Source organism: Electrophorus electricus, chromosome 12 (genome assembly GCF_013358815.1).
Source record: "Electrophorus electricus isolate fEleEle1 chromosome 12, fEleEle1.pri, whole genome shotgun sequence".
Lineage (NCBI taxonomy): Eukaryota > Metazoa > Chordata > Actinopteri > Gymnotiformes > Gymnotidae > Electrophorus > Electrophorus electricus.
This window is the reverse complement of record NC_049546.1, coordinates 16592136-16664224: the sequence shown is the minus strand read 5'-3', so window position 1 is coordinate 16664224 and position 72089 is coordinate 16592136. Positions and strand designations below refer to the sequence as shown.

The window sequence follows — 72089 nt, the reverse complement described above, 5'->3', positions numbered from 1 at the left end:
CTTCTGTATAACAGTATTCCTGCATTTTTATTACCTGTCAAAAGACTGGCTGCCATCTGAACGCCTTTGGAAGACTGTCCATCCACCTCCTTCTGTCATATCACAGTACACTCTGGTCTGGGTTGGACTCCTCAAAGGCTTAATCATGTAAATGCCACTGTCTGTGTTTCCGTGACTGAAAATCTGAGCACAGTCTTCACAGGAAAGAATCATTTTGGCATGTGCAAACAAACAAACACACAATTAACAAATGGCAGCAGTATCCTTTAACCTGCAAATTGTTTGTCTCCCAGGTCAGTAAAGATGCTCTTATTTGCTGGAAGCTGAGGCAGCTGTCTAAGCTTCATTAGGCGTTGGATCATCTCCTGCTGTCTCACAGCACGTGTCTCCATTCGTCTTAATTGTGCACGAAGCCTGTCTCTCTCCTGCTTGCACTCATCAAGGAACTGTGCACACACACACACTGTGTAAGACGGTTTTATTAAATTGGTATAAACCTAACAAGAGGCAACACAGGGGAAAGAATTTGATATGACCACACGGACAGTGCAAGCAAGTTAAAGGAAAGTCAGTAGGTAAATCCAGAGTGCAGAAATACTTACAGAGTGAGTGGTGTCCAAAGACAAAATGATCCAAATGACAAGAGACCATGACATTTTAGATGTTTCCATGACAATACACCAACAAATTCTAGAATGAATCAGAGCTTGAGAGAAATTTGTAACAACGTGCAAAAGTCGGTCCCACGGATTCAGATCCTACGGTTCAGTTTATGCATCAAAAATCCTCTGCCAAGCAAGTCTGTTCTGTGAGCCTTTAAAAGCTGGAATGACTGTGAGTGTGCTCTTCAGACTGAGTCACTCACTCAGTGCTGATGAACAGATACAAACCATCAAGGGCCTCATGAAAAAACCTAAAGCTGGAAACTTGTCAGTTCAGGCATCACGGCTCCAGTCTGCCATTGCTGAGAGAGTTTTAGTTGCGTCATCATCATATGTCAACACTTTTATACCACAGAAAGCCCTTATTGTTCAACTAAATTAATCATTTTATTATAAATTAACTAACAAAATTCCAGAGTAAAAGAACTTCAAAGTGAAATCATTTCTTATAAAACTATAAAGAAATTGTGAAGCTAAATGCTAAACATTTATCAGATGGCTGACATGCAAGGAATGCCTGATTTGATACACACATAAAATCAAAATGTGAAAAATGCGTGAAGCCGAATAACACATGGTGAACCACAGGATTCACCAAACTAACTACAGAACCTTGGAAAATCAGGTTAAATATATGTAGATGTAGACATATTCTATGAACCAAACAAATGGACATTACCTATATGAAAGCTATACAATGAGTGATCAATGAGTGATTAAGTACCCTTATTCTATAGCATTGCCTATAGACAGCCAATCCTTTTTCAGTCAGTTTTTTATACACAAAAGTTAGCTGATGAATGGTACCTCTTGTTCTATGCACTGTTCTGCCATATTTCCAGTGGAGCATATAATGTCTATAATGTGTGTGTCTATTTGGTGTAACTACAAAGAGAGCTTTTGTTTTGCTGATACTTTAAAGCTACAAACAGGATGATGTATCCACAGCTGGATGCAAACACACGTCCCCATATATAGAAGTCCAGCATAAACATAATGAGCCACCAGTAGATACGAGAACGCACAGGCAGAGAAGATAGAGAATATCAAGTCCAACAAACAGCTAACACTAACTGGTTATTGATTTGTGGAGCCTCTCCATTGAGGAAGCCAGTATACCCAAAGCAGGGACTGAACCACCACTCTCTAGGTTGCGAAGCCAGCACGTTACTTGGCTGTCCGAGGAAAACAGGTCGATCAACTCAAACAGAGTGAGCAACAGGAAAACCAAGACTGCTCCAACAATTAGGTGGGAGGCTATAGAAGGACAGAAAAAGACAAGGGAAAGCCAGAGGGCTCCCCAAGAGATGGAACTCACGGGAGGGGTAGAGGGAACTTTGAGAGGGAAAGGTACAACTTGAGGATGGAGAGAAGCTAAAAAAAAAAGGAGACCCAAGAGACAGCCATTGAGAGTACAACGTGAAATACCAGTTTGCTAGAACACTGATCAAAGACTGCGCACATGTCACCGTGTGTGCTACTCTTAAATAGTCAAGCGAACAGGCGTTGCGAATTTCTCTTTATTACTGTGAAGCGGCCCTGTGTCTCCCTCTGGTGGCCGAATAAAGACTAGCAGATAATCCACCGCAGGCTGGGCTGTTACAAAGGCATTAGAGCTAACAATTATATAATTAGTACAGTAGGCACTGCAGGACACAACACATGAAACCGTGTGAGGGGATTTTCGATGAAAAGAATAAGAGTTATTGAAAACAGTAGACAAAACAGCCTTAATGTAATATATGAATGTATGATACATTTAAAGTTTTACCACACAGAAGCTAGTAAAAACACAAAAGATCTCTCCACATTTAAAGGGCCTCATTAAAAAAGAAGCATGGAAGTATCTGCATCATCAACACCGCACACAGCTAAGAGCGTTGTTCAGTTGTAAGAATGAGCACGCTCAAACCCCAGCCTTGATCATGGGCTTCCGGAATGATTCAGCAGTATCTTCAATTTCCGCTGCAGCTTTCTCAACCACAAAATGAACCATACTTCTCTTTTTAATGATGACCCTTTGAATGTCTTCTGCATTTTTATTAGCTTTTTTTAGGCCTTCATAAAAATGGCTAAATATAAAAGGTAGAGGCTTGTGGTTTTAAGAAACCTATGAAAATATTTTGCAATGCCTAAATGTGTTCTCTTTTAATGAACCTGGAACTACTGTGACATGTAAATGAGATGGTCATATGTCTCTTTTTAGCCTTCCTACTTATACTGTACTAGAGGCAGGATTAGGGTACTGACCTCTTTAATACATTCATAATTAAACCAAGGTAATGGTCTGGAATGAACATATAAAGAACCCATTTGTAATCAACACAAATACTTTTAGAAACTGTTTTTCTTTTATAAAGATTGCATAATGAAAATTATTGAACATTACAGATGAGAGTGAGCTTTAAAAGAAACATGTCTTTTAACTATGGAATGGTATATGTACTCATTAAATGACAATTTCATACAGATATGTGTCATTGAAGCTGCTAAATATGTGGTTGTGTGGAACAGAACAAGGGTCTATGATAAAGCTGACTGGAAGATTTGGGCTTTAGGGGTTGAATGAAGCCCATTATGACTTTTACATTTTTGGCTGACTTCTGCCAGCCAAAGATCGCTCTAGATGCCTTCATATATGGAATAATAGACATCCAGCCAAACTGTACTCCCCTTTTACCATTTTGTGTTAAAAAATGTCCAGCAATGATTTGCTGTCAGCTCTAGCATAAGGTGAACATGATTTTATCTTTAAGAACTTGGGCTGGATTGAAATGGGAGAACATAACTTTCCACAGTTGTGGTATCAATTAAAAATATTCGACTAGTGGGCTAATTGGCCTGTGCTGGACCAAGTGCTGTGTTGGAGAGTAAATTCTCTGCATGTTTATAGTCCTATATAACTTGTGTAAACATGCTACAGATAAAATCATTAGCAGCATTCTTACTGCAAAGTTTAGATTTATTTATATGAGGAAATGGTTTTCAAGTGGAGCTAATTATGTTTTTGTTGCACTTATTCTCAGTAGCTAAGTCAGTAAAGACCAGATAATGATCCATCCTTGTTTTTAACAGCTCCGTACACATGATTAACCTGATACATGTGAGTAGTTCATAAAGAATTTTTCAAGGTATTTCGTGCCATTTACCATTGCAGCTTGTTGAATGTACATGCAATATAATATGCTTCACCAATTTCATATGATTAACTTCTTGTTTGTGGTCTGTGGTCAAATAGCTTCCTTATTTCAGAAAAGGAGGAACAAATATATTAAAATATACATGTTTATACAAGTGTTATAAAAAAAACAATTTATTAAATTACAGTATTTGTCTTACTTTTATTTGCAAAAGTAAATGCTTCTTTGTTCAAAAATGATTAAAATAAAATCTTTACATTTTCTATTTAAAATCATTCATGGTAGCACAGTCCTTTGCATCCAGAATGGGATTCATGTCAGTTAACATGAATTAACCTCCTAACAACAGTGGTCTTTTTCGCAGTGGGGTGACGGCAATAGATACGTTGCCTTTCGCCATAGCACTGACAGAGAGGCCCCTTGTCCATCATCACAATCAACCTGCCCACCTTCACCATTGTGCTCAGTAGTGCTGGATGAATCACCAGGGTGTGCACGGACTTGGACAGGCCCTAACATAAGACTCCAGTTTACCAGTTGAGACTTCCATTAGTGAAGTGTAGGTGGTCAGCTAGATAATGACACAAGACAGAAATATTAGTGCACTATTACAAGAGTATAAAGCATGACCATAAGATAAAATAACACACCAAAGAAAAGCAAATATGGGCATGTTTGAAGGAAAGAAAAAATCAACACCACCACATTCTAGGCTGAATCTTTGTAAGGTCTTGGCCAGAATGTGAGGGAAGGACTTTACCTTGTTTAGAACTGGTTTTGTTGAAAGAACATCATATATAGTCTGCAAGCTAATGTTCTAACAAAACATAGATTTCAGTGGTTAGTCCAATAAAGTACATGACTGTCATGAGCAATATTAAATTCATACTACATTTGTATTCATCTACATACACCTCTGTATAACGACTTACTGCTTGTGTGGTTTTATTTATGCATTTCATAGCTGGTGTACGGCGATCATCCAAGAAGAATGGCTCGTCCCAGTGATCATAGTTCGTTTCAAGCACATACCATCTGCCAAGCTTTAAATCAATCCTTTAATATCATAAACATTATTATTAAGGTAATGTTTTTTCTGGAAAGTGGATCATTTGAATGCTGATTTTTTTTTGTTGTGTGTGTATGAGATAATGTGAACTCACTCCCAGATATCCAGTGTGTTGACTCTAGTTCTGGTTATGACACAACCTTGGCCAGTCTGGTTTCCACCCAAGATGAAGTAGGCTGGGGCAAGTAATTCGGTCATAGCGAGCTGTTTCTTGGCATCTTCATAACTGTTAAGAAAAAAATAACCACATTGTCATTCTTGGTTATAATGAGGATGCATTTTTGGTTTTATAGCATGAATTTCTTTGCACACTGATAGCAGGAAGTGAGTCTGCTCTTATTCTGAGAGATAGGAACTTCTCCACCTGGTCGCGTTCTCCAGGACCTTGCGGGTAAGAAAGCTCATCCACATTCCCTCTCTCTTGCCAAAAATCCATTCGAGGATTCCTAAAGAGATTAGGTTATTTAATTACAAACACCGTAGAAAATTTACATGGAAGTAAATCAACATGTAAGATGCTGTTTACATATATGCATATTTTAGTGTACAGCACCTGTTTTAAATGTTATAGCTTACCTATGTACCCTCCATCAATGCTGAAACGCTCATTCATTGTTAGAGTGAATTCTCTCTGCAGGCAAGTGAATCTGATTAGGATTTTTTGTGTACTTTTGAAAAAAAGGATGAAGCAGATCACTTTAAAAAGCCTAGCAGTTCTTACAGGTCTGATGCCAGTGAGGATTCCCACATATCCTGCAAAGCTGGTGGATCTGAACAGCGTTCTATTGTTTTGACTAAAGTCAATATTCACCACAAGCAGTTTGAGCTTCTCAGTTAGGGTCCAGGTTTGATTTTTTTGATCCCACCTTTTAAAAAGAAAATGCCAATAGCTGGAAAAAAATGCTGGTACAGTGGTGTGAAAAAGTTTTTACCCCCTTCCTGATATCTTATTTTTTTTGCATGTTTGTCACACTTAAATGTTTCAGACCATCAAACAAATGTAAATATTAGACAAAGATAAACACAAAACACAGTTTTTTAATGAAGGTTTTTATTATTAAGGGAAAAAAAATCCAAACCTACACGGCCCTGTGTGAAAAAGTGATTGCTGCCCCCCGTTAAAACATGAATTAACTGTGGAAAGCTGAATTCAATTTCTCTAGCTACACCCAGGCCTGATTACTGCCACACCTGATCTCAATCAAGAAATCACTTAAACAGGACCTGCGTGACAAAGTGAAGTAGACCAAAAGATCCTCAAAAGCGAGACAGCATGCTGCGATCCAAAGAAACTCAGGAACAAATGAGATACAAAGTAATTGAGATCCATCAGTCTGGAAAAGGTTATAAAGCCATTTCTAAAGCTTTGGGACTCCAGCAAACCACAGTGAGAGCCATTATCCACAAATGTGGAAAACATGGAACAGTGGTGAGCCTTCCCAGGAGTGGCTGGCCGACCAAAATTACCCCAAGAGCGCAGCGACGACTCATCCAAGAGGTCACAAAAGACCCCACAACAACATCCAAAGAACTGCAGGCCTCACTTGCCTCAGTTAAGGTCAGAGTTCATGACTCCACCATAAGAAAGAGACAGGGCAAAAATGGCCTGGATTGCAGAGTTCCATGATGAAAACCACTGCTGAGCAAAAAGAACATAAAGGCTCATCTCAGTTTTGCCAGAAAACATCTTGATGATCCCCAAGTCTTTTGGGAAAATACTTTGTGGACTGACGAGACAAAAGTTAAAATTTTTGGAAGGTGTATGTCCCATTACATCTGGCGTAAAAGTAACAGTATTTCAGAAAAGGAACATCATACCAACAGTAAAATATGGTGATGGTAGTGTGATGGTCTGGGGCCGTTTTGCTGCTTCAGGACCTGGAAGACTTGCTGTGGTAAATGGAAGCATGAATTCTGCTGTCTACCAAAAAATCCTGAAGGAGAATGGTCTCAAAAAGGTGGTTCATGCTCGAAAACCCTTCAATGTGGCCAGATTGCAACAACACTGCAAAGATGAGTGGGCCAAAATTCCTCCCCAGCGCTGTAAAAGACTCAGTGCCAGTTATCGCAAACGCTTGATTGCAGTTGTTGCTGCTAAGGGTGGCCCAACCAGTTATTAGGTTTGGGGGGCAATCACTTTTTTACATAGGGCCATGTAGGTTTGAATTTTTTCCACCTTAATGATAAAAACCTTCATTTAAAAACTGCATTTTGTGTTTACTTGTGTTATCTTTGTCTAATATTTAAATTTGTTTGATGATCGCAAACATTTAAGTGTGACAAACATGCAAAAAAATAAGATATCAGGAAGTGGGGAAAACAATTTTTCACACCACTGTATACATCTGTTATAAAGCTGCCAAAAGCTATTATAATACAATGAGACAAAAATCTCTGCAGTACACATGAGAAAGTTGTACCCCAAGAACAATCCAAAGTCCAAATTCCGAGCATGATAAATGTTGCCTGAAAAATATGCAGAATGAGAATCATTACCAAATGCATTAAATAATATTTTTAAAAAATATAAACATAGACAGAAATTACATTTCTCACCATTTAAGTCTTCTGTAACTACTGATGTGCACACGGTGAAAACTTCATAGAAGATATTAAACAGCACAACTTCTCCTAAAGGATTAAGCAGAAAGGCTTGCATTTGTAAGGAGTTTTAGAAATCTGAGTGAACTCAAATCATGAGGTTAACGCAGTATATGTGTAATCCTAATGTTCACGTACTTTGCTTTAATAAACCTCCAAAGCTTTGACACATTACATTCTAATATACCCTCTTTGTGATTTTTCATACTTTCACCAAATAAGCGTAATGAAATCTAAGGGAAAGTTGAATGAGCAGACTTTACCCAAAGGGACACCAGTGACAACAGCCACTCCTTTGATCTCCTCATTAAAAGGGTAAGGAAGTGTGTCCACAATTAAAGGCTGCAATCATCATAAAGAATCACAGTACAACAATGAATACGATTACATAAGATTAAGATTACTATTGCTTACATAACTGAATGAGAATTTTCTTAGGTGCCAAAAGTATGTTACAGGGTCATGCAAACAGAGAATTTGCCTACTCACCAACTCTTTGTCTACTAAATGAAGTATTTGTCCATGGAAAAACCCACCAGCTAAATCCTTTATTGCCTGTATCATTGTTAACAGCTGGAAAAGAGACACAACAACAACAAAAACACAATGTTCACATGCATTGCTGTGAAATGCTGTGAACAACATTTAAACAAGTTCAATTTCACTGACCTTTGTATGGCTACATCATGTACATTGTTCCCTATTTCATAAAAAAGTCTGTTGTGTTTCCGTTCTCTACCTGATGTCGTCATGTATTACAACAAAGAACACTTCCGTAATACTTATATAGTTTCTGTGTTGAAAAGGCATCTCATGAACAGAGAAAACAGAATAAGAAGCAAGAATTGCAGTTAGCCTATAACTTAAAAAAAAGTTAGCCTATAACTGTTTTGGTGAAGAGCCACTTCTTCACCACCACCGTAACTGGTTATGTGATTAATGTTAATTGATCAGTTTCAAACAACCACAAAACACCTTTAAATCACTTATATTTGATTATTTTATACATTTTCAGATCTAAAATCCTTAACTGCAGACAAAAAATGACCATGAGTGCTGATTATGCAGGCTTGCATAGTGGGGCCAGTTCCATCAGGTAAGGAAAGGCGTATTAAAACCTTTAGTATCACAGTGTATTAAGCGCTTACTTCAGGTTTTTTATCCATCATCACATGCCTCCACCGCTCGCTGGGGGGTGAATCAAGGTTCACAGTGTACCAGGTAACATTGCCTTTAAATCTGTATGGAAAAAACAAGCCATATTTACCCACTAATCACACACATTAAAAAAAAACAAAAAAACGTCACGAAACATATATTGACTTATGCACCAGCATCTCCGACCGAAATGTGCGATTTGACAGAGACAGTAGCGTGTAGGTTACCGCCGCCATAATATAGACTGCAACACGTCTCTTAACTTACGTTGGACCTTTTGGAGGGTACATTCTGCTCCGGCACTCTTCAACATACTGTAAACGAGACACATGAAGAAATGAATATGTATAGATATAACTTTATAATATATATAACGTTAACATACCTCAAACTGTAGTGCGAGAAAGCCATGTACATTACAGAATGTGGTTCTAAATAATATCAAGCAAGAGAAGACATTGACTGACCCCATGAGCAAAGTACGAGGTGAGAATTATAAATGTCATCAAAACGTAACGCAGATTTAATAATTTCATCTCTGGACATCAAACTTTCATCTCTGGACATCAAACTCTCAGCTTTCATTATTTTCAACTAGCGAGTTCCGAGGCAAGAATCTCGCACTGGGATATACCATGGGTAATAGGGATGCACAGAGCTCATATTATTTAGTCTGAATATAAAACGTAGATACTTATTATTATTAGGTACCTTAATATACTCTGATTTTTAATATTCATATACTGTAAAAAAATAATTATTTCAATAGATATTTGCTTACAAAGATTCGTGTACAATGATTCTTCCAGAAAGTCCCCCTAGGATCAATGCAATGTTTTCTTCCGATACTAAACAAGGAAGTTAATGCGTGCCTGTTACTAAAGATGCTTATATTCAGACATTCAAACAAATATTCACGCAAATCATTAAATGTCATAACCAAAGGTTCTTTAAAAACAGTGTTTTTAACTAACCAATTTCCTCCCTCCCCCTTTTGGAACATTTCTCTGGTGTTGCGTATTGAAGTCTTTTGCGCATGCGTTAGGTCGTCGGGGGGGCTACAGTCCCTTTAAAAGGACAGAAGAAAAACTGGCAGCAAGTAAAATAAAATTATAAATATATCATCATTCTGACAGCAGCTGAGGAAAAAATCTGCAGGCAGAATTAACGATAGTAAAATAAAGAAACGACAGATGTTATCCTACAGAAATAAGCTAGAAACTCCAATTTAAGTAAAAAAACAAGAATGAAATTCATTTTGTCCAGTAGGGGTCAGTGCAGATTTTTAAAAAGCGTTTATGGAGCTGATCTTTCTCACTCAGATTTGAATATTCCTTGCTCCATTTACTGAGCATCAATATAATTAACGTGATGGCCATCATAACTCTAGTCATAAATTCCTTTTATTTAAAAAACAAAACAAAACAAAAAAACCCAAAACTTTTCAAACACCTGTCTTTACATACACATTTAGCATCTAAAGTGGCAAAAATCCTTAGGTGGATGTCAACAAACCTTGAATACTACATTTCAGTAGGATTTTAAAAAATAATCCAATCTTGTAATTAACAGTATTTTATGATTTTTAAAGGCCCTCTTCTGTGGAATTGCAAGGAACATATTGAGACATACTAAGACTAGAATAAAGCTCGTGAAATGCAATCACACTACTAACCAATTTTGTGTGGAAGCAGCAGATTTATCTTTGTGCATCTGCTCTTTAACAAGGTTATAGATATAACAGGGTTATAGCTTGAGCAGTATTTTTAGACACTGGCCTAAAGTACTCGCAGAAGGATTTCTTCCATGGAGATAATGCATTTTTGAAAATCACTCTGGGAATTGCTGTAAATGTAATGTGAATGAAAGTAGACTCTATGTTGAAGGCATGTTCCACCTCAAGCCTGATGCTGCCATCCTTCTAAAGGTCATTTAAAATTGTTCAAAAAAATCCCACTTCTGAGAAACAAATTAATCTTTATTATTATTTTTCCCTTAAAATGTAAGACTAAGGGATTAGGTAGTCAATTACATTCTGACATTCACATTTTAACTGAGCATATTAATTTCATACCAGGCATGAATGTAACGAGCGTGGATATTCCTTTTTGGAGTAACTGCAGCCAGTCTTTTTTGTGCAGTCAGTGTACAAGTGTAATAATACCAGCCTTTGCAGAGGACCTAGGAGTGCAAAAGAGAGTCTGAGTTATGAATCTTTCACAGCAAGGAGATAAAAGTTGCCAAGCCACTTGGCCAACTGAGGGTCCTCCATTAATTACACACTTTCCACTGATTATACCCTTTGACAGGGCTTATCTCATAAGGCAGAAGACCACTGCTCTTATGCATTCACCTAGTGTGGAGATACATCAGACACAGTTACCTGGAGGACAGAACCACCGCAGGTGTAAACCCATGACAAGACAGATGTTGAACCCTCAGCTTTCTAATGTGTGAATATATATGAATATATATGAAAGTCCAAAAATGGTACTTTGCAAAGACACTGAACAGTCAGTATTATATCATTTACATAATCGAATTTATACTTTCGAGCACTACTGTACATTTCTCAGAAATAATAAATGGCAAAGTGAATTTCTTGTCTTTCAATACAGATAATTAATTTTAAGTAATTAAAAGATACTGCGCTGTTTATGAGTTCTAAAACTTTTAAAGTCTCAAAGACAGCTAAGTTTTCATTCTGGTTAGTTTTCTTTCTCTCTTCAAACATCAGTCTTTTTAATTTCCAGTATAATTGCACTTGGAAATCATAACAGCTTTGTTTTATTTGGCATATTTCTGATTTAACTATTTCAAATATATCATTTAGAACCTCATGTGCCATAGGGAACATCTTATGTGATATTGCTGTACACTTAACTTGATTTGGTATTTTTATCTGACAGGTTTACTGGCGAAGCTTGTTGCCTTTCTGCTTTCTCAACTCGATTTTTTTCGTCTTTTACAGTGTTACCAGATATAAGGCTTGCAATCATCAAAGCCTGGTGTATTACAAATCATCCAAAATGATGGATAATGTATGCATCAAACACAATTTCCCGTCAGTATGAAGTCAGATAGCATCTTATTTATCCTGCTTAATTGGGATTGAGGATAGAATAAGAAAAAGCCTCTACATGTCTAGAAAAACGGCTAATTAGAGAAAAGGGAAAGAAATCCACACTGTCATTCACATCCTTTTCATTCTAAATCACATAGTGAAAAATTTATTTTAAACTGGGGTGTAAAGCAATTGGCTCAAAGGAATATATGAATGTCTTTATTTTTTTCATTAAAAGACCATAATCTGAATATACCAGAAAAGTCTCAAATGTTTGCCTCAAACACATGCTCTCCATACATTTTATGAGATACACTTTGAAGATGTACATGTAGAATATATAGCCCATCCATTCTCAAAAACAATTTGTATTGTATAGGGCTAGTGCTTCATCAGTGGTCATTTCCAGACCATTCCTGCCAGTGATAATGCTGAGAATAGTATCAAGAATAGTGTACTACACAAATAATATCAGCAGAGGTCCTGGAGTCCAAAACATAAAAATTCACCTTCAAGGTAAGTGCACCTAATACAGTAAGTGTACTGTAGGTACAGGGTAGGTGTGCCAAATAAAGTGGCTACCTTAAATCCATGCTCCAAACTGCTAATATCTGTGCATTAAAAAAGCCTTCTGAATTATGTTCTTGCAGACAGAATGAAGACGAACTTCTACAAAAGTGTTGGAATGTGGGGCATGTTGAAGGAAAAAAAAGGAACTGCTCGTAATTTAAAGCTTTGAACTTAATTTGTGTAGCACGGTGCCACGAGCTGCAACTGACTTGCTTGTTTTTGTTGGTGCTGTGTTGGAAATAGTGAAGTGAAGTGCACGGGAGCTTATTAACTACTCAGATAAAATGCGAGGACTATATAAAGACGGGCTGTGATTCCTGTCAGATTTACCCAGCGTGCCTCTAAATACCTTTGAATTAAAAATGGAATCCAATACTTCAACCACATAGTCAGTCTTTCAATTCAAATGTTTGGGGGATATAGGCAAAACAATAAAACAACAGTTTTTAAAGAACTGCATGGACATGATGTCTAAAGTGCTTGTCATAGCACATTCTTATTAATTCAGTTCATAATACATAACACAATGCATGTCTGGAGCTTCCCCAGTGGGACCAGATCTCAGTGTGAAATGCCAGGACACCGCCTTTCTTCTAGCATAAACTGATGATGTAATTCTTGCATCATGGCTTGACTAAGGCGACGTGACTTTGGTTTCTACAGCCTGAAATCTTGCTGTATTTGGCTGTGTCGATGTAACAGTTGTGAGCACAATTAGACCCAGACTGTGGCCTCTGAGGGGTAAGCGATATATTGCTGAAAGAAGCGACACTCACCATGGCCTGTTCTCATTTGAAAACTCGCACACCATGCAGCGCGCTCAAGAACGCACAGATCCGACTCTCAGCGCCGGTGAAACTCACCGTCCAAAAATCCATCACGGTCTCAACTTCATCTGTCTTCAATGGCTCTACAGCTAGGCCCAGAGACTTGGATAACTCTCTTTTAACATGTTTCAGCTACTCTCCAATTGGGTTCCAAGACAATGGTGAGGATCCCACCAATAACCAGCAATGAAGATAGCTCTACCCTCGGGCCCCCATGGCACCTGAATCAATCTCTACTATCTCACAATGAAAGGCGCACTCACTTTGTAATTTGGTGCAGTGTGAACTTTGATTGATTTATTGCACTGGCATTCAGCATGCATTTTATGCGGAAGGCTCTTTTTTCAGTACTTGTTGTTTATATTGGCTAAATGTTTTTATACCCATGAGTTTAAGGTCAGTTGATTTATAAGAGTTCCATTATGTAAAATACCTCTATCTATCTCCTGTAAAAAGACTATTACTCCATTTGAATCCCTTATCAAACCAGTAACCATTATGATGCTCTGCTGTGTATTGCATTTATATATGCAGGACAAAACATATGTTCTTCCTCATCCTCATTCACTGAAAGGAAACCACTTAAAGGTCTTTATGTCCAAAACATCTACTTCAGTAACAGCAATCATGATTGGTGATTCATCTCTGACCAGAGTTCCTATATTGCCAGTGTTGCTTAGGCTGAAAATGATTCAAGCATCTGTCTTGTAGAGCAATAAATCATATACAGGAGAGCACTGCAGGCTAATGGCTTAGATGTATTGAAGTATTTTCATTGCCTTCAGTCTCCTGAGCACCATTGTTTCCATGACATTGCTGACTGCTCCTGCATGGCAAATTGCTTATTGTTTGGTGGGTAGACTGGGGCATATCTGTATATTGATTGCATTCCAGTTGAATTCTTAGTGCTGACATCCATTACTAAAATGCCAAATTACAGATCATTCACTATTTTTTTCTTATATTCAAAGAGCATAAACCATTAGGTCATAGTGGAAAGTTATCTGAAACAAAGACAAGGACATTCACATGGGTGAATGTTTCTACTGTGGGTGGCATAGTTCATATCTCCCATAAACCTTCAGCAAGAATCTAGTGCCTTTGTAACTAAAAAGGCACTTAGAAGCCTGTTATATTAAAGCTATTCAGCTGTTCAGAAGATGTTTTTAAGCTTTAGGCTAGCTATAATACAACAGAACATCATAGAAAATGAACTGGTTGGTGCCTTCAAGACCCATAATCTTACCTGGTTGCTGAGATCTGAGCATCTGTAAGGATCTGCCAAATGTTGTTCAGGCACTCTCCCAGATGGACATTTCATTCTTCTTTTTCTCTAGCAACACAGACACAGAGGAAACTGCAGAGGGGGTAAAAAGTATTCATATTCTTTGATCCATTAACACACACACACACACACACAAATGCATGCACACACAAACACACACAAATGCATGCATGTACACATACACATTATAATGTACAGAAAGACACACACACACACAAAGCATGGTGTTTAGAATGGATGAGAAGCCTGAACATTGTAATTTGCCAAATGAGCTGACAATTAACTTTAGCTACTTATCTTTGTGGCATGAGCAACACTGCCACTGGTTGCCACAAGTCCTTCTCTTGGAGTAAGAGTGGAAAAATTAAATCTCAGAGACACAGGGCAAATTCATATTAGACTGGACATAAGTGTTGTTGAATCGCAGGCTGCTTCTCATTTGTTTGGCCCCTGGATATTGTGGAGAAAGAGCCGTAGAGGGGAGCACCAGTGGGAAGTGGACACTGGTCGTTTGCCACCAGGCGGACGCTTAATGCCTTGACATCTCAGGTTCTGAAATGTGTGAATTATCATTGGCTGCGGTATGAAAAGGAAGTTTTTGCTGCTGCACAAAGGCTTGGTTACAGATGCAAGCAGCAGCTCGGATGTTTGGTTCCTCCGGTCTGAGATGGAAGGTAATGAACTTGCACCGCAGGGTCTTTTTGGGATGCAGGAGCCATGGAGATGGAGATGGAGCCTATGAGCTTCTTCAATATGGCAACAAAGCAGGAAGACAAAGAACTTCATAATGCCACCGCATTGTTTTTAATTAATTTATTTTTTACTGGTTTTTCCTGTACTCATAACAACCTGGATTTGTTGGCACTCGAAAATCTTTGAATGAGAATAATTTCTTTAAAGTTACAAGCTATGTTTTAGAAGACTTCTTGTAATTAGAACTGTGAGCTCTTTTGTGTCAAGGGAAAAAATTCAATGAAGAAAAAGAGAAAAATAAACTCTCCAAAGCGATTCACATCTTATATTAAAATTACTTAATTGTATCAACATGTTCTAACTGGACTGTTAAAAATGCCGACAGGTGTCTATACTTAGTCAAAAGATGCACCAATTAAATCCATGCTCCAATGCAGTTCTATTGACTAGACATTCAAACCATTTGAATTTGCATGTGCAAGCATGCAATACATATCCAACACATGTCCACTTAAATACAACAGGCATGAGAAAAGGAAATAGTAATATATAGTAACACACTATATTGTTGTGCAGTATCTTATGTGTCATGCCAACACTCTCAACTTTTAATTAAGCAAACTTAATCATATCCGGCAATTTTCTAAAACTCTAAATGCTACAAATGCTACACTGGCACACCTAAACAGAGTGTTATACATATCTCTAGTAACACCGTTTTTGGTTCAGTTCTGCTTGGAAATGTAATGAAATCATGAAATCCTCATCTGCAGGAGTGCTGCTTAGAGCCCAACAGCAGGAGAATATTGTACATCACATTCATGGTCATGCTGCACCTAATTGCAAAACATGTTTCTCAGTTAATCAATCTAATCACATTTAATTGGTATGTGTCAGAAAATAACAATGACAGGTAATCAAGGGAGTCATTAACCTTATATGTGTCCTTAGACCCCAAGCACAGAGTGTGTGCAGGAGCAATTATTAAAAATACAACCTCCTAATGCGAGATATGCTATTGCATCTCACGAATCTCATTGCAGTTTATTGCATGGCTATAGGGAAGTCAGTTGCCTTTTTACCATCTGACCTAGTTCATTTCTGCAACATGTTTTGATGAAGTATACTTGCTTTTTACATACTTTTTTTGGGGTGGGGGTGTGGAGGTTATGCTTTTCTGGGACATACTACACAGTATTCAAATCTACTAAAATGTGCTTAGTGTAAAAACATAAATATTATCTAAATAAGTACTATTATCTGACTCCAAAGCTTTCTAGATAATTCTATACATAGAAATTTCAGACTTTAATACAGAACATTAGAAAATTGATGAGTGGATGAATCATTGATTTATGCTGTTTCTCTTGCACAGTCAGAAATAGAAAAGAGAATATTGTATCAGTTTGGCTCTCCATCATTGTCCTCCACTGACACAAGATGTATGGATGTGGACTTAATGAAAGTTTCTGTCAGACCTGGGTAGAAACTTCACCCCTGGTAAGCTCTTTCAGTTGTTGCGATAGGGAAGCTTTAATCTGTCATTGTCTGAAGGTGCCACTGACAGATACTAATCTGAGACTACAGCTGCTGAGAGTATTGTGCCTAACATGCTTCACAGAGCAGTGAATCCAGTAAAGTGCTTCCAAAATTGGAGGAAAGATTTCAACCACAGGTTAGGATGTTAACACTATTGACCAAAAAAACTCTTGTGCAATACTGATATGTTAACTGAATGAGAAATTGTTTAGCTAATATTAGAGTTGCCATCTCTTGGCTTGTCCACAAGTTTCAGTTCCATTTTAACAAGCTGAAATGATCTCATGATTAAACAATAGTTAATATCATAATGTGATCATTATTAGTGTCACAGTAATGCGTTACCATGTAATAGTGGTAAGACATTGGTTTTGAAAGTCGGTACTGTTATCTTTTATTGCTGCAAAATGAAGTGTGAAATAATTTAAAAAGGGCTAATGTAATTATCATGAATAATTAATTAATGCATTATGGATTATCCATGCATGTAATTGTTTTTGGATTTCACTCTGTTTCGTGACTAGACATCACCGTAAAGTAGTAAAGACATAACCCTTAAAGACAGTTAATGCAATTTAGATCAAAATTATGCAAACAGATATGGGTTTACCAAGCCATACTTTTACCAGACTCCAGTGAATATGACATGGCATGGTAAGACTTTCTTGCTACTGAGAAAGAGTGAGTCATTTATGTTATGTAAATATTCTCCTTTTAGATACAATTTATATATAGATTTTTTTTGTCATATCCAATGGACAATATTATTTCACCTTCATAAATTAATTGTTCACTTGGTTTTCATTAACACCTGTAAGTAAATACTAGTTGATATTTCTTTTTGAAGTGAACTAACTAAACAATATTTGAAGGTATTCAAAGTATATTTTCAAAAGTTCCTTGTAGGAGTTCAGGTTTAGGAGGACTACATTAACACCTTAATGCAAACTTGCCAAAGATCCACCAACAATCACAAGCAATAGTCTGAGCACATGAATCAAGCAGCCATATGCAATGAGAACTACCCTACAAAAAGCCCCTAAACAGATATGCAGGAGGAACTTCCAGATTGTTCATAGTTACAGCCCATTAATCCCCCCAAAACAATATTTTTACCACTGCCACTAAAAATGTTTATTTTGGCTATGAATGGTAAATCATACATTTAGCATTCCCAAAATGGGCTTGAATGAAAAAGCTTTTATTAAAAAAAAAAAAAATACAAATTTAAACTTGAGTGCCAGTATGCTCCATTTTCCAAAAGAGCTCATTTTTAACAATGCACAGTATCATGTTGTCTGCTATCTCAGAACATACAGCACTCCATGTTGATACACATGCGCTCACAAAACAGATATGTGTTCTTTTCATTTTTATTCTTTATTTTTATTAATTTTTTTCTCTCACTACTTATTCTGCTACATATTGTTTATATTGTTGGTATTGTAAGGTCTGTTGTAGGAGGATGGGCCCCCCCTTTGGGTCTTGGTTCCTCTCAGGGTTTCTTCCCCGTGCTCTATGGAGTTTTTCCTTGCCACTGTCGCACTTGGCTTGCTCACTGGGGGCTTGGACTCGGACATGTGCTGCTTTGTGACATCAGCTGTTGTATAAAACACTATATAAATAAATTTGACTTTGCCATTGACATATATGTGTATATGAAATGAAACCAAATGATCTGTGGAAAGCCTGAAGCATAGATGGGCATGGCAGACAATTTGAATTGTCATTCAAATTTCAAATATCAAATAATCCATTTTATGCTGACTAAATAATACCCCAAACTGAAGCTCTAGCTCAACCATGTCTGAATCACCAGAGATCTGCAAACAGACATGTAGTTTCTTCTTTTATATAGAGGCAGAAGAATGAGTGCAGGTGTTCTCTTCTTGTATGACAGTACTGTGCACAGCATAGGACTACTAGGGGTGGGTAGTATGGCACCTTCGTTCAGAGACAGATGGCAGGCCTCAAGTGCTGGGATTCTCAGCGCTTGCTCCCTCTGAGATGAGAGAGCATGCAAATGAGCAGTGCAAGAACACAGCACAGGAATGGCAAAGCCGATATTCCGGACTGACAGCCTTATTGGAAAGCCTCGCTTTAAGTAGTTGACAGCTGTTCTCCACCCCCACCCACCACTTTTTTTTAATTTCATGACATTTTAAATAACACAAATAAATGAGTAGTTCTGACATAGTTCTTATTACAACTGTTTTGGAGTGTTCAGGCCTGCTGAAATCATGAAATCATTAAAGGCAACAATATTTTGCCAGAGTATTACTTCCAGCTGAGTTTCCTCCAATATATTCCTCCTATGTGTAAGAATTACATCATTCTCTTGTGATCAAAAATGCATAAAACTGACTGCACAGACTGACTGAGGTCTAACACTAAAAAGACAAGTGATCAAATATGTCAGTGCAGGCCTGCTCATACCACAGACTACGGAATAAGGTTACAAGGTTATAATAGTTGTGAAAGCCAGGACATTAGGGTTGAGCTTAAACCGCTGCATTATGTTCAATGTAAATTTTTTGGACAAACTCTGAGCACATGATCATATCTCCATAAATAACATAATATTTATGGTTACACAAAACGGTATTACCTTTCTAGCTATGTAACTTAAAAATATGCTAGCAGTTATAATTAATAATACAGTGGTTAGCATGTTACATTAAAGGTTAACATGCCAATTTTGTCTACACTTGACAGCAGTAATCATGATGTCTGCTTGTGGATGCTTTCCTCACCTTGCATAATTGTGGTCTAACAAGGGTTATTAGCATCTCATTAAAGTGATGACAGGGCTATAGAGTTATATGTTACTACACTAACTAGTGGTAATGAATGCTGTGGTAATGGAGTGACATAGCAATGCTGCAGGTGTGCATTGGGTTTGGTGGTTCAATATCACTGTTTACCACAAAACCCTCAGCAGCATGTATTTAATTGAAACCTATACAATAACTTAAAAAAAACACCTTCACCACATTAAACACAAGACGAAGAACATGCTGTGATTTTTGTTTTGATATACACCACTCTGTGTTATTGGACTTTATACACATGAAGGTTGCATCCTATTTTCAGTAATAGCATCTTAATTGTAGATATTATGGTAAAACATGTAATGTTTTGATATTTTAATTTTCATGCAGGTTTATTCAACCTTACATGCACATCAAATTGCAATTATATCAATACCAAAACCAAAAGCAAAACCACATACCATAGAATCACTGCAATTGTATGCAGAGATACACAAACATGAAATGCAGAGCGGCACAAGGCAAAGGGCTTGGGGAGTGTTATCGGCTTAGCATTTAATTTTGCATTAAATTTCACCAAGTTATCAAAAAATACCAATTGCATTATATTCATTTACTAATCTGAATTTGAAAAGATTGAACTTTTCGCTGAAATGTATACACTATGCACAGACTCCCTGCCAGTCTGCTCAGAAGACTCTGGAGCGGTTTGCATGTGAAAATCTGCCTTTTTGGTCTTTGGAAGTGACGATGCTCCACAGGCAAGCGTCACATCGATCACATCCATGCTTAGAATTCTTTGGGCTCAGCGGAAGTGCTGTAATCGAATTCACTGCCATCCACATTTCGCTCATACTCAGCCACCTACTGCCTGCAGAGAGCTGAAGGGGTGTATCCAGGAGACAGCACCCATCGTGCAGGGCCTTTGCCCGAGCCTATGTGGTGTAATGCATGCATCCAGCAGTGGATTGGGGTGTAGCGGAGGGAGTAGGGTTCTCCGTTGGGAGGGATGCCGATGTGATTGGGTTGGGTTGTATGACAGCCCTGTTTAGAACATTCAATGACCTGCCAGTGAGATGGTACCACAGGTACAGGATCAATAACCCTGCAGGGTCCTAATGCCTGTTTTGTCACCATTTAGCGCAGCAGATGCTCTGAAGCCCAGATTAAAGCAACACAGCTGAGTGATTCAGATACTAAGACATACATACTGCTAGCTTTTGCTTGCGAGGAGAGACAAAACATATATATTATTTCCATAAATACATTTTTCAATAAATCTTACATTTTTCAATGATGTTTCCAAAGCTGGATTTCATTTTCCTTAAGGGTATAAAGCTCCCTTTTGTGCACTTTCCAAAAGGCCTCATGTTTTTGTTTGTAGCTTTGAAAGATAGACTATGTAGAAGCGATCAGCATGGGTTTTAGTGCTCACCCCGGCTGGCATGACAGCGATGAGTGAGATAGTGCTGCAGAGGGTGCAGAAGGCACATTTTCTGTGATTTGATTACTTATCATATCCCCATCACTTCTCATTAAATTGGCCATGCCTATCAGGCCAGCTCAAGGACAACTTTATGATGACATGTTTGATATCATACACTATCAAATAGGTTTCAGGCATGGAGAACCCTTTGGCATGGTGACACCATCTGAGCTTATTACAAACTGTTGTATGCCCCCAACCCTCAATCTGTTTCTTTTTAACAGCTGTTTAAACAAGCTGCCTTAATGTTTAATCATCCGTTCATCAATTACCAGTTAACTGTTTAGTCCAAAACGAGACCATGTCATTGAAAGAATTTGGTTTCCTACCTTTGCAACTTGTAACTACTATTATGGCCCCTAAAGGACCCTTGGGGTCAGCATGATGTTCTTTTTAAAGACTTTCCCTGATGATATATCGCTGTTTTCTTTTTCTACAATTTGAAAGTCATTCACTTATTAGTCAATTTCTCTAACCACTGGTCCACAACAGCTTATTGTGTTTGTAGTGCTTTGTGTTGGCTAAGTTGCATTATATCAGCACAAGGCAGTCATGAAGGGGGGGGGGTTGGGCGTCATTGCTGATTCCCAGCAACTCTGCCAGCTTAGAATTGCCTTGGAGACGTTTTGCTACATGAAAAATAAAAACCCAGTGAAATCTTTTGGCATGTGTTATCCTAAGATGCTGCATGAAAAATCAAATGTGACGGCATGCTATTAACATTTTAAGTTTACTTCTTAACAAACAAGGCCGTTTCTGACAGCCATCATTAAAAAGAAAAAAAATCAATAGTGCCCTCAGTGTCCTTTAGTCAGTAATCCCTCTTTAAATGCATGTAAAGCCACTGGCCTTTGTAAGTGACGCACATTTCTGGTTATATCTGGCAGAAAGAAGCCCAGGGGCTGCATAAGTTACCATAATGGTGCTAGAACTTAGTCGGGCAAGCAGTTCAGATCCAGGATAGAGTTGGTGCCTCAGGCCATGTTTAACTTTACTACCTCCTTACTACCATTGAGACAACAACAGTGGATGCTCTAGTCAGCAAGATTAAATGATAAATTGAATGCAAATCAATGGTGATCTGTTACGTTTTATGTGCCTTCTCGATAAATCTTCTCTAATCTGCTCTCTGCAGGTGCTCCCAGCTTCCTGGGTACTGAGTCAAAATGCCACCATTGTAAAGTACACAGCAAATTGCACTGTAATAACAGCAAACATGGGGTCCGCTGTTTAGGCATGTATTTATACTTCTACGTCCACTTACTTTCCACTGCATTCCACAATGCAAATTGTTGCAATTTCAGGAATACCTGGAAACAGAGAGACTTCAGAATTGTGTGGAAAATGGCCTTGCAAAAGCACCGGATGGGTAGGCTAGTGCATGCTTATATAACAGCCCACCCCAGAAAATAGAGAACTGTGTGGTACAGAGTTCCATCAATTAATCTCTAAGTGTGGCTAATCTGAGGATAATGTGCCCTATATGGAGTCCATGAAAAAAAGTCACCATAAATAGTTTGGCCAATGCTGCCATTTTTCCAAAGCATGCACTGAGGCATAGTCATGTTTTCCTTTTTCCTAAGCAGTGTAATTTGTTGAATGTGAGTGTATGTTTAATCAAACGCTTCTTAGCTGCTGAGCCACGAGTCAGCCAATGGAATTCTGCGAATATTCTCCCTGCAAAAAATATATTATCTATTTTCTGACAAAGCATGTATTTCCTTTAGCCTACGGATGCATTAAAAAGAGAGCATTGAGGATTATTTCAAAACAAACTAATTTCAGGGCATAAAAATATAATATGTAACCATAAATTAATAATGTGTTAATATGAAGATTTAGGGCAGCGAAAATGGGTCAGCATTGGACCGATGAGTGCTTACCAACTGAAATATGTGTCTGAAAAGAATAGTGCAAGTCAGGTGCTACAGTATCCCAGGTGCCTTAACTTAGATATCATACCTTTAAAACCCAATTTCAAAAGATTTAATAAATAATTTAAGACTATTCACTGTCATCTGCTATGCTTCAGAGTTCCACGCTACCCTGTCTTCTCACATGAGCTTCAATCCTTTCTTTCAACATATGCCATGTCGCTCAGCCTTCATAGATAAAATAGCAAATCAGTCTGTAAGAACAGGTAATTACAACACAAATTAGGTTCCCCTCCTCAATATGTCGCATGATTCCTTTCAACCTTTATTATAGACGTGGCAAAACCAACATGTGATATTTTATTCATAGGTAGGTCATTCATTGTTAACATGTAACACAGAGTAAGTCTCCCTTATCCAGTAACACCTGAAAAATAGGCAATGTGACCCACATTTGGTTGCCCTTTACATTATAGTACCAGTTGTAGTGTAACTATATTAATACAGTATAATATGAAGAGTAGCTAAAAAGACATTGCTACTCTTATAAGGGCATTCTTATAAGGGCATTCAGAATATATACAGAATAATTACAGTGTAAATGTGTTATTACACATTGATCTGTTAAACACAGTTACACAGTAATCATTAGGTTAGTTATACTGTTCCCTCAGATTCCATAAGAAAGAATGAAAAACAGGATGCAATAAATACATATGTATTGGTTAGTGAACATTCTCTTAACCATATAGCTGCCTTCAGACGACATAAGCGCTGTTTCCCCATTCCTGGTTGTTAGTAATGTCATCTAAGTTTGCTAAATATTTGTGTGTATGTGTGTGTGTGTGTGTGTGTGTGTGTGTGTGTGTGTGTGTGTGTGTGTGTGTGTGTGAGTGTGTGTGTATGTGTATGTCTGCATGTCTGTATGTGTGTTCATATTCATTTGCCCCATATAGGTAGAAAACAACTGACTTAAAAATATACATTTTTATGTACATTCAGGATTTAAACTGAACTGACTACAAATGATTTTATACCATTAAACAGTGAAATTCATTTTGTTTGAAGTGCTGTTAATGGGATTAAATAGAAAAAAAGAACAATGTGTAGTGATAAATGAAACAAATGTCTCCTAGACATACATATTTTATATGGTTATTGACTGAAGACCAAGCAGAGTCAAACCATACATTTTCCCTGACTCTTAAAGCTGTGTTTTCTGAGTGCTCTGTTCAGACTGTAGCATACTTTGAGGGAACCAAATGAGAAGATTGAGGAGATCTGAAAATTGCCACAATCCTTTTCCAATCCTCCTTTGTGCTCATCATTTTCCAGTGGTGCCTTCAGATAATTTTAGGCTATGAAGATGAGCATGCAGAGAGGCTGTTATATTATATTAGGAGTGCATATTATATTAAGGATGCACAACAGCATATTTGGCTTAAAAAATTAGAGGAGTAAAATGCATGGAGAAGTGTGACTGAATGAAACTGAATACAAATGGCATTTTAAGACATGATGGAAAAGTGCCTGAGGGCCCTCAGTTGTTACCCTCAACCCTATGAGTTTGTTTAGCAAGTTATCCAATATCCAGGCAGGGCAGATCTTACAGCTGACATGCTTTGGATTGGCAACATCAGTGCCAGTAAAGTTAATGGTAATGTCATCTTAGCTACAAGGGACTGGTAATCAGTTTGACAAAAGCCTCCACACCTTCTTTGAAAGGTTACTATAAAATCATAATGGTATTTAAAATACACCAATCAAATAGTTTATTACAATGTTCGATGGACTAAAATGCTAACTAGTGAATTTTGATCACAAAGGATTTATCATGTGTAATCAAAGATGTGTGTTGGACATCTTGTAAAAGAGAATGTCCACCAAAGTGCCACTAATGCTTAATTTGGCTAAGGAGACCTAGAGAAATTAGGGCAGCTAAAGTATAAGCCATGGACAAAATTCAGTTAGTCCTATGCCACATGATTTCCTCAGTGTGGAATTTTCACACATAGGCTCAATTCTCACAACACAACAGGATTATTAAAAAAGATGATGCTTCTTCCAGCAGATGATGCTTGCGCCAGGTGAATTTGGTGGTTCACCTGAGGGCTTCATAATTAAAGCTCATCCACTAAGGTGTGGTCTACAAACGCTATCAGATTCTTTTGACTTTACCTTGTGAGGAAGATTCAATGTTAATCAAAGTGCATGTTTGTTTTAGCATCAATGGTTTGATTTATTTGCTGCTTTTTTGATGTTCATCTCATTACATGAGCACTATACATAACTTCTAGGTTCCTTTCTGTATCATTTTCTGTTAATCAGGGAAATACAAATGAGCATATTCCTCTTAACAAATAAAACTGGTGAGGTTTAGCACAATGGCAACACCTAGCACATCCTTCAGGATCAGTTACCCCCAGATAGACTGTCCAAATAGAATTTTCTCAAATGTCCTGGCACACCTCATAAGACTGGTATATCTGAAATAGAATCTTTCTTTCTGCTTTTTCCACTATCCAGACAAGACAGCACTTTTTTTTGTTGTTGTTGCAAAAACTAATTTCTATTTCATGACTTTATAAACCTAAACATGTAAATCGCTCTTGCAAATATAATATGGCATTTAATCTCCACAGGATTTACCTGGGATTTACATTAGTAGGCACTAGGTAGTTTGACCATGCCCACATCAGTAAAGCACTTCCATCTTTAGTTAATATCCAATCTGACCCCAAGAAATGGACTAAAGCTATTTTTTATTCAAAGGTCTTGAAATGGATCACAGTGAAAACAATCAATAAGCGTTATTAACATTTCTAAGTTGACAATAATATTCTACTGTACAAAATTAAAAATAAAAGTGAAATTAACTCTCGAAAATGATTTTAAAAATATGTAAGGTTAAACTGACATTAGGATGGACATTAGACTTAATTTCCTTTCAGAATTCAGTTATTCATTTTAGAAATTATCACAAAATTATAAGTATGCCATCAAATGTATACAGGCATGTCCAATAACTACATTTCATATGGGTGAGACATTGCAAATGCAATGCATATTTTATTACATGCAATTTTTGATTACACAGTACTGAGGCAATATCGATTTTTATCAAATATAATCACATGCATTGAAATTTAACAAAAGCAAGAGTTATCTCTCTCTCTCTCTCTCTCTCTCTCTAGATAGATAGATAGATAGATAGATAGATAGATAGATAGATAGATAGATAGATATAAAAGTGGAGTAGAAGCTATAATAAATAATGCTCAAGTACAAATTAAAAAAAAAAAATTTTAAACAGCGTGACAGTGTACATTTTGCTTTGTTTTCTTTCACTACTTAAACTGGAAGATAAACCACAAACTAATTCTGTTTAGAAATATATTATTTTATTTTGTATTTTGTAAATGCTGGATAAATCTCCAAAGACTCTAACAAACCACAAACACGTCTACTTCGTGCGTTTCTCAGTTGACCAGATTATTTAACCAAGCGCTAAATAATAACATTTTACTTTCGAGCTGGAGATGCATCAGTGTTGTCAAAAGAGAGCTATTTTTAAATTGTAACTTCGAATCTATCTTCTCCATTTCGTACGGAAAACTTACAAAATGGAAGATAGCTAACTGAGAAAGAATAAATGCAATAATAGGGCGTGACACTTGGTCCAATTACTCATCACACCTTACAGAAGCGTCAGGTTGACTGTCATCTCACGCTTAGCAAAAGACTTCGGAGATTGATGTCATCACAGAAAGGAATTGCAGTCCATGCCTACGAAAGAAGAACGGGTAGCTCGCACCGCTGATTTACAGAGCACGCAAGTGAACGGTCGATGTTATTTGTGCGCACCGGGTAATGCATGGGGACAGAGGAAAGACAGCAAATGACTTCTGAGGAATCCGTAAACGCAGACTGTTGACAGTTTTCTCTTCATAAGTTCATTAAACTCGTGTGCGGAGTACATTTCTCGGTTGATATGGTGAGTATGCGTAATTTAAAAACCAATAAAAAGTATCATTACAATCGAGCATTTTCAAATTAGGCGTTTGCGAATATTGTGCTTCTGAAGTCTAGCCGACATGTTCTATAACTTCATGTTTTATATATATATATATATATATATATATATATATATATATATATATATATATATATATATATATATATATATAAAACACAGGATAAGATGGGGTTTCTTGTAAACTGTTACAGCAGATAGTAAGAAGATTGCGCTTGTCATTGTGTCGGTGTTAAAGTTAAAACGTGTCAAGACGTTTATGTAGCCTACATATGTTTAGCCACTGAAGGTTTCAAATAATTAAGAAACGTGTCTTTTGCAGTCTACGGCATAAATAACATGACTTTGTAATTGAGAGTTTTTAGCTTACCTTGCCATACAGTCCATAATATCATTTTAAAATTGCTAAAATCATTAATAATATTACTAAATATTATTAAATATGTAAATTAGGTATCTAACTGCTAAAGAGGTTTATACAGGGGACTTCAGTAAAATGCATAGAAGTCTATTTTGTTCTATTCATATATCCATCTTTGACATTTGATTTATATTCTTTTGCTCTTTTTCAGTGTACCCATATCTTATGCTGCAATGGGTAAATGCTGGAATAATTTCCTGTTGCTCTTAGTCTGCGCTTGCATAGGGGCGCAGCAAAAGACATTAACTTTAAACTTTACACATTCTCTCTATAATGCAACTATATTTGAGAATTCAATTCCAAAAACCTTTGTTGAATGCCCTATTAAAATGGGCATTTTCATATTGGATCGGTTCTGGGATATATCATACAGAATAGAATCTGGAGACCACAAACATTTGTTCAAAGCTGAGGAGCATGTTTTGGGTGACTTCAGTTTCCTGCGAATAAAGACAAAAGGGGGACGTTCTGCCACACTCAACAGGGAGGTAAACGACCAGTACATTTTTACTGTACTAGCAGTTGAAAGGCACTCAGGTGTAGAGGCACGAACACAAGTTAAACTGCAAATTCTGGACACAAATGACCACAGTCCTCTGTTTTCACCAACGATCTATAGCATTACAGTACCTGAAAGCACTGCGATATATACCAGCATAGGCAAAGTCTCAGCAACAGATGCCGACACCGGGACCAACGGAGAATATTATTTCAGCTTCAAAGAGTGGACGTCTGTGTTCTCAGTCCATCCTACAAGTGGTGTCATAACTCTGACCGGCAAGCTGGACTACCTAGATGTGCCGCGGTATGACATTGATGTGCTTGCCGTGGACAGAGGCATAAAACACCACGGGAGCGGCGGAGTCAGCAGTACAGCGAAACTGACGGTGCAGGTATTGCAAGCCAACGTGCATTCACCTGTTGTCACTGCTATTCTTTTAACTCCATGGAACACTACCCAGGATCCTAGCTATGCTTTTTTGACTGTGGAAGATGACGATGAAGGGGAGAATGGAGAGATAGCGTCTTTGGACATAGTGGCTGGGGATCCATTCCAGCAGTTTAAGGCCATTAGAGTGAGCCCTCAAATGAAGGAATACAAGATCAAAGCCATCAAAGAGGTTGCATGGGAGGGATATAACTTTGGATATAACCTTACCTTGCATGCCAAGGATAAGGGAAATCCACCCAGGTTTTCTTCAGCAGTAACTGTAAAGGTGAAACCCCCACATGACATCTTGGAATCACTTAAGTTTGAAAAAAGTATCTACAGGGTTACTATCAGTGAGTTTGCTCCTCCACACTCTCCAGTAGTTACCGTCAGAGCTATGACACGGTATGTAAATATGAAGTATTTAATACAGTATAGGATTAAACAGCACAACTACCCATTCACTATTAATCCAAACACTGGCCTCGTAACCACTGTGGAACCTCTCCAGGCAGAGCACGTTAGCCAGTATGAGTTTAATGTAATTACTAGCGATAGACGAGCTGAAACTAAGATAGTGGTCAATGTCAAAGATATGAACAGCAATGCTCCGAAGTTTGAACAGCCTGCATACGAAGCCAGTGTTGATGAGCACATGCCAATAGGTAGTAGCATTTTAGCCGTGCATGCTAGAGATGTTGACAGTGGGGACAATGGATATGTTACTTATAGCATCGTCAATGTGAACAAACAGCCCTTTGCGATCAATTATTTCACTGGTGTAATAAGCCCTTCTGAGGATTTGGACTACGAGGTAATGCCAAGTAAGTTCTATTTAAGGATTCGAGCATCTGACTGGGGCACCCCTTTCCGCCGAGAAGCAGAAGTTATGGTCTCAATCACCCTGATCAACCTTAATGATAACCAGCCACTCTTTGAAAATATCGACTGTAATGTGTCTGTGCCGAGATCTTTACGAGTCGGTGAACAAATAACAGTGGTGTCTGCCATTGATGCAGATGATTTAGGACTTGTGCTCTATCATATTACAGCTGGTAATGACAAGGGCCTCTTTGATCTTCATCCAAATTCTGGTACACTAACCCTTAAAAAGTCATTAATTGACAGGGATGGAAAACAGCAACTTTTTTCTAGTATAGAAATAACAGCAAATGATGGAGAGATATCTAGTTTCCCCATGAATTTGACTATAAGCTTTGTTAGTGATTTGAAAGAAATTTATTTGAATTGTGTGGAAACTGGAGTTTTGGAAACTTTTTCTAGGATTCTCTTTTTTGGCCCCAAAGTGCACAATGAAAGGCAATATTTGGCTGAATTTTTAGACATGCATTCAGTTAACAACCATTCCCCAAAATTTATAGACTCCACTCCGAGTCTAATAGAGGTTAAAGAGGACCTTCCAGTGGGGACAAGCATATTATTTCTCAAAGCAGCAGATAATGACAGTGGCTTCAATGGGAAATTGCTTTTTGTCATCTCAGGGGGAAACTTTGACAATTGTTTAATGATTGATACAGATACTGGTTGGCTTAAAATTAATGAACCTCTTGATAGAGAAGTAACTGACCACTACACTCTTAACATAACAGTGTATGACCTTGGTTTACCACAAAAAGCCTCATCACATATTTTAGAGATCCAGGTGCTGGATGTCAATGATAATAGCCCAGAGTTCTTACAGAATGAGTACTCAGTGGATGTTAGAGAGGACAGTGTTGTGGGCACAGATGTCATCGAACTAGAAGCCATAGATAAGGATTTGGGGACCAATGGGAAAGTTAGATACTGCTTTCTGACCAAAACAGACACATTTATTATAAATGAAGAGACAGGGATTGTAACAGTTCAAAGCCCACTGGACAGAGAGGCAACCCCATCCTTTGCTTTGAAGGTTGCTGCTTACGACAAAGCAACCGAAGAGCCTCAGCTGATATCCTCCGTTATACTTAACATCATGTTAGCGGATGTAAATGACAACGTGCCTACCTTTTCACCCCTCTCCTACCATGTGAGGGTGAGAGAGGATATCCCAGTGGGCACCTTGATCCTGTGGCTGGAGGCACATGATCCTGACTTGGGTCAGTCCGGTCAAGTGAGATACAGCTTGACCAGCGATGCGGACGGAAGCTTTTACGTGGATAAAGTGAGCGGAGCAGTGTACCTCTTTCAGACCCTTGACTTCGAGAGGAAACAGGTCTATAACCTGACAGCAGAGGCTAGAGACAGGGGAAAACCCATTTCTTTATCCTCAACGTGCTGCATTGAAGTGGAGATAGTGGACGTCAATGAGAACTTGCATCGTCCATCTTTCCCTTTCTTTGTGGCCTGTGGAAATGTGACTGAGGATGCCCGTCCTGGAGCTTCTGTAACGAAAGTGACTGCTTATGATGAGGATGAAGGAAGAGACGGGGAAATACGCTACGCTATACATGAGGGCTCAGGCCTTGGAGTATTCACCATTGATGAAATGAGCGGTAAGTGGCAGTGTACCCAGAAGTGCTTTTATGTACAGCTTTCATGACCTTTCAGATGTGTCCATAGCAGTCAATATTCCAGCCCTATTTGACACTTGGTATAACATTTTTGTTATTATTATTTGTTTTTTATTTTAATTAAATATTATAAAATTGTGACCTGAATATCATATTATATTTTGTTTATTAGCTGACAATAGTCTTTTACAAACCATGTAATTATTATTATTATTATTATTATTATTATATTCACGGTTCAGTCTTGATGTTTTCCAGGAATGTGCAAAAGGTAATGGACAATCTACTTTAAACTAACTCAATTGTTTACTGTAATACCAGAATAATGGCAAAGCCCGCTGTGTAACTGTGTAATTGTGAACAGTTCAGTATGACAATGCCACAATCAAGACGAACCTTCAGTTCAGGCTCTCATATAAAATATGGATAAAAAATGGATAAAACTTTACCCATTTTCTTTTGTGTACAAATTTTTTAGCACAGTATTGTTCTTACTGGAACAGGATCTAATGTTCCCGTGAGTCCAAATGTTAGGCTGTCCATGTCGCCGCACCTCTGTTACAGTGAATAAATCATCTCCTAATTCCTAATCTAACTGAAATGTTCATTATGTAAAACACCCATGACCAAGTTTTATGATAGCAGCGTTGGCCTCAGGTGGCTAACTGTTTAATGAACATTCGCTGCAGTGCCTGAACAGTGCTTAACATGTAGTTGAATATGTTTCTCATTATCTTTGCCATAGGTGTCATAAGGACACAGGAGCTACTGGACCATGAGACCACTGCTCATTACTGGCTGATTGTTTATGCCACAGACAAGGCAGTAGTGCCACTCTCATCCTCTGTGGAGGTCTACGTTGAAGTTCAGGATGTTAATGACAATGCTCCAGAGACATCAGAGCCAGTCTACTGCTCCTCTGTGCCAGAGAACTCTCCCAAAGATGTCTCCATCATCTGGATCCAAGCCTTTGATCCTGACTCCAAAAGCAGTGACAAACTAACGTATGAGATAACCGGTGGGAATCTGCAGGGATTTTTTACCATTAACTCACAGACAGGTAGATTAATTTACCTCACTACTGGATTTTGGATAATGTGTTTGTAACGTTGTCGCTGGCTCGAGTGCCAATGGGCGTGGAGCAGGACGCACAGACTCCCTCGATGTGAAACATTTATTGACATAAAACATGTAGAGCAGTGGCACTCACACACAACATTAACGACAGACATGACTTATACATTTAACTAAACACAGGCTACAATCACATCTAACAAATGACCACTTAAGTGTTTTACATACATCAGCAGACAAACAATGACCAACGGTGAGGCACACACTGACAGGGGTTTAAATAGACAAACACACATTAACACGTAACCCCTACAGGTGCGTGCCTTCACGGTGTTGTGGCTACAAACATGGGTGAACCCCCCTATACGCGGCAGGCCATACCATGTGACTTGTGGGGTGGGGGACATCCCTTGACAGTGTTATCATAGTTAGTGTCAAATATATGAGCCATTCACCTTCACAAAATCTATGTTGTACTGATATTTCCACTTCTAAGATTTTCAAAATTGACTGAAGAAACCAGACTCATACTATTATAAAATACTTATATTTAAACATTCTTCCTCCTTGTTTTGTGGTACTTTTTCATTATGCGAATTTTAGTCCAGTATATTAAGGCCTACAGACACAGATGAGGCAGGCATTTCCACCTGGCTGATAAGAATTTTACTATCAGCACCTGCATTTCTATAAGATCTAACTGCACTAACAAGCAGAAACAAGCAGTTAGCACGAAAATGTCAGTGATCCAACACAAAGGAGATTACTTAGTGAAGAATTTTCAAACTTCTGTGCCTTTTTGATTTCCCACAAAGTGGCAAAAACAAGGTCCTAATTGAATTTATTGAAGCACTGGCAGAGTTCATTGAGACACCAGCTTGGTGATTACCATTCTCTGAACAGCACATGAAATAAATGCAGCTAATTCATTTGACTTGTACAAACATTCCCAAAATTCAATTGACACACACACAAAAAAGCACAGCTTGTGGGGTATAGTTACAGCAGTTTCCCCTTCCAGTTAGTTTGGAATAACATTCCCAATTTATGGGCAGAACAGGACAGGAACTTCAGTGTAAGCAGGATAGTACAGCTGCAGAGTTGCATCTTAATACATTTCCAATGCACATTTACACTGGAAGTTATTGTGCAATTATATTATTATATTATTACATTATTGAGATTTGTTTCTTTGAGAGTGTGATTTTAATTGTTCTACTGAAACGGTAGAACAATTAACTTAACATTTGTATATGTCCAGGTGAAAAACAGATTTATTTCTGTAGAAAAAAGTTTTTTTTTTATTGTTAAAAAAGGTAGATTCATGTCTCAGTTTCTTTGTTGCATTTTTATTCATAGCATGAACAACACACAAATGCAATGGAATATTGATCAGTATTATACAAAACACAAAATGTAGACTCAATTAATGTTACCTTGCCCTGTTGAAGTTTAAATCATCTATCAATTTTCACTGATCAACCAGGGTCAATGTTTATTATTAGTAATTAAGCTTGCTTTTGTTTATGGCAATTTTCTTAATTAAAAGGCAAAAGTAGTTGCTGAAATTTATGAAAATCTCCCTTTAAATACACAGGTTTGTTGACAACAACCTCCCAAAAGCTGGACCGTGAAGAGCAAGAAGAGCATACGCTTGAAGTAAGATATTCAACTGATAATGTTTATAAGTCGATTCATGAAACACAAGCAGTTTGCCCCCAATAGAAGCACATTTCCCTCTTACTCAGGGACACCTGCTTTGAAAATAACCTTCCAAGAGGCATTTTCCTGCAGTCACCTCTATTCTACCATTCTGTTGATGTACTACTGGGGTATAAACATTAGGAAGATGCTGGGGGTGTAATTATGGACAATTACAAATATTTTGCCAGCTTAATTAAAATTTGTAACCATCACATTTGATGTTCAGCCATGTTTGTAGAATGCAAAGCTTAAACAGTCGCAGCTTGAAGTCAGTTAATAGAATTATCTCAGATGTCCGGGCCCAGTGCTTCCATTTGTGAAACTCCCCAGAACTGTCCTCTTCTAACATTGATGGTTAGTAAACACTGTTGCTCACACTCGTAGTTGACTGATCCCAGGACTTCTAAGCTCACCCGCCTTTCCTCCAAACAGGTCACCATTTCTGATAATGGCAGTCCAGCCATGTCTACAGCTGTGCACGTGGTCGTGAAGGTGCAAGACGAGAATGACAATGCTCCTCAATTCCTTGAGAAGGTCTATAAAATCAAGGTAGTGGAGCGGGCGGAGGCTATCGAAAGGGAGCCGATTTATCGCATCATTGCTCGTGACAGAGATGAGAGTCCTCACTCTGAGATCTCATACACCATAGAAGAGGGTGAGGAGTCTAGGAGGTTCTTCATTGAGCCACAAAGTGGGCTGGTCTCCTCCAAAGAGGCTTTCTCAGTGGGAGAATATCATATTCTCACGGTATGCTTCTTCCTCTCATTTCTCCATTTCCAAATCATGATAGAGGAGCCTATACATTTGAGATTTAGCCCGTGATTGCTAACACTCCATAAAAGTGATATGGAAACCATCATGCACACTGCTGTCTTGCAGATTAAAGCATTGGACAGCGGGCATCCTCAGAAGTCATCGAGCTGTCATTTGCACATTGAGTGGATTGCAAAACCTGAACTACCTAAAGAGGAACTAATGTTTGAGGAGATCTCACTCCAGTTTTCTGTCATGGAGAGTGATCCAGTTGGCCATATGGTGGGAGTCATCAGCACACAGCCTCTTGACTCCCCTGTCTGGTTTGATATCAAAGGTAATCAATATCATTCTCCACACACACTAAAAAAGCAGTGAAGAGGATGTGTTACAGAGTAATCATTTTAAATACTCAGCTGTACTAATTGATATGACCCTTTCAGGTTAAATGGATGTAGTGTGCACTTCAGTATATTCATACTACCAGCCTGCGCTAATCTTCTTACCTTAACTTCTTACCTTAATCTCTCCTCTCTATCCTTTTTGCGCCTTGCTGTTTTCCCTCGCTTGAATCTGTGTTCAAGGAGACGCATATGATAAAGAAGCGTTTCACATCGTCCAGATGGCTTGTGACCTGAACTGTAGGCCAGAAGGTATCTTCTAACGTCTCACCCTTTTTACCGGTGACATGTCACCGCCCTTCTGTTATCGCTTGTTGAATTTCCCAGGAATATTGCTGCAGCACTTGCAAAATCGATACCTGAATATTAATTCCAGGCAACTGTGTTATTGTGGCGTTAGTTTCTTTACTCATGTAGAATGTCTCCTGCTGTTGGAAGAAGTATTAATTATTATCGTATGCGGATACGGTCCATATTGGGATGAACAGGTGGAAATGGTGGCAGGTGGTATACTCTTGAGAAGGGCAGTGGTACTATCATCATTGCCAAACCACTGGATGCAGAACAGCGGTCACATTACAATCTAACAGTGGAAGCAACAGATGGAACCAGGTCCACCAGCACCCAGGTATGAACACAGGAAATCATCTGTATAGGTTTTTACCAGCACAATAAAAAGTAGGGACTTATAGGGTGCACGGAAGTGCCTGTAATGGCAGGATAACAGCTGCTATTCAGGGTCCTTTCTTATACCGTTCTAGTGCACTTCTCCGAGAGATGGCTGAGTGCACTCTCAGGATAGAGTATGGAGAGTAGAAAACAGACAATGGAAAGTAGGAAACAGACAGCAGATTGTTGCGAAGACTTGACAGCACTAGTTAGGATCGGTACAACAATGATTACAGGTATCAAATACACCAGAAAGCAATCTGAGTCTCCAGAGCATGTTTCTTTGTTCATTTCACCCTTAATATTTGCCTTTTGTCACAGTTGCTTAGTAACAAGTCCAGTTTTATCAACATACAGAATGGGTTCTTCATTGTTCATTGCTTAAAGCACTGTGTGCACAATCTCAAAAAATGAATGTTTAATGGTACATATCAAATATTTATGAACATAGGCAGAATATCCATGACCATCCATGAATTGGTAGGATTATTTTGAATTACCTGCTAATTTGTGTACTGTAGTAATGCATTTATCACAGAAGTGACCAACACTGCTCCTGAAAGGCCACAAATGGGCTTTCTCTTCTCTAACACAACCCCCCTGGTGAATCTTTGCTATGCATATATTAGGGTAATCCTTGCTCTAACACACCTGAGTTAATACATGGCTTATTTACAAAGCCCTTAATGAGCTACGTCAGCCAGGTGGTGGTGGTGGTCTTTGGGTTTGGCACTGGGAGCCCCTGCTCTGTCACAGTGAATTCATCTCGGAAAAATTGAACTGTTACTAACCAACTGAGCTGTGAGCTGTGAAGACTAAACTCGGAACTCTTCTGGCTCTCCAGCATTGGTGTTACACCTCTGCTGTAGATCATTCTATGGTTATCAGTATCATCATGTCCTGTATCTTATTGGCTTTGTGTTGCACCTTGTACTGCAGTGATGCGGGCCCTCTTTGTTCTTTTGTGTCATGGTAGTTCTCCTTAGGCCATACCTGAATATGTCAGACGAGGCAGCCAGACTTATCAGGTCACAACATGAGACTCTTCTTTCAGTGGAAGCAGGCTTGCCTGAGGGCACAAAGGCTATGTGAGGAGGTGTAATGTTTTCAAGGAGCCTGATATTTTGACTCTTAAACTTCCTCTCATGTTTCAGAGAGCTCTACCCCGTAGGACCAGCAAATGCACTTTGTCATATCGTAATGGGTTGCTTGCATTTGGACATTTTCTCAGTTTGTGCAAATCTTATCTGCAGTGTGCAGCTAAGGGCAGACAATATTCACTTGGTATTCTTATCTTGAAAAGCCATGATTTATTTAATATATTAAAACAGCTCGAATGTTATATGTTTCTCTAAAGCAGTGTCATAGTTTTTGCAATGATTGCCTATAGAGAACAAATATGAATTGTGTATTGTTAAAGTGATAGCACAGTATGGTACAATAGCCTTTTGTTTAACATAGTACGATTATTAAAATTATATCTGTTTAACATGTATTTACAGTTATTTTTCTCGCTGCCCTCTGAAATAGGTCTTAATCAAGGTTATTGACACTAATGAGCATCAACCCCAGTTTGCTCAAGCTAAGTATGAAATCAACATTCCAGAGGAGACCCAACCAGGAACGAAGATACTCAAGATCAGTGCTACAGATAAAGATGATAAGAAAAAACTATCCTACAAGCTACTGAGCAGTACAGACCCACACAGCCTTAAGAACTTTCGTCTAGACCCTTGGACAGGCTTTCTATATACTGCTGAGGAACTAGATCACGAAACCATGCACAGGCACATCCTAACTGTTATGGTAAGGTGGGATTTATGCTTGTTTTTTTTATGAAACAAAAGAGCAATTTGTTTTATTTTTGCAAGTATTATTTCATTGTTCGCAACATGTGTAAATGTATACAATGAATATGATATGATATTTTACTAATAGCAACACTTAGTGGACTAATTTTAATGCCATATTTCAAAAGGTCCGAGATCAGCATGTCCCTGTGAAGCGTAACCTGGTGAGAGTGATCATCCATGTTGAAGATAGAAACGACAATGCTCCATGGTTCACCAGCTCTCAGTACTCTGGTCAGGTGTTTGAATCAGCTGCGATTGGCTCAGCTGTATTACAGGTCACTGCTTTGGACAAAGACAAAGGCCAGAATGCTGAGATCCTCTACAGTATAGAATCAGGTAAAAGACAGTTGTCTTTCAAAAGCATTAATGTTATCTTAATGCAATAGCGATTGAATATCTATCTCCCAGCAGCACCTGAGCAGATTAAGGCTTTCTAAACTCTTTTGAGTTGGATGTATGACAAGTAATTATGATCAGGAAATAGTTTGATGATTGCAATCAATGAATGCAGGTGCCAAAAAGAAATTATGCAGATGAATTACCAATCTTGGCTGTCCTCTCTGGTATTATCTTATATAATTGGATCATGTCACAAAACGGAAATTACTAATAAGACATGCATTGTTCACCAGCAGGACATGTTAATGTTTATTCCAATTCACTAATATATTGCTGACTTTTCTTTGTCATAGGAGATGATAGTAATTCCTTTGAAATAGACATGATCTTGGGAATAATAAAGGTCGCAGAGGAACTTGGCTGCACCAACAGGAGTCAGTATGAGCTGAAGGTGAAAGCATCAGATAAAGGAGATCCACCGCTGAGTGTTTTTACAACAATCTATATCACAGTCACCATTTCCAATAATGCAGAGCCAAAGTTCAATCCCAGCCCAATCTCTGTTGAGATCAGTGAGGCAGCCCCAGTTGGGACTTTTGTGACTATGGTCACAGCCTCCAGTCAGTCATCTGTCTTATATCAAATCAAAGAAGGAAACACAAATGGCACATTTGACATCAATCCAAACTCAGGTTCTATTGTTACCAGAAGGAAGCTGGACTACGAGACCCTGTCTTCGTATAAATTGACTGTGCAAGGTACAAACATGGCTGGAATGTCTAGTGATGTCATGCTGCTTGTTTTTGTAAAAGACGTGAACGACAATGCCCCTGTCTTCACTCAGACTGAATTTATGGGGTACATTAGCGAAGCAGCTACACTAAGGACAGTTGTCCTGACTAATGAAGATGCTCCACTTGTCATTCATGCAACAGATGCTGATGAGAAAGCAAATGCCAGGCTTGTCTATCAGATTGTGGAGCCATTTGCTCGCAACTACTTTGCCATCGATTCTGGCGCAGGAGTAATTCAGACAATCAGCAGCCTTGATTATGAGTATCGACGTGTGTTCCACTTCACGGTGCAAGCCCATGATGCTGGCGTGCCGTGTTTGTTTACGCAGAGTGTTGCCAGTGTGACGGTGTATGTCATTGATGTCAATGATTGCAACCCAAGATTCAGCCAGGATTTCTTTGAAGCAACCCTACTTCTGCCAACATACAAGGGAGTAAGAGTGATCACATTAAATGCTACAGATGATGACTCTCTACCCAATGCCAAGCTCTTGTTCTCTATTTTAGATGGGAACACTAGGAACAACTTCAAGATTGATCCTATTTTGGGTGAGATTTTTGTGCAGAATGCCACACAGCTACACAGCAGGTACATTCTGACTGTCAGGGTCTCTGATGGAAAGTTTACAAGTACTGCTATGGCAAAAATCACTGTTCAAGAGAACAAAGCCCATGGTCTGAAATTCACCCAGGAAATATTCACTGCCTCCATACAGGAGAACTCTTCAGAGAGGGAAACCTTGGCTATTATTGCTGCAGTCGGGAACAAAATAGATGAACCTCTATTATATTCCATTCTGAATCCAGACAGGAGATTTGATATAGGTCATACCTCTGGGGTTCTCTTTACCACTGGGATACCATTTGATCGAGAGGAACAAGACACATTTGATGTGATTGTGGAGGTTACCAAAGAGAAGAACGGAGTTGGAACTGCCCATGTGCTTGTGAAAGTCACTGTTGAAGATGTCAATGATAATGCACCACTGTTTGTCAACCTGCCCTATACTATTGTTGCTCAGATGGATGCTATAGTTGGAACTGTTTTTAGGCAGGTAACTGCAGTGGACAGGGATGTTGACAGAAATTCAGAGATTAAATACCATTTGAAAGGGGGTGATAAATATTTTCAGATAAATCCCTCTGGTGAAGTCTCCCTAAAAAGGCTATTTGAACAGGAAAGTCTCAACACAAGGTTTTTGCTTAAAGTTATAGCTGTGGATGGTGGTCATGAGCTCCTTTCCTCAACAGCAGAGATGACAATTACTGTTGTAAACAAAGCCACACCAGTGTTCGAAAGACCTTTTTATAAAATTGAAATTCCCGAGAATGTGCTGTTACATACTTCAGTAGTGCAGGTCTTAGCAAATGAGTCTGTTGGGACCCGTACAGTCTACAAGATCTATGAGGGAGACCTGTTTGGTCATTTTTCCATTAACTTTAACACTGGAGTCATAGAAGTGATTAAACCATTGGACTATGAGACACACCCTGCACACAGGATAATTATCCATGCAGTAGACTCTCTAACTGGGGCTCATGCTGAAGTTTTTGTAGACATAATTTTAGAGGATATCAACGACAATGCACCCATGTTTGATATGAAGTCATATAACATTAGTATCTCTGAGTCTGTTATGATAGGTGCTTCAGTATTGCAAATTACTGCTAGAGACTCAGACAGTGGGATCAACAAAGAAATATTCTATCATTTGTATGCAAAAAATGGGTCTAATTCAGAGCACTTCAGAATAGATGATCAAAGTGGGGTTATCTGGACTACTGCTATGTTGGACCATGAAACGGAGCCGAAGCATGAGCTGACCATAAAAGCTTTGGATTGTGGAGTTCCTCAGCTGTACAGTATGGTCACAGTGGTAATACATGTTACTGACCTAAATGATAACCCACCTGTATTTTCACATCAACTATACAATGCTACTGTCAGTGAGCTCTCACCTCCAGGTCATTTTGTTGCCCGTGTTTATGCTTCTGATGCTGACAGCACTGATATTGCAAAACTGGAGTTTTTTTTTCTATCTGGGAATGAGGACAGTGTCTTTGGTATTGATAAGAGCAGTGGAGTAATTGCCATTGCAAGCCACCAAAGGCAAAAACTGGAGAGTATCTATAACTTAATAGTATTTGCCACTGATGGAGTTTTCAGAGCTCTGGCTAAGGTAAAAGTTGATGTGATAAGTGCAAATAAGTATAGCCCACTGTTTACACAAGACAAGTATGTTGTTGAACTTCTGGAGAACTCTCCTTTAGGGACACTGGTTGCCTGGGTGCAGGTGCATGACCAGGATCCTGGAGAATATGGTGAAGTTACATTATTTATTGTAAATGATGTGGCCCAAGACAAATTCACTGTAAATGCTGATGGGCAGATTCACACAGCTGAAAGCTTTGATCGAGAGAATGCAGCAGAGAAAGTGATCCCTATAAACATACTTGCTAAGGATGGAGGAGGAAAAGTGGGCTTTTGCACTGTTGTTGTACTTCTGTCGGATGTAAATGACAATGCACCAAAGTTTAGGCTATCCGAGTATAAAGCCACAGTCTGGGACACTGTTCCCATAGGAATGACTGTGATAAAAATATCAGCTGTGGATGATGATGAGGGAAGTAATGCTGACATTGTATATACCATGGACTCAGACATTGGACACTTTGAAATTCACCCCTTTAGTGGGGCAGTTGTCACAAAAGGAAGTCTAATGGAACTACAAAATGCAATGTTTTCCTTCTATGTGAAGGCTAAAGATTCTGGAAGCCCTTCAAAACAATCTGTTGTTCCGGTTTCAATTACAATACTTCCTTCTGATTTGCCTGTGCCAATGCTTGCTGAAACATTGCTTCAGCTGGAACTTGCAGAGGATCTCCCAGTTGGGACTGAGCTATATGTCATCCAGTCTAAAAGCAAAGATCCTATGCTCTATAGGCTTATAAGGGGAAACATTCCAGAGAGTAACAGAGATGATGCATTTGTCATTGAAACTAACACTGGAAAGCTAAAACTCACCAAACGACTTGACTATGAGACTACTAAATGGTATCAGCTCTCAGTACAGGTCCAGGGCACTGCAGAGCACATGGAGCTAACCTCAGTCATAGACATAAATATACAATTAAAAGATGTAAATGACAACAACCCACAGTTTGACTCATGCACTTACAAGTCTTTCATTGTTGAGAACTTACCAGGAGGCACCTCTGTAGTCCAGGTAAGGGCTATGGACTTGGACTCTGGAGTGAACGGTCAGGTCGTATATAGCCTAGCTGAGAATCAGGAGAACCCTGAGATTCTGGAGTTGTTTGCTGTGGACAGCAGGACAGGATGGGTCACCACTGTCTCAGAGATAGACAGGGAGAAAAAAGACATGTATACAATAATAGTTATCGCCACAGATAGAGCACCAGAGTTGCAGATGACTGGCACCACCATTGTGGAGGTGGCTGTGGTGGATGTGAATGACAATCCTCCGGTGTTTACTGAGGCAGTGTACAAGGCTGCAGTGAGGGAGGATGAATCTGCACCAGGCACTGTCATAACCACGCTGAGCATCACAGACAATGACAGTGAGGAGATCAACAGGAGATTCAGTTGCTTCATCACAAGTAAGGCCTGTAATGCTAAACAATAGATACTACCATTTAATGTATTATTGTGAAAGATAGACAATAAGACTGATTTTAAGAAGGTTGAAAAGCATTTTGTCAGACATAATGAGACTGTGGGCTGGTCAACGGAATTTAATATGTTGGACATGATAAATAATCAATAATAATGGAGATGTGTAAATAGTAAAAATGGAGATGTAAAATAGTAATATTGGAGACACAAAATCAGTAATAATAAAGATGTGGTAGGTTGCAAGTTAATACTCAAGAGAAAGTGTTCAAAGGAATTTCAAGCCCTGATGGGAGCCATAACTGCCTTGTTAGCTGCAGTGAAAAAAGTACTCTCCCAGACCTATTTAGAGCGCGAAAATGCAAAGCTACTAGAAATCTAATCTGTTTTAGACTCCTGCTCTCATGCTCATTAGCCTGTTTTTCTGTTTAGGTAAAGAACCTCAGGGCCTGTTTCTGGTGGGATATGTGTACAGTGCTTGCACAGTCATGGCTGGCAAAACCTTGGACAGAGAGGACAGGGAGCATTATGTCCTGAATATAACAGCCACAGATGGAACCTACATGGCCAAGACTACTGTAGATCTCACAGTTCTTGATGCAAATGACAATGACCCTGTCTGTGAGAAGGTATTTTTTTATAGCTTCCGTATATGAAAAACCTTTTTGGGTGGATTGTCAGGACAGTAATGTTTTTAAACATTTTCAAGCTCCAGTGCTAGTCTCAGTTGTGCTGTGTCTTAGGGTCTGTATGCTGTAAAGGTTCCAGAAAATTCCCCAGCAGGAAAACTCATCCTGCGGGTTTCAGCCACTGATCCAGATATCAAGTCAAATGCTGAAATTATATATCGCCTAACCGGAGGTGGGGATGACTCTTTCAGAATTGATTCTGCTACAGGTAAAAACAAACGCCTGTTAAAATCGCTTTCAGTATAGCACATTGTTGAAAGCTGCAGTGTACCAGGGAGTATAAAAAATTTACTACAGCTGACATGGATATTTACAAACAGATGTTTATATGCCAAAGCATGTGGTGTTTATGTTTATATTTACAGTACCACTTTAGCTCCACTTTAGTGCCTTGGGATAAACCTTCTTACCATATAATTTTATAATGAATTAACAAATAAAAATAAAAATGCCAATAATAAATGAAAACATTTCTGATAAAAAATATCCTGTCTGATTATTATTGTGTAATGATGATTTTCTGTTGTTCATTCTAAATATTTTGGTGCTTCTCTACAAGGTACACTGGAGACACTGCTGCCCCTTGACCGAGAGAAGAGAGATGTGTATAACGTTACAGTGCAGGCGTTGGACGGGGAGAATCGCTTCTGTCAGGCTGATGTGTTAATCACCGTTGAAGACATTAATGACAATGCCCCTATATTCACCTCTGACATGTACCATGTTAATGTCCTTGAGAACACACAGCCCGGGGCCTGTCTGGCACGTCTGCAGGCCTCCGATGCCGATACTGGTAAGAATGTTTCCCTTTATACTTCCATGCTGAGGCAGGTGTTGTAGTCGTGTGGTGTTTATGGAAACAAAGTCTGCGCTTTTGACTTTGTACAATTATGGAAAAAGAAGAAATTGACAGACCTCCACCACACACATTTGCTTGCTGCTGAGAGCAATCAATTGATTCGCTTCGTATGCTTATAGCACTCGTTATGTGCCAGTTTCCGTTGGCAGTCAGCTCTTCTCTCGCAGAATGGAGCGTTCACCGTTTCACCCATCTGGTCCAGTGCAAAATCGCCCACCATCTGGACTTGTCTGGGTCCTTTAAAAAAAACGACCAATTATGTTCACACAGCAGGCACGGTTCAAGCTCATGTCGTGATGATAATCGCAGCTCCATATCAATTAAGGCTGAGATCAGTTTGCACTCTCTCCTGTGCAGTCTCTAAAGCATGGTGCCTATTTGTTGATACATTTTTAAATTTTCACCAGTCTGCTCACTTGATTTCCGCAGTTCCGATTTTACTGCTGCAGTTTCATTCGTTGCTGTAGCTTATCCAGTGAAGACGGTTTGATGAATGTTGCCATGGGAAAAAGTTATGTGCACATTCCATTCCTCATCACATCCATTCTTTTCAAAGTCGTTTGCAGTCTTGTCTCTTTCACAAACAAGATTGTGTGCGCTAATCACTGGCATAAACAACTGCCTGGGTGGGTGTCTCTGTAATCACTGCCTTATTCTTCTTACTCATGTACACCAGTTTTGATAGGATTAGAACATACACCATTTATTTATGAATTCTTGTTATTGTGAGTGGAGACCGTTAGGTGATTAAGCTCAATTCATTCAGCTGATAATAGACAAATTTCAACAGCAGAAATGAGCGACAGGTCTGGATAGCAGGATGTCACAAACAACATGGTCAGCACTACCAAGCACTATAGACATATCTGTGTGATAAGCATAAACTACAACAATTTATGCTCAAGTGTAAACTTTAACAAAAATCGTTCATTTAAGTTTTCACTTTTCCTTTTCCGCCTAAATATATTTGTGCTATACTCCCTAAGTCTACACAGAGAGGGGCCCAAATAGGCCCTTGTGGTGCCCCATGTTTAATGTCGGCCAACCTCTTACGAAGACTTACAAGCCTCTTCACCTCTTCTTTGCTTTCAGGGCTGAACAGTAAAATCAGCTATTCATTCGAATACTCTGCTGGAGGCCTGTTTTCTATTGAGGAGCAGTCTGGGATCATCAGCCTAGTGAAGCCTCTGAACAGACCAAAGAAGGCCTCATACAGGTTGAGGGTTTGCGCTGTGGACCACGGTGCCCCCCGGAGGCTCTCCTCGCTTTGCTCTGTGGAGGTGGCCGTGGTGGGGGCTAACAACCATCCTCCTTTGTTTGAGCAGAGGGACTACGTCTCCACGGTGCCTGAAGACATAGCTGTAGGGACCCAGCTTCTGACGGTTTTTGCAGCCGGCAGAGATGTGCAGTCCAACGGTCATACGTGGTACTCTATCACGGCTGGCAATGAGAAGGGTGCATTCAGGATCAACTCTCAAACAGGTAGAAACACACTGGTAACCACAAGCAGTTTTCGTATGTAAAAAAAAAAAAATTCCTGTTTATGTGGGATCATCTTGTGTGGTAGCTAGCATACTACCTGGAGCCATGGTGCTTGACTCCATGTTTACTGCATGAGGGTAGTTATCTCTAGAAGACTCTTATTATGGCCTCAAATCTTTCTGAGACTCTCCATCTCTACAGGTGACATCTTTGTGATTGCACGGCTGGATTACGAGGCGTCGCGTCAGCACTACTTGACAGTGAAGGCCACGTCTGGTGGGGAGGAGGCACTGAGCGACACAGCCACCGTCACCATCCATCTGACAGATGTCAACGACAACTGTCCTGTTTTCAGCCAGGAGGTCTACTCAGCAGCAGTCCAGGAGGACTCCGAGGCTGGCTGCTCAGTGTTAACTGTGAGTGTAGCTTCATATAGTCACAACCCAATTAGCTGTCTTTGGCATAACTTGGCTAGACATCTGGTGGGGTTGTAGAAACAATTGTATGGTGTCAATAATCACACATGTTGGTGATTAGTTACCCATATGATTAGTTATGCTGATCCATTTCTTTAGGTGTCGGCGAGTGACTTCGATGGGCCTTCAAACAATCGACTGCGCTTTTCCATTGCGGCTGGTTACGAGGGCAGCCCGTTCATCATAGACACAGTCAGCGGGGTAGTGAAAGTGGCTCATCAGTTAGACAGAGAAAAGGTCGAACTTTCTAAATACTCTAATTCATTAACTCCCTCTCTCATTGTGTCCCGATAAAAAAAAGCACACCCTCCTTTTGAGACAGAACAATCTTAAACCTTTAAGTTATATTTTCTTTAATTTTTTTCAGAAAAGCTGAAGATGAATTTAGCTCAGGTTCTTTTCTGTCTTGTTTAAATTAGGTTGCTGGGTACAAGCTGACAGTTTTGGCTTCAGACAGTGGAAATCCTCCCAAATCAAGCACTGCTGCAATCAATATAACAGTGGCTGATGTCAATGATAATTCCCCCATCTTCTCCCAGGTTAACTACAGCCTCGTCATACAGGTAGGCGCGTCCTGGCATACCAAGCAGGCCAAATTGAAGCTGACAAACTCCTCTCTCCTCCTCCATGGTCCACAGATTGGCTGAGCTCTCACCAATGTGGAAGCGATAATCCCCTGGGCTTGGCTGACTGGGCTGAGTTGTCTGTCTATCCATCTCTCTCTGTGTATCACAGGAGAGTCTGCATTCAGGAGCCAGTGTCTTGCAGCTCAGCGTGACAGACAATGATTCCCCCGAAAATGGACCCCCATTCTCCTACAACATCTTCAAGGGCAATGAGGGAAAGCTCTTCAGTATAGACCATCAGGGAGTTGTTAGGACCACGGCGTCACTCAAGAGTATAGGAAAGAATGAATATGCTGTGTATGTGCAGGTAAGGACCGTTTACTGTATTACAGTATATTCATTTGCTGAACTCTCATTTTTCCACAGTGTTGGAGTGTAAGCTATAGAATGTTACTTGTTACTCATATCCTTTTTGCATGCCACAAAAAGGTTTGGCCTTTTATTAAAAGTCCAAAATCTAAATATACAAATAAGCCTACTTTTGGTTTGGTTGTTACGGGTTTTACTCCACATTTTGTCCAGAGCTCCCTCTTCTGTTGAAAAACTGAAATGACCTGCTGGTTTAAGAACAAAAAAAACCTACTTACTACAGAAATTAAGCCTTAAAATTATGTTATTTAGCTATCATTTTGTACTAAATGATTTAAACATACCTGAATAGATAGATGTTAAGTTGATTTATGCTTCATTTATCATATTGTCAGGTCTCTGACAGTGGCCAACCTCCTCTCCAGTCATCCGCCCTCCTCAACATTCACATAGCTCAAGCAAGTGTGTATCCTCCATGTGTGTTTCCCCAAGAGATCTTCATCCTGGTCCTAGGAGAGGAGTTCCCAGGAGGCTTTATTGGGAAGGTGCATGCAACTGACCCAGATGAGTATGACACCCTCACATACAGTTTCGAACCGCCGCTCAACAACCTGTTCTCTGTGTCTGGCGCGGATGGCCACCTGCTGGCTTACGGAGGCCTGGACGTGGGCTACTACCTGCTCAACATCTCGGTCAGCGACGGCCGCTTCTCTGCCTCGGCCGGCGTCACCGTGCACGTGCGGCGGATCACACAGAGGATGCTGGACCGCTCCGTGTCGGTACGCTTTGCCGGCATCAATGCCACGCATTTCATCCATGACCACTGGAGGAACATCCAGCGTGTCCTCTGTGGCATCGCAGGCACCCGTGTGGCTGGGGTTCAGATCCTCAGCCTGCAGCCGGTGGAAGCCAATGACCTTGACGTGCTCATGTCCTTGGAGGGGTCTGGAAGTAGTCACTCTTTCCTGGAGCTTCTCTTGCACAAGCTCAACACTTCCTCCACAGTTCCTGCGAGGCTCAGCAGCCTGAGAGTGGTGAGTGTTACACCTCGCTGGTGCACAGACACTGAGCGTCTGGGACGTGTGTGTGGACGGGTGGTGACCCTGGACCCAAGCAGCATGGTGGTTTCTGGCACAAGCAGAGTGAGCTACGTCACACCACATTACCGCATCACTCCTAGATGTATCTGCAAAGGTAAGTTCCTCATATTGGGAGAGATCATAATCTGAGGCTAACATGGCATTAAATCCTCAGTCTTTTGAGATTTTATATTACTGTATCTGTAGTTTTACTATATCTACATTGATGTATGTAGGTGAAAAATGCCCTGAAAGAAGACAAGGGTGTTCAAATAACATATGTCCAGAGGGCTATTATTGTATGTCCTTCCAAGGAAAAGACAAATATCACTGCATATGCCAAGAGGGTAAAGAGGAAAAATGTTATGTAATCCAAAGCATTTTGAATTATCTTCTTAATTGTTTTCAGTTTCCCATAAAAAGCATCTAAATCCAGCCAAAATACGTTGTTAGTCTTCAAAACCATTTGTAGGCAGTAGTGGTAGTGCAGTGTACCCAAGACTCATTAAATGAAGCATACCATATTTGATCATGTGTAATATGAGAAATCATTATTTTCATTTTCAACATCTCTCAGAATGTTTTCACTTTTAAACATGCCTTTGAGATACCGCAAAGACTGAAAAGACAGCAGAAAAACTTGATGTATTCTGTATTTTCCTTAGTCTATGAAGTCTGTCAACAGATATACTTGAAAGGGTAATGAATTTGAACACTGGCTTTGTGTCTAGTATCACTTTCTGTGATGGTCTTATTTCCAGGAGGTTCTTTAATGAGGTTCAGTGAGAAAAGCTACATCAAATATCATTGGAGAAGGAACACTACAGAAGTAATTAAGTTTTCTCTTAGGTTTAAAACTCTTTCTAGCCATGGAACAGTGATGATTGTTAAAGGAAGAGGCTATAGCATTCTGGAGGTATGAGTATTAAAAAATGGCAACATTTATTTTAAAAATCATTTAAACTTGTGTCCTACTCTAATTTGCTCTTTGCAATTTAGTTATGTGGTCTCTGTAAATGTCCTCGATGGTCAATGTTTGAATTTTACCATAATAAAATGCATGCACATGGAAATTCCTTGCTTCACTACAATGCCTTCATATGTACTGAATGCCTGCACTGTGCTGATTACTGTCTGCAGGTAGCAGAAGGCAGGCTGCAGTGCCATTTGGACTGTGGCAGTGGGCTCGCTACCATGCCTGTGCACAGGACTGCTGTAAATGATGGTCACTGGCACACCGTGGAGATGGAGGTAAAGAGAAGCCATGCCAGGCTGGTCCTGGACCACCTCCACTCCGCCTCAAGCATCCTGTCTGGTGCGTACCCCTGCCTTGGCCTGGATGTCCAGGTGATCCTTGGCAGACATACTGGGTTACTTGGCTCTCGGCCCAGGCGTACACTGTCCGTCTCCAGCAGCCTGCAGGGATGCATGGACCTGGTGCGCCTTAATGAGCACAGCCTCCTCCTGCGTTCAGAAGCACTGTCAGGAATTGCATTAGACGACATGGCAGAAGTAATGCCAGGCTGTGACATGAACTCAACTCCAGACACAGACTGCTCAAGCAACCCCTGCCTCAATGGAGGACACTGCTCTCAGAGGCGTAGTGGAGGTAAACTGAGCTCCATAAACCGACACAAAATAGTGAGGAGAAAACACTACAAACAGTTAGCCCCTGTCCATCCTCTCCATTGAAGTCAGTCAATTAGTAAATAGAAGGATAAATACCCATTGTTATATATTTATATGCAGTATTTATTCATGGTATTGCTAAGATGACTAATTGATTATCTTTTGTAGGCTATTACTGCATGTGTAATAATTTATTCATGGGAGTTCACTGTGAGTTCAGTATGAGTCCATGTGCTTCCAACCCCTGTCTGTATGGTGGAGTATGTATACAAAACAACAATGAGTACTACTGCCGCTGTCGAGGACAGTACACTGGCCAAAGGTATTTACATGGTTCTGACAGCATGAATTACACCGTTTGAATTATTGAGGGTATGGTGACACTAGTGTTTAAAGAGAAGAGGTTTTTACCTCAGCAATCTGTTTGCAACTGCAGATGTGAGATTGGGCCATACTGCAAGGAGAATCCATGTATGAATGGTGGACATTGTATTGACAGTCTGGATGGGCCTGTCTGTGAGTGTAAAGCCGGATTCAAGGGAGAAAGGTGTGTATCGATACCTTGTTTTATTTCAGTTTTCACTGTGACCAAGTGTGCATTTTGACAGGGCTGTTATTGCTTTCTCCTGACCAGGTGCTTGGCTGACATGGACGAATGTTTGCAGCTTCCTTGCCTAAATGGAGGCTGGTGCACAAACACCCATGGCTCCTTCAATTGTAGCTGTCAGCCGGGCTTCAGCGGGCGGCTGTGCGAGATGCACGGTGACGGCCACGACATTTTCATCTCCTCTTCCTGGAACGTTGATCTGGCTGAACCGGCAGTGATACTCTTCTTGGCCATCTTCTTCTTGGCGGTGTTAAACATCCTCGTCTGTCACACCTACTGCAAGAGCAGCAAAGAGGAGCAAGAGAGAGAAATACACAGAGCCGCTGAGGCCTACACCCAGAGGGCTTATTTGGACAACCGGCCCGGTAGAAAGACCTTTCTGGGCACCCCACCACCAGTCCCACTGAAACCTGTGTCTTACACCCCCAGTGCTTCTGGAGACCCTAGTAAGGCCATGGATTCAGGCTCCATGCCTGAGTTCAGTTCCCTTACTCCAGATGTGAGACTTGGCCCTAGAAAGATGGTGGCTGTGTGCAGTGGATCACCCAGCCTACCCCAGTGCAGAGACTCCTGCTTGCCCACAGACAGTGAATCTGTGCAAAAGTCAGACATGGATGAGGATGATAATGGTAGGACAGTGTTGGTCCAGGCCAGAAGTGGCAGATTTTTTTTTCAAATAAACTGAGACAACATTACGTTTAGTAACTTTATTGTAATAATACTGAATACGTTTGGGTTTTGAAGGTTATTTTCCATATTTTGTATTTTATTCTCAGAAAGCGCAGCAGAAACAAACGTTTACTTGCCAGTTGGAGAGGAGAGGTCAGCCAGTAAAAGAGAAAGTACCCAGAAGGTCTTACTTCAGATAACAGTAAGTGGATTCTTAGTTTGCTTGCTTTCTTTTTTTTCACTAAAATATGAAAATCCAAAACATAGCAAATGATACTGTATTTATGAGAAAAATATGGTCCGGTTCATTATCATAGCATGAACTGAGGAATCATCAGAAGAATTTTCTTTTGGTCAGCACTTCAACCTCTGGCCCTGATTGCACTACAAGAGCAAAAATATAAGTGTGACTTGCAGATATGACAGTGGAAATCCATTGGTCCAACGGTCTCTGAAATTTACCCAACAGAGGATCGCTTTGCTAATTACAACTTCTAGTTAAACACCATGCCACTCTGTGTGACCCCTTTACCAATAATTAAATGAGCCCAAGATAAACTAAAGGAATGTTTCAGACTAACTGAAACTGTAACTGTAAATCTGTAACTTAATCCCCACTTAGTGTAACTATAGTAAAGTATATGTTGCCAGAGACAAAAACTGTACTTAAAGCAGAAAGAAAAACTCTTATTCAAACCACGCTAATGGGAAAGCAATTAGTCTGTTGTTCTCCATTCTGCTATAAGGAGGCTTTTTAATCTGTGATAACATCATCATAGCTGAGTCAGATAGAACTCCAATTGTCCATTTCGTTTTTGTACACAGTAATTATATATCCCTTGTAGTTTTGTCAAATGTTGTCAGTATAACATTCACTGGTTTTTTTTTTGAGGTTCTTAATTTTACCATCCTCCATAGTGATGGATTTGTCTAATAATTAGGTTATCATATTGCTTTCATATGATGGGCAATGCATTAGAAACATAAACATTAACAATCCTAAATATTTACTAAATTTGCCTGTTTGTGATTTTAATTTCTACATTCACATTTTCCTTTTAAATCTTAAAATATTAAATATTCTTCTTGTTTCTTGCTTTCCACTGAAAGATTCACATGAGGCTTCTGACCTCAAGAATCCAAGAGGTGATTCTACATGGGTTCTAACTGGTTGTGTCATTCTTGTATGTTTCATTGGATTAGCACAACAAGCTCAGTAAGCCTTGACAGTGAAAATTAAATGGTTCCTCATGAATATATTTCACTGTTCCTTATTCGTTGCTAACTGCCTCACATCTCAGGGCCTTGATGTCTTACACATGGGCTGAGACTTTAAGTAAGCTAATTCAGATGAGTGCAAGGAAATAGTCATAGACACCAAACGCAATAAGTACTCAATGCCAGAATCCCAATAGTTTTTAAATATCTATTTGCATAATTTTGCATGAATTTGCAAAAGAAACATCATAACCAGTAATGACCAATATTTAAAATATGTGAGAACTGTATTTGATGTTAAAATTATTTCAGTATTTTCAACACTGCATGTAAAACTTGTAAATGTTAACTCTAACTGCATAAGATTAACATTTTGTATACATGGGCACTTTTTTTAAGTGGATTTTGCTTGATTTTGCATAACGCTTGGCTTTATTGGACAGTATAACCTTTTTTTATGACTTCATTCTGTTTCAGATCCCGTAACAGGTTACTACTAGGACACCTCAGACTGGATGCAGAGTGGTCAGGGTCCTGGGTTTCAGAGCCTTTATGAGTTTGTGCAGATGCCCTCCATGTGCCCTGACATTACTGACATGTACCCCAGACCTCATACCACTGACACAGAGTACCTTGCTAGAGGTTCTGTAGAACCTTCACCTCACAATAATCAGAACTCTCATTCCAAATGCAAGCACAAAGCTGCATGACCACAGGCCAACACCACCATCCCAGCATCACCAGTACCATGCTGTACCACCAGGTGTCTGCAGCAGCACAACCTGGATCATTCACAGAATTAGAAAGCCCAGACAGTGCATCTTGGTTCAATACAAGGACCATTTAAATTTACATCAGGAGATATTGACTCTGAAACTGCTAGGCAGGGGCACCAAGAGACCTTCCCAGTTTGCTTCATACCTCCACTCTGTCCCTGTCAGAAAATGGTGATGAACTACATTTAATAATCAGTGAGTGTCAGAGTCTTGAAAATGTTTCTCGTGATATCATCACACCAGTGCTGGATGAAGACGCTGTGTACGCTGAAGGCTAAAATGTTCTTAGTGTGTATGGTCTTATGTGTGCTCAAATGTATTTTGTCACTTTCTCTACAATCTCTGATACATATACAGAAATGTGTAGTTTATGTGTTGAACTGCAGCACTAAGTGGTCAGTAAAAGTGCTACATTATGTGCTGTTATTTTCGTGTTTTAACAGAAAACTACATTCATGGTGTGCCATTCTTGTGAGCACTTTTTATAAGTAAGGTATATAATAAAGTCAAATTTACTGTAATTGAATATATTTCATTGAGATCATGTGAAGTGTTCCATCTTTATGTAGTGTAAATAAGATGGTCCATTTGCTGTTGCAATCATTGTTTAGCACTTTTGGTATGCAACAGGCAAGTTCTTATTGCCAATAAATAGTTGGGATAGATTTTGTCTTGCTTTTTGACTCATGAGTGTCATTTGGATAATACTTAATGCTATGTCTTTTCAAATGTCCAATGCCAAATGTGGATGTAAAATTAAGATGATGTTCTTTAATATTCAACAATATTACAGAATCCCAAAGATATTTTGAAGCATTATAGATTTGATCCTATCAGTTTTAGTTTATAGGAACTTTTAATCTGACAGTTTGTTGTTTTGAAAGAAGTAGGTCAATATTAAGGACACTGAAATCAATTAAAATGTAAAATAAATATTAATTAATATACCAAATAACAGAAGGAGCAGGCAGAGAATTCTCTAGACACCTTTATTAGAGTTAGTCCTCTCTGTAATTTACTTTTGCCATTTCTATCAATTATTGATTTCTAAGTATGCAAATATTTACATTCACCAAGCTAATGAGCTGTTTTATTATAGATACCTTTAGCTGGACTATTAGATTGAATAATGCAGGTTAATTTTTGATAAGAAGAGTGCTTAATTTCACGCAGGAAAATGCAGAAAAACACTTAAAAGCATTGTGAGGTTTCCCTGTCACATTAGGCAAAGATATCATGCTGTCTTTAGAAATCACTAGGGTAATTATTGAAGGAATCTGTTATATTGGATTCATATTAAGAGTTTGAAGGGACACAAGGCCTCAGGAAGACAAAGGATCAAACAGCATGGCAACAGAGCATGACAGTAAGCAATGTTGGACACAAGAGGGCAGAAAAATATCTGATGTATTTATTGCTGTCAGTTGTTAGGAATAATCAAAACAGTGGATACTATTATAATATAATAATATAATATAATAATAATATAATAGGATTATTCTATTTTCTATTCAGTTAAATAGAAAAAAAGTACTAGACTTCCATTGCTGCTCTGACCTCCAATTCCATGCAATGAGGTCAACGTGAGACATTAAAATATATCCTTTGTGGTAGCCTAAGTTTGCTTGGAATTTGCTGGGATTTACAAATAATTTGGTGAGCCAACGACAGCACTTGCTTTGATGTTTGGAGAGTGGACCTGGGGAGAGAAGATTGAAGACATGCATAACATAGCATGACAGATCCTCCCCGTCTGACACCAACATGTGGCACTGTCGTTGTTAGAGGGATGGGGGACTTGGTCTCTCTTAGCACCCTGACTTCTCCTGTACATCTTAGTGGATCTGGCCATCTATCAAACAGGCAACCAGAGCATTCTGTCATTCAATCTACAAAACATGTATTTGTGTGATCTAGAACAATAATCCAAAATGGTATACAAAATGTACAGTATTAGAGCCTTGTGGGCAAATAAAGCTGTGAAATTGTGGGGGTCTAGTGAAATTTGACAGTAGGGATAAATGGCTCAGTCTGCAAGAGTGGCTCAGATGCCCTTTGACATTTACATGATGTACGGAATTCTGACTCCGTAAATCTTATTCATACTCACAGAACTGCTGTTTCATACACCTTAAAAGGTGTATGAAAAAAGGCTGAACACAACATGGACCAACAGGATCTCCATTGTTAAGCATAGGGACCAGAACTAGAGACTTGAGAAAAGGAAAAGAAACCCTAATGCATCATAATGGCTCATGCACTAAAAACACTGATCACCACAAGCATCCTGCTCATAACCACATTTCTAGCCCACAACACCATGACATATCTACCAGGAGCAGACCAGAGTAGAAAAGAGGCAACGGTTCAGCATCCTAAAGGGGACATGGGACAAGGACTATCAACAAGGCCACATGGAGATTATGACCCTTCCAGGACCGAGGAATAGGTTGCAGCATGGGTAGTTTGCTAAAGATTAATTGATACAGGCATAAATATGCATATCTATATACCATGCTAAGGGAAGATTACTGGTTTATGTTCTGTATGCTTAATATATTGCACATACAACAGGGTCTTTCCCCCACAAAAACAGCATAAGCTTTTTAACTAAACTAATGATGTCTTAGTCCAAACATCTTAAGAAGAGACTACGTACTGGGGAAACTGTTTAGTATACTATACTGTTTAACGTATTATACTAGAATATAATTTTGTTGTAATTTTGTTGATGCTGTCTTAAAATGACAAAAAGGAGGAAATGTAATGGAAAATTACATCACATTTGTGTTACAAGAACGTAGAGCAGACAGTTCGTCTTTCTCCAAACTCTGTGCGCATTGGTTGAACATCACAACTATACCTAGTATAATCTGCTAATTTGGTTTCTTAGAAGAATGCTCTGCTGCAGGGCAGATAAGCCAGCAGGGAGCAAAACAACCCCCTTTTAGGCAGAAAGGGAGCGAAACAACCCTTTTTTGGTGTTATTTCGCTCGCTTGAAAGTGCCGAGAGTACTATAAAGAAGCGCAGAGGAAAAGGAGAAAATGACTCTCCCTTACAGATGCCTTGTTTGTGTGTAATTGAGATGCCCTCAGGCTGAGATAAATAATAAACAAGATTTGCTTTTGCCTTACCCATTGGTGTCTGACTCATCTTTATTATAGGATTGGAGATTTCCACCACAATGGACACTGACCATGAGATAATGAGATAATAGGACATTTTTGTTTCTTGAAAATACATCTGATTTTAGGGAAAGGCCTAAAGAATTATTTTTGAATTATTTTGATGTAATACCATTACTAGGTGTTGTTATGACAGAGGTTCTGCTATTAGAACTAGTTTTCCCTTTGTCTTAAACTGAGCAAGGAACAATTAGTGTGTGTATCGGACAATTTTTCAGTTATACCCAACAATGAACTGGTTAGAGAAAATATATAAACTGTTTAGTAAGAATGTCAGGTGGCCTACTCCTGACATTACAGAATGATAAATAATGCTATGCATTCAAGTCAACTAAGGCATCATGTCAAGCATGTAAACTACAGCATACTATAAATAATTAAACTACAGCATGAACTCAGGTGTGTAAACTACAGCATAAATTCAGGCATGTACACTACAGCATGCATTCAAGTGTTATAAACCACAGCATTCAATCAAATATGAAAATACAGTCTAGATCCCTACTGCTCAATCCAGACTCTTGAATTAAAAACCAAATAGCATTTCCTGGATGTAGGAAGAAAAGGAAATGATGATCCACTGTATGCCATTCAGTTTTTTTGCTCTACCACAGCATTCAGTTTCAGTCGCTTCTGGTAGCAGCTCTGCAAAGTTCTGGGTGGCCTCACAAAACCCTTCCTGCCTCACATCCATCATCCACTTTTTTGGGCACACCGTGCGGTATGAGGTTACACCATCCGGAGTACCTCTCCATTTCAGTAACGAAGTTTTCCCATCTTGTCGACTTAGTGAAGCTTCCCTTCTTGTATAATTGACCTCAGTCAGCCTTCAACTTTAAGCTTGCAATATGTGCAATATTGCTCTGACTCATAACCTTCAGTTTATATGGCCTGGTGTTCATTAGCTTGAATTATATGTCTATGTTGTCGGCACCAACCAAGTCACCTTTCCCTTAGATGGAGGTTTAAATGGGTTGACAAGCTGCGAGAGAAAATCTTCTTTAGACATCACTTTAAGTGATTCACCATGGCAACTATCAATCATCATGTTAACCATACACAAAACTATACAACACAAACGCTATACATTAAGCACAGGACAGCAAACCGTAGGTAAAAGTTAATGGTGTGGGTGGCTTGCTATTTTACACAGTGTTATTCAGTGCACGATGATGGCTGATATACCTTAGCAAGTAGGATTAAGATGAAAACTGCTCCAAAACGTTTTTATGACAAAATACTGAATTTTTGTAGCTGTGTTAGATAACAGAATCTTATGCTCCAGGATAGCAGGTTGCAATTATTGCTACTATTACAGTGCACTCTGTACTGGTGTCAAATGGATGTATTGGACTTAGCACTTTGCTCTTGTTAATTGAGAGAGAATTAGCAAAACATGTTTGCTGTTTAACCTTTTCACATTTATCAAGTAATTATATCAAGAAAACCTTATAAAAAAAATGGAATTGAGATGGATAATGCCATTCCTGGGATTTGCTGCATCCACTCTTCCAGTTTAAGCATCACAGCCTGCTTCTACATTCTCCAGTTCTTCTTTCAGTTAGTGGCATTTTTCCAAGTTCTCAAATTCCTTCAGCTGAATGTTTCCATCACCTGGAAACACTGCCACATCTATGACCACTGCTGTTTTCTTCATTTTGTCTCTTATATCAATGTTTTGTTGGTTTGCTTTTTCTTGTTTATTTTTGTTCATCTGTCTGGGGGTCCCACAGGACCTTAGCCTTGTCATTCTCCACCACCCTCCCATTTGGACTTGGGGTGTCCACCTCATATGACTAGAATATGTTCCTTACCAGGGGTGGATCTAGGATTATTCAAAATCAGGGACCACAAAGGGGCCATACTCAATACAGAAAGGCCAAGCATAATTTTGTACATTCATGCATCATTCTTTATTCAGTTTATACATATTTTTCCAATTATTCTTTGTTTGCTGTTACCTCTACAGCCTTATGCAAAAAGCAGAACACACATCATTGAACATACTTTGTAAATTGCCAATTAAAGCCCCTTAAATTCAGGAAAAACGTCTGGACTGGAAAATCACCAGACAACGCACAAAGCTGAGTAAAGCAATTCACTTTACTGTCCATATATGTCCAAATACTTGCACATTTTCAGCCAAAATCATGCCATATGCCAACTACAGCTAGGTAACAAATGAAAGAGTACACTAAGCGCTCCGGCAGGCATGAGAATGCACTACACAGCAAGCGCCCCAGACCTCCTCACTAGAGGGGGCATAAATTCAGACATTATTTCCTTTCATTTCTCATGCCATGCCATGGGTTCCTAATAAAGAAAGCCGTTCATTTCTGTTATCGTCATTATGCTGCTGTGCTTAATTTTTTGCTGACCTGGTGAAGGAGGGTTGGCGCTTTCCTGCTTTTGACCTCTGCTGGCTTCAGCTGGACACCGATGTTGTTGCTCTCTGCCTACTCACAGATGGGCTGACTAGGCATTCTTTTGGCAAAATGCAAATTACTAAACATTCACCTCATGGATAACGTTAGTCTTAATAAGATAGGTAATGTGCCATGGTAGACTGTTGTGTCTTAACACTAAAACATATATAAAGTGTGTTATGCCAGATATGTTACCTTCCAACAATGCATAGCTAGATAGCTAACACCAAACTATTTAGTGACAGTAGGTAAATACTCATTCAAATGTTAGCGGGACTTTCTAGGTAATGTGTTGTATCGCTGTGTTGCAGGACTCAAGAGGCAGGTGGTTCTCTCTTGAGTCCTGCTCCTCTCAAGGTTTCTTCAGTTTTGGCCAGAGAGTTTTTCTCTGGCTTGCTCATTAAGGATCTGAACCCATACATTCGTAAACTTGGTTAATACATGTGTTGTAAAAAGCGTTGTGTAAAATTGACTTGAGTTGTATTCTGTAAGTGAATATGGTACATTGTCCCTCCCAAAATGTCCTTTTTGTTTGTTTTATTGAAAACGCCTTTCACTTTAATTTAATAAATTTGTCAAATACATCATAAAATTACACACATCGGAATCAAGTCACTAAGCAGATTATCATCGAAATAAGGCCCGTTTCAACAAAATAATGATCTTAAATAACGAATAAACACAATGATAAACGACCGACTCTGCACATAAATATATCTAAGATTCGACATTAAGCAACACAATGTTGGGGTTGTGTGGTTTTATTCTCCTCCTCTGTGTGGCAGCGTTTCTGCAGTTTGAGGCGTCACGGTATATGAGAATGTAAATTGCCTCCGAATTATCACCCACCACCAAAATGATGTAAGTACAAAGCTATAAAAGTGTCCTCCCTTATGTCAGCGCTCAGCCTCAAAGCTCCATTTCGTCTGTGCGACCAAGCAGTGATTTATGAAGACAAAGACGAAGTTCTTTTTTTGCGCGCCTTTACAACGCGATGATACTAAAGTACAAAAACGGTACAATGGAGCTAAAACCTGCGACTAATTCTGAGGATTAGGAAAGGGAAGATAAAATGAAAATTAATGAAAGCCGATTAATGAACATTTCTTCTTTGAAGCCCTCTGAGTTCCCACTCAGTCGTCCTCCGTGGGTCTCTACAACTTTGGGCAGCGTTCTGATATTCACCATCATCATCGATATATTAGGTAACCTCCTCTTGATCCTCTCCGTGTACAGGAATAAGAAATTAAGAAACGCAGGTAAGTAATCTCTTAAATGAGAAAACAACATCTTTCTCTCAGTGACTGGGGGGAAATGATTAAAAGCCACTGCAATTGCCCGCTCGATTAAAAAGGACGTTTACCAGGGCAGGTGGGTTGTGGAGCGTCAACGCTCACACGCTCAAGAGAGGCAGAAATGCGATTTTGAATTGCGAGTAGTCATGTCATTTAGCCTAGTGTTGTTCAATACCGTTTTATAACCCGAAAAAAAGTACTTTTTTCTGTAAATGGTTGAATTTTAAATAACAGTTTAACCAACATTTGCGTATTGGAACAGCTCCCGCGCCTTATAGCAGATGTACAAAGTTGCCTAACCTTAGTAGATCTGTAATTTTTTAAAACATTATTTTTCCACCAAAAAAAAAAAAAAAAAAGACTACGCAATCCATACTACCAGTACCTACACGGCTAAGCGATCAGGATTGACTTGCATACTAGACAATTCTAATAAGAATTTGAAATAAAAGTTCTTACGTCATATTGGTATAGCCTACTGAGGGAAGCGCGCAGGAAAGGATCGGCTATAGCCTACTTGCTTTGTGGGCCGGTTTCAATGGCCAAGCTGTGCCTGTAACAGGGCTTTCAAAGTTGCTGTGTATTTTCTACCACAAAAATTACATCGCCTGATCATACTAACCACTGTCTACTCTTTGTTCTTTAAAAAAAAAAAGAAGAAAGTTTAACGGAGATCATGCTTTACGAATAAAGCATGTACTCTAGATTATTGTAACGTTGAGCGGTAAGGAGGCGGACGCATGTGCGGAGAAGAGCGAGATTTAATAGGGGTAAATCCAGAATCAGAGTCGTTAGGGCAGTCCAGGGTCTAAGAACCGACACGGTGAGCACGGGGATACATGACAAACGAGGCAAGGGCTAAGATACACGAGTAACTACACACAAACAGCGAAGAGAACTAAACGCACGGAAGCACACAGGTTAAGCAGGCTATAGCAGACTAGGATAACACGAGTAAACGAAAGAACCATTAGAATAAACATACGTTCAACCATCAGTGAACAGCAGAACACCGGCCTCAAGACAGGGTTTAAATACATGAATTTAACAAGACTAGAAACGAGGGGCGGAGAAAACGAAACTACGGCATGGATCTAAGGTACACAAGACAGGGAAAATACGGAATAAGAGAGGGACTAATTATGACAGTTATGCATTCAAAGGACACTGAAACGTAATGTACGTTTACGTTAGGTAGAAGAGTAGATTTGAATAAATAAGCGTTAGGTCGAAGCTGATTTGAACAAATAAGCTTTTTACAAAGTATAGCCCTTTCTTGAAATGCCTATTTTATCACCAGACATTTATTAGTCACTCGGTGCTTCAAATCATTACAAATGCTGCATGTTTTTCTTACATAGTGCCTCTTCACTTCTCCAAGTTTGTTACATAATGCTGCTTTAACTGCCTTACTTAGTTCATGTGCAGCGTTTCTGGTAATTATTTCATTCAATTACATAGTGTGATCCTACCCAATTGGTCAGAATGAATCACCAATGCCATTTATATACTTGATTTTTACAATATGTTTGTAATGAATGTGCTGGCTCGAATGCCGATGGGCGTGGAACAGGACGCACAAACGCCCTCGATGAAGTGACACATTTATTAACAAAAGACACGAACAACAACGGTGGCACTCATATACATTAACGAAAGACAGACTATTGTAACACTGAACGAAGACTACACATATAGCGGCAGACTAACAACGACCAACACAGTACACCCACCACCAGAGATTTAAATAGACAAAGGACACAAGACATTAAACCCAGTGCAGGCGCGTACAATTACAAAAGGGAGTGGTTACAAATAAGGTGAACCCCCTACCATGTGACTCACGGGGGGAGCATCCCGTGACAATGTTACAAGATGCTATATTATTTTATTATTAGTTAATACTTAATTTATTGTTTTCATACTACTGATTACTACTGATTGTATGAATTATTTATATGAATTTAAAAGGTGGCACTCAAAACGTGATGCTGTGTTAGTGTATCTGCACAAAGAAAGCCTGTGTGGAATATGTGGTGTGGTATGACCTCCTGCTAAGCATGGAGCTACCGATTAGTGGGTTAGGTTAACTCTGTAATTGTTCTATTTGCTATAATGTGTGCTTCATTATGGTTTTATCTAGTGAATACATGTTCCATGTCCTATTGTGAAATCCACTGACTCACATGGAATATATGATGAGTTGCCTATTTCAAATACCTATACCATTTATAAAGTACAGTAGAGTCGTGGAACAGTCACAAACATGTAAACACAACCACAGTCCCCAAACTATACACGCATACACAAACAATTTGCTTTGCATTGCTCTTCAGTTGTTGAACACAAGAGCCTCCTCTTTCCCCTGATGTAGATAAACCAGTTCAGCACCGAGCCTGGATCTGCCATGACATCACTCTTTGCTTGGATTCTTCAGAGCAGGCACTCCCTACTGGTCCATGGGAGTCATTTTGTTGCACCCAGCATTACCTATGACACCGTACTGCCAGCATTACTCAGATCCAGCCATACGTGATGTTAATGCTGCCAGTGATGGATACTTCAATAGGTACATCATCTAAAGTGTGCATAGAAAGTATCATTCTCTTTCAAAGGGCTCAAATAGAGTTGACTATTGATTTTATTTTAGCTTTTATATTTTGAAGATGTCATATGGAGCCTGTCTTTATACTTCAATCTCTCTTCTTTCCACTCTCCTTTAGTGGCACTGCCTTGTCTTTGGCAGCCTTAGGCAGACTAATTTAGTGAAGACTACTGTTCATTCAAGTAGAACAATGTAGCACATTATGCATAAAGGCTGTGTGACAGAAGGGATGTTTCTTTTAGTAGATCTTATTTAGGTGGTTTGGGGCATAGAATGTTCCCTTGAGAATGCTTCATTTGAAAAATGACAGCAAAACATTTAATTTACATAGTGAGCTATCTAGAACAGAGAATTGTGGAGTTAATGATCATTTAACAAGTTAAGATTTGGGTTGTAATAAATGTATTTATTAATTTTTGGTTTGCTGTTGTAAATTATTATGTCACTAGATCTCAAATTCAGTGCCATAACACAATAAACAAATCAGTTGGAAGCACAATGATCCACTAATGTGTCATGCCATGTTATGAGGTAAAAAAAAAAGAAAGTCTTTAGTTTACACCAAAGGTCATGTCCTCAGTAATTTCCAGCATGGCCCTTAGCTTGCTTAGGGCATTCTTCCATAACCACAAGGCATGAACTGCTACTGAGGTTATTAATTGGTACACTGTGGCTTTGTGGGATTGTTTCACCTTTCTACTACTATGGCTCATGGCTCTGTTACTGCACTGCTTGTTAACTTATCAGTCTCTAAGCAACCAAGAAGCCTCCTAATACCAACAGAGAGGACAGCATTTAGAGTCTAAGGTACTCAGTTCCTGTGGTCTCTGAATATCTGTAAATCAAGACTGCTTTCTTTTGCAGAACATGACACAAGTGCTCACCAGAGCTTGCGTGGTATGTATAGCAGAGGCTGGTTTTATATTGTTGGACTCAAGCTTTGTTGGACATTAAAGTAGATGTGTTAAAAAATTATTAATGCTAAATACGTGGCAGTGGAGCCACTTTGGGGTCCAATGTGAACCACGTTTCAGCTATGATAGACGATTCAATATCAAATGCCACATCTTTACCCCCTAGAAAGTTTCACTAAGGTCTCCTCCTCTTCACAAAGATATTGTAGGCATGATATTCATGAATAAATGCTATTATTACAGTTTTATATTTGTCACCGGGGCCACAGAAAAAGGGGCCTGCATTATTGCAAAATATGACTCCTGTTGCTTTGTGTTTATGACAAATAATTTCACTCCACAAGATTGTACCTGCACATTCAACATGATTTCTCACTCCGCATTAACAGTACATACTTGTGTGATGACAAACCTTTTACATCGCAGCTCAATATACAAACCTAAGACAAATATTTATATCAAACGTAAACCTCATATATTATGCTACATTTGTCTTGGAAGTGGATCAGGATAAACACTCCATATCAAGATAATTATAAAGGTTTATAGGATCTACTGCTTGAGCAGTTGCGCATCCAACAAATTCGTCATACCAATGGAAAAAAGAAAGGTTCGGCATGCCTAATGCCTTGATTTAATACTTTCACATTTCAAACCGCTGTCATGTTAGTTCAGCTATCTATTCATATAGGTTTTTCAATAAATGTGAAGTCCCTGAAGCATGCTCAAAAGAGAAATGAAATTTAAAAAGAGCAGCTAGCAAAGAGTGTCCTGTGTTATGCAGGCCTACTCTTGCAGACTCTCATATGGAAAAAGCCGTATGATGAGATGAATAAGAGCTTTTCAGCAGCACATCAGCATGTTTGTCCCAAGCCAAGGATGATGCATTGGTGAATCAAGGACACAGAGAAATGAACAGAGTTGCACAGAACTTCATTTCCAGTCATGTGCTGAATTATATGGGCCGAGGGCTCTCGCTGCTGAGTGTTGTCTTTCGGGATAAAGCGAAGCCCTAGACTGAGGTGCCAACTCCTAGGTTCATGGCCCATGTGATAACACACATAGCAGAGGGAAGTGTAAATGCAGAGGGATCGCCCTCAGGCTGTTGAACAGGACTTTGCTATGAGTATCTTTTCTACATGGTTCCCATGCCAAGGACAGAGTTGGTTTACAGGTCTGTATGGTACGAGTGTAAGGTATGTCAATTTGGTAGGGATTGTAAATGGATGGAATTCCGTCGAACCTGAACTTGTCCGGGTCTGCTTGAACGGTACCTCAAGCACCTTCTGTGGTGTGTTAATCTTCAAAGAGTGATCTTGTCTGGTATTTATTTTTACCTTACGACAGCATATGAAAAAAGAGAATAGCTTTGACATTGTGTAGACATCATCTTCAAATTAATTAAAGATTTGTTTTCGATATCCTGTTGCCCAAGCTAAACAAAATAGCCCTAAGACCTGGATCACAAAACAATACAAAAGCATGAGTGGAGGGCTAGGAATCTCATAAAGGCAGAGTGAACATTCCAAATCCCATTTATTTGTCCAAGTCAGTATTTCCTTATCTGCTGCATACAGTGCTATCAGAGCTTGTCAGTGGGAAAGCTGGTAAATAATGAGATCTCACGCTGGCCTATGAAGAACTGAGACGTTCTGTCACAGATAAATACATTGAACATATTATAGGGTTGCTTGCTAATGGGAAAGCCCTCACAAGCTAGTCAGGTGGACATGAGCGATGTCAGTTGTTTTTATTTAGCGTGACATGATCTTTCCTGCTTTTTACCTGCCCACATCACACCTAAATGTATATGTTTTACTGTTTCTTTGTGCAATACATGCAATAATGGCCTTTATGGCACATAGTCATGCAACAGACAGAGCACTTCAGTGGAGAAAGCTAGGCCTATTTATCACCTGGGTACTCAGACAGCAACTTCTTACTTCGTGACATATAAATGATGGCAACGATGTCTACTGAGAATATCCAGGGCCACAGCAGCGGCACCCTGCTAGTAGCAGGTCTCCACTTTAACGTGTCCCTCTCCTTTCTTATCCCTCACACGCCTCTTACTTAAAGGTGGAACATATCAATGCAAAACCAGAAGAGCTATGGAGATGACATTGCTAGAAGAATTCTAGGCCCCGCATGTTCCCCCACATGGAGAGCTCTTCTGCGCTGATGATTGCCTCTAGCATTGCACCAACTCCACTACATTGTGAATGCGCGTACTCAGGCATTCCCAGAATCCTGCCACATGATCTTTTGTGGCGAGCAGAGTGACAACAGCATGACATGAGGGAAGAAAAAGGAATATCGTGTTCAGGTCAGACTGATGTTCCCTACATGACGACAAGCTCAGTCTGGCCAGAGAATGCTCACAAACACCATCACTTCACATTTACATCATTTTACATCAAAATGTAAATGCTGCAGTGTTTCAAATAAACATCAAATTGCTGCACATGGTTGTTGATTATAAATTAGGCTGGAAGCAGGAAGTTTGTAAACTCTATAAATTACCCTACTTTATGCATGAATGGCTAAGACATGATCTTATTCTCGCTAATTCATAATAAAATAAAAAGAAATACTTATTTAACAAACAGCACACACATTTTACATTGCCATTGGGAGACGTGGGTTCATTTATGGCAGGTGCATGCAGTGAAACTTAAATAAAACCAAGCAACACATACAGAGCAAAGCAATGAACACTTGAAATAAAGGAAAATAGAATGGCAGGGATCTGTGAACGGCGAGGCACAAGTCCAATTGAGATTCTGTGAGACCACACGCTTAAGAGTACTGTTTGATTGGGCTGATACCTAGAGATGGGTACTAATATTCAGGGAAGGTGGAACACCAAGGCCGTGCAGTTGTGACAGGATCCATGACAAATCAACGTCACTGATAGAAAATGTATGAAAATAATCTCTTTAGGAGAGGGGAAGTCAGTGGCCGGTTTCAGTCAGTTCAGGCATGCTTTGGCCTGCTCTGCCCTAGAGGGGACAATTTCAGTTACCTGCTTTTCACGAGAGTAATCTGCTGCAATTAGCGAGATACGAAAAGAGATTTTTATAATAAAAACTCTCAAAGCAAACAAGGCAAGCCTCCATCAGACCAGTCAAGCAGATAGTTCGCAACAGAAGGAAATTCAGCACTGTTGCCGCTCTGCCTAAGAGTGGGTGTCCTTAAAAGAGCAGCACGTGTGACTGCTGTAGACTCAACAAGCGGCAAAGATGGGAGGAGAGCATTCTGGCAACCTCCTTGGAGGGACCCAACCTGCACATACAACATTGCACCCACAGGCACCACGGATGCACCCAACAACAAACAGACACGCCTAGAGACACACACAAAAAGGCGCCTTGACCCGATGCCCACTGAGAGCGTAGCCGCTGGAAGCGTCTCCTTGGCCCTACTAGTCATGCAGGGGGGCACGTCTGCCCCGCCTCCAAACATGCTACTCCCCTTAATGGTCCTCCCTTCTCCAGCTGCGTTAGGAGCACCCCAGAGGCAGTCTTTGGAATGTGGCAGCTATAATCCTCACTCATACTAGAATGAGAGATCACATTACGTCGATCCTCAGATCCCTTCACTGGCTACCCATACTTTTCAGAACTGTTTATAAGATGATAATAATTCTTTAAATTGTCTTGCCCTTATTTGTGTTAGTAGATATTAATTTTATTTGTATCTTTTACTTTAAAAGGTGCTATAAATAAAATGTATTTATATATTTATTATAGATAATATCTACACATAAAAAACTCTGAGGAAGAATAGTGTTCAGTGGGAGGTTGCCACAAAAAACCCCACCGCTCACCAAGAAACATTGCTCTCCAAGTTTGCCAAAGGCCGCCTACATATACCACATTAATGCCAAAACAGTGTTCTGTGGACAGATAAGACAAAAGTTGAATATTTTACTTAATGTACACAGGGCATATGTCTGTCAACAAAAACCTGGTGTCACGCAGCATCCAAAACATTCAAATAAACAATGACTCAAGCAAACAGAATTTTACATTGGCCAAATCAGAGTCCAGATTTCAGTCCCAATGAAATGCTGTCACATGATCGGAAGCTGGCCATCTAAGCAGGACATCCCAAAATTATACATGGATTGAACATTTTGTACACAGGAATTTACTGAAACACCTCACTACTGTCATGCAGGATTGATCCGCAACTGCAGAAGGACTGACTGTTGCTAATAAAGGAAGCCAGTACTAGTGATTACCAGCCTGCAGAGTTTCGTTCCAGCCCTAATCTTACACCTCATCCAGTAAATCAAATCCTTCAGTAGCTTATTCATGTTCTTAATATTAGAGGTGAAATTCGGTACCATGACAAGGCTCAGAAGTTTAAAAAAGTTCTTCACAGGAGAATTAAGTATCATGTGACAATAGCAGGTGACACCTAAATCCTTTTAATAGAGAAAGCAGCTGACTTACTTAGAAAAGACATGACTTAATTAGATGAATAAAGGTCAGGATATTAAAATACAGGTTAGGAAGACAGGACATTCATGTCTAAACCTTATGCTTTAAAGATGTCAGGAGGAATGAAAAGTTTCTTTTCATTTAGTACTTTTATTTTTTGTGACTCATGCTGTCACCGCTCCTCTCTTGTACATTTTGGTCTGCAGGCTGGTGTGCCTGTCTGCTTTTATGACTCACTGATGACTAAAAACATTTCCCCTCATCTAATTTCCTCATCTTTGTGTTTTTACATCTTTGTGTAAAAAAGAAAAATGTTAGGTGCAATATGTCGAGGCTCTCTGCAAAACCTTTGTCTAAGACAGAATGTAAAAATGTTAGTTGTTATTTCAAGTTGTGAGCATTTTTGTTTTATAGTCTTTGGCAATTTCCTGGTGTGTTACATGGTTGAGACTGTCATTAAATTGTCTCTTTTTTTGGCATAGTCATTATACATTTTTGGTACCATGATTACCTTCACATGCTTTAATTCTTTTGTGACTATAAATGTCTAATCATAAAGGAAAGCTGAGAATGTGCTGTGGTTGCTTTACAGGGAACACATTTGTGGTGAGCCTGGCAGTAGCAGACCTACTGGTGGCCATCTACCCCTATCCCCTGGTACTGACATCCATTTTCCATAACGGATGGAACTTGGGCTTTGTCCACTGCCAAGTCAGTGGCTTCCTGATGGGCCTGAGTGTCGTTGGCTCCATATTCAACATCACGGCCATCGCCATCAACCGCTACTGTTACATTTGCCACAGCCTCAAGTACAGCAAGCTCTACTGCAAAAAAAACTCCCTGTGCTATGTCCTTCTTATCTGGATACTAACTGTGGTTGCTATAGTGCCAAACTTCTATGTGGACTCACTGCAGTACGACCCCCGGGTGTACTCTTGCACATTCACGCAGTCTGCCAGCTCGGCCTACACCATAGCAGTGGTCTCCTTCCATTTCCTACTTCCCATCCTGATTGTCACCTACTGCTACCTGAGGATCTGGATTTTGGTCATCCAGGTGCGGAAACGCGTCAAACCTGAGCTCCGGCCCAAGATCACGCCACACGACATCAGGAACTTCGTCACCATGTTCGTGGTATTTGTACTCTTCGCCGTTTGCTGGGCACCGCTCAACTTCATCGGCCTGGCTGTCGCTGCAGACCCAGAACGAGTGGCACCACTCATCCCTGAGTGGCTCTTTGTATCCAGTTACTTCGTGGCCTACTTCAACAGCTGCCTTAATGCCATAATCTATGGGCTGCTCAATCAGAACTTCCGGCGAGAGTACAAAAGGATCATTGTTTCGTTTTGCACTGCTAAGGTGGTCTTCCCAGAGAGCTCCAATGAGGTCGTAGACAGAAACAAAAGCAAGCCATCCCTTTTATTGACAAACAACCAAAAAATTGAGTCAGTGTAAACACTCAAAGTTACTGTGGGACACTGTGAGCAAGGAATATACCAAATATCCATCTCAGACATTTTATAGATAACATTCAACAGTTGTGAATCAATCCATTATCTTACCCAACTCCTCAAATGTTGAAGCTTGGGCAGTATATAAACTCCAAAGGTGTGAATCTCTTTTCAGATTCCAGTACGCAAGGCAGTCCCATAGACTTCAAGCTCTACTACATCTAAGTTCAATGCTGATGGCAGAAAATAACCCAATCTGTTCAAAATGTTTGAAGTCTATATATAAATATCAAAAATTATGCGACAGTGCCATGACTTAAGATTGTTCATCCATCTGGAAATCGAGATTCATCCATAGGTTCAATATCACTTAAAGGTCAAATTATGGATCACTTTAAATGCATTACTTCAAAGTTAAACAGTAGGGTGTTTGTTTTTATGTAAAATTAAAAGTTATGTAAAATTAAAAATTAAAAGTTTAGATTTAATATATTAAAAATACAGGACCCACAATAGGAACGCAATACAACAAAAGTCCATATACTTTTCACTACTAAGATTCAAATTTTTTTTTTTTTCAATATTTTGTATGTCCATCTTTATTTTGATGACAGACCCAGTTCTCCTCACCATGGAGGATACCAGAGTTGCACACATTTCTGATGAGATGTTCATTTTGTTCATTTGCTCTATGGTGAAGGGGTGGTGTTGCTCCACCTTTCATTTGTAAATACTCAAAAGGTGTTCTGTTAGATTAAAGTCAGGCAGCATACTTGGGCAGGTGATAGTTTTCACTTTTTTCTTCTTTATAAGAAAACTTCTGTGTGATTCTGGCAATGAATTTTGTATTATTATCATGCTGGAATATTCCTCTTCTGCCAAGCTTCTGGTGACTGCGAGTCATCTGTCAGGCAGTACTTTGGTATCTACAGGCATTCATTGTGCCATCTATAAATGTCATCTCCACAACACCTTTTGCAAAAAACTAGCTATGCTAGCTAACTACTTGGAACATGCTAGTAGCTAAAGTTACACATACTAGCTAGCTAAAAGTTGTTGTTTTTTTTTTATCTTGACAACACAAATTAAATTAAATCCATGTAGCAATTAGGTATTCAAGTTTCAAGTTTGGTTTATTTGTCACGTACATAGTCATACACAGTATACCTCGCAGTGAAATGGTTTGAGAGTGCTCTGTCCAAACTGAGGAAAAAAACAGGGCTGGATAAGGAAATGGGATGGGTGGGGTCCTTCACAATTCTCCTGGCCTTGGTCTGGCAGCTCTTGTAATAGATGGTCTGCGGGTCAGGAAGTTCCATATGAGTGATGCGCTCTCCTGAATGCACCACCCTCTGGAGTGCTTGTCTGTCCTGTTTGGTGCTGTTCCCAAACCTGACTGTGATGTTCCCCGTGAGGATGCTCTCGATAGTGCAGGTGTAGAAGTTCCGCAGTACCTTGGAGGGCAGTCTGAAGTCTCTTAAGCGTCTGAGGTGGTAAAGACGCTGACGAGCCTTCTTTGCCAGGGAGTTGGTGTGGCAGGACCAGGACAGGTCCTGCGAGATGTGAACTCCAAGGTACCTGAAACTGTCTACTCTCTCCACCGTAGTTTCTTTGATCCTCACAGGTTGGTAATGCCACTCCTGATTCTTGCTGCAGTCCACAATCAGCTCCTTTGACTTGCTGATGTTTAGGAAGAGATTATTTCCCTGGCACCAGTTTTCCAGGTGTTTAATCTCCTCCAGGTAGGCCCTCTCATCATTGCCCGAGATCAGGCCCATGACGACGGTATCGTCAGTAAACTTGACAATGACGGTGGAGCTGGAAGTGGCTGCGCAGTTGTAGGTGTACAGTGAGTAGAGCAGGGGGCTTAGAGCACAACCCTGAAGAGCTCCAGTGCTGAGGGTGAGGGTGGATGAGACACAGTTGCCCACCCGTGCTGATTGTGGTCTGTCTGTTAGGAAGTTGGAGATCCAGTCGCACAGGGATGTATGCAGTCCTAGATCCTCCAACTTAGTAGTGAGTAGGGAGGGGATGATAGTGTTAAATGCTGAACTGTAGTTGACAAACAGCATTTTAACATAATTACCCCTCCCTTTGTCCAGGTGGGTCAGTGTGGTGTGGAGCAGATGTGCAATTGCATCATCAGTGGAGCGGTTGTGGTGGTATGCAAACTGCAGTGGGTCCATGGAGGTTGGCAGTGAAGAGGTGATGAAGTCTCTGACCAGCTTTTCAAAGCACTTCATCACGACTGATGTGAGGGCAACAGAGTGGTAGTCATTGAGGCCAGAGGGTCAAGGTTTCTTTGGGACAGGGATGACGGTGGATCGCTTGAAGCTGGATGGGACGGTACCGAGCGTCAAGGAGAGATTGAAGATGTCGGTGAATACCGGGGCTAGCTGGTCTGCGCAGGCTTTGAGGACTCTCCCGCAGATACCGTCTGGTCCCACTGCCTTCCTGGTATTCACTATTTTAAACAACCTCCTCACGTCACTCTCCATGATGAGGAGAGGGTGCTGTTCTATGGTGGGCTCCGCGCATGCGCTGTTGACTGTTGGCTGTGCCGATAGCACCATTGCCGTTGTTAGCGCTAGCGCTGTTTGCATTAGCGCTGCTAGATGTACCCTAGAAGCGAGTGAAGAACGTGTTTAGCTCATTCGCAAGAGACTCATCCGCACTCATCAGTCCAGAGGGTGGGCTCCTATAGTCCGTGATCATCCGTAGTCCCTGCCACAGGGATCTAGAGCCACTCTGCTGGAACTGTGTCTCTAGTTTCGTCCCGTAGCGCTGTTTCGCCTCCCTCACCGCCCTGCGCAGATCTCCATCTTGTTGAACCCCACTCTTCAGCTCACTTCATATATCTTCAGTGGTGTTTTATGTCAGCAGTCTTCTGTTATGAATCTTTGTTAATCTGGAAGTTCCAACAGCACCAAGCCTCATATTAATATCAGAACTTGATCTGATATATTTATTTCAGATTTCAGTCTGATATTGAATCAGTGATGTAATTTATTTAACACAATTTTTAGGGCATTTGAAAGAAAAACAGCCCCACAACATCACACATCCACTACCATACATTACAGTGAGAATGGGGTTCTTTTCTGCATAACCATTTTACACCAAAACCTCCCTCTGGAGGTTTTTTGCCAAAAAACTGTTATTTCTGTCTCATCTGCCCATAGAGCACAGTTTCAGGCTCCAGAGATTACATTTTTTGTGTCTTCATGACACCAGAGGATATGTCAAATAGCTTGCTGTCATGAAGCAGGCACCTAAATGTAGTTTTAGAGAACTGGTGATGCAACCAGCTTCTACAATTGTGCAGCTATGGTCCATGGCAAATAATTTGTCTCTCAAATGATCCTTCTTACTGTGCAGGGACTCCATATACTTTTGGAAGTAAGGTGATGTATATTTTTTAAGTCTTGAGCAAAAGGTCATAGACCTCCCTATCTTAGAAATTGAGTTTTAAAATGTGAATTTCAGT

At 39.7% G+C, this 72089-nt stretch overlaps 4 protein-coding genes across 5 annotated transcripts in view; 2 read left to right on the top strand and 2 right to left on the bottom strand.

Moving 5' to 3' along the window:
• fgl1 (fibrinogen-like 1) overlaps positions 1 to 800 on the bottom strand; it is a 2603-nt gene extending 1803 nt beyond the window's left edge. Inside the window, exons 1-3 of the mRNA XM_027013029.2 lie at positions 603 to 800; positions 272 to 446; positions 35 to 194 (exon numbers count right to left, since the gene is read on the bottom strand). Of these exons, the coding sequence (XP_026868830.2) occupies positions 35 to 194; positions 272 to 446; positions 603 to 671 (404 nt within the window). The 5' untranslated portion in view covers positions 672 to 800. The remainder of the gene's footprint in view (positions 1 to 34; positions 195 to 271; positions 447 to 602) is intronic.
• A 3159-nt stretch (positions 801 to 3959) lies between these two features.
• On the bottom strand, positions 3960 to 9656 carry asah1a (N-acylsphingosine amidohydrolase (acid ceramidase) 1a). 2 transcript variants are annotated; one of them, XM_027013055.2, is made up of 15 exons: positions 9605 to 9656; positions 9412 to 9478; positions 8898 to 8944; positions 8621 to 8711; positions 7962 to 8045; positions 7736 to 7814; positions 7428 to 7502; positions 7292 to 7337; positions 5593 to 5737; positions 5448 to 5502; positions 5236 to 5317; positions 4966 to 5097; positions 4735 to 4858; positions 4563 to 4619; positions 3960 to 4373 (listed from the first exon to the last, which is right to left on the bottom strand). In XM_027013055.2, exons 1-15 carry the CDS (start codon positions 9631 to 9633, stop codon positions 4284 to 4286), a joined length of 1203 nt encoding a protein of 400 aa, XP_026868856.2. In that variant the 5' UTR covers positions 9634 to 9656; the 3' UTR covers positions 3960 to 4283. The 2 variants fall into 2 exon arrangements, with proteins under 2 accessions (XP_026868856.2, XP_026868855.2); XM_027013054.2 differs by lacking the exons at positions 9412 to 9478; positions 9605 to 9656 and adding an exon at positions 9098 to 9245.
• A 17710-nt stretch (positions 9657 to 27366) lies between these two features.
• fat1b (FAT atypical cadherin 1b) lies at positions 27367 to 52720 on the top strand. Its single transcript, XM_027013017.2, is given in 29 exon segments — positions 27367 to 30619; positions 31383 to 31697; positions 33309 to 33370; positions 33848 to 34162; positions 34295 to 34505; positions 34753 to 34821; positions 35058 to 35197; positions 36769 to 37044; positions 37217 to 37427; positions 37784 to 41845; positions 42291 to 42487; positions 42602 to 42755; positions 43107 to 43340; positions 44499 to 44888; positions 45090 to 45304; positions 45464 to 45601; positions 45784 to 45927; positions 46100 to 46297; positions 46695 to 47493; positions 47615 to 47740; positions 47851 to 47859; positions 48143 to 48294; positions 48519 to 48987; positions 49176 to 49329; positions 49444 to 49554; positions 49642 to 50243; positions 50391 to 50456; positions 51394 to 51429; positions 51991 to 52720. Coding segments are annotated over 29 exon segments (13329 nt in total). The 3' UTR covers positions 52212 to 52720.
• Positions 52721 to 58810: 6090 nt separating this feature from the next.
• On the top strand, positions 58811 to 68606 carry mtnr1ab (melatonin receptor 1A b). The gene is made up of 2 exons (XM_027013025.2): positions 58811 to 59148; positions 67744 to 68606. The coding sequence occupies exons 1-2, from the start codon at positions 58962 to 58964 to the stop codon at positions 68604 to 68606; spliced, it is 1050 nt and encodes a 349-aa protein (XP_026868826.2). The 5' UTR covers positions 58811 to 58961.
• The last annotated feature ends 3483 nt before the right edge of the window (positions 68607 to 72089 follow it).

What these genes read in the sequence shown, in the direction of transcription:
- asah1a (XM_027013055.2), bottom strand. Translation starts at nt 9,633, where the DNA reads ATGTTCCAAAAGGGGGAGGGAGGAAATTG. An exon ending in ATTTAGTAGACAAAGAGTTG is followed by an intron (nt 7,815 to 7,961) that starts GTGAGTAGGCAA and finishes TGATGATTGCAG; the next exon opens with CCTTTAATTGTGGACACACT. An exon ending in AGTTACAGAAGACTTAAATG is followed by an intron (nt 7,338 to 7,427) that starts GTGAGAAATGTA and finishes CATATTTTTCAG; the next exon opens with GCAACATTTATCATGCTCGG.
- mtnr1ab (XM_027013025.2), top strand. Translation starts at nt 58,962, where the DNA reads ATGAAAATTAATGAAAGCCGATTAATGAACATTTCTTCTTTGAAGCCC. An exon ending in TAAGAAATTAAGAAACGCAG is followed by an intron (nt 59,149 to 67,743) that starts GTAAGTAATCTC and finishes GTTGCTTTACAG; the next exon opens with GGAACACATTTGTGGTGAGC.